Source organism: Gadus chalcogrammus, chromosome 22 (genome assembly GCF_026213295.1).
Source record: "Gadus chalcogrammus isolate NIFS_2021 chromosome 22, NIFS_Gcha_1.0, whole genome shotgun sequence".
Taxonomy (NCBI): Eukaryota; Metazoa; Chordata; class Actinopteri; order Gadiformes; family Gadidae; genus Gadus; species Gadus chalcogrammus.
This window is the reverse complement of record NC_079433.1, coordinates 14,517,081-14,572,080: the sequence shown is the minus strand read 5'-3', so window position 1 is coordinate 14,572,080 and position 55,000 is coordinate 14,517,081. Positions and strand designations below refer to the sequence as shown.

The 55,000-nt window shown below is 46.4% G+C and overlaps 2 protein-coding genes across 4 annotated transcripts; one reads left to right on the top strand and one right to left on the bottom strand.

Moving 5' to 3' along the window:
• Window positions 1-1,595: 1,595 nt before the first annotated feature.
• On the bottom strand, window positions 1,596-16,609 carry tpd52 (tumor protein D52). 3 transcript variants are annotated; one of them, XM_056583181.1, is made up of 6 exons: window positions 11,199-12,087; window positions 7,070-7,203; window positions 6,269-6,417; window positions 5,249-5,350; window positions 3,564-3,612; window positions 1,596-3,290 (listed from the first exon to the last, which is right to left on the bottom strand). In XM_056583181.1, the coding sequence occupies exons 1-6, from the start codon at window positions 11,320-11,322 to the stop codon at window positions 3,165-3,167; spliced, it is 684 nt and encodes a 227-aa protein (XP_056439156.1). In that variant the 5' UTR covers window positions 11,323-12,087; the 3' UTR covers window positions 1,596-3,164. The 3 variants fall into 3 exon arrangements, with proteins under 3 accessions (XP_056439156.1, XP_056439157.1, XP_056439158.1); XM_056583182.1 differs by lacking the exon at window positions 11,199-12,087 and adding an exon at window positions 16,500-16,609 and having other exon boundaries at window positions 1,597-3,290; XM_056583183.1 differs by lacking the exons at window positions 1,596-3,290; window positions 3,564-3,612 and having other exon boundaries at window positions 4,830-5,350; window positions 11,199-12,083.
• Window positions 16,610-17,768: 1,159 nt separating this feature from the next.
• On the top strand, window positions 17,769-37,694 carry zbtb10 (zinc finger and BTB domain containing 10). The gene is made up of 5 exons (XM_056582828.1): window positions 17,769-18,959; window positions 26,084-27,134; window positions 30,092-30,157; window positions 35,381-35,556; window positions 36,420-37,694. The coding sequence occupies exons 1-5, from the start codon at window positions 18,270-18,272 to the stop codon at window positions 36,705-36,707; spliced, it is 2,271 nt and encodes a 756-aa protein (XP_056438803.1). The 5' UTR covers window positions 17,769-18,269; the 3' UTR covers window positions 36,708-37,694.
• Window positions 37,695-55,000: the final 17,306 nt, after the last annotated feature.

Sequence of the window (55,000 nt, the reverse complement as noted above, 5' to 3'; positions counted from 1 at the left end):
TCGGTCAACTGGCTAGGCTGATCACTAGGTAACACAATGGTGACTGTATGTATGTTATTTATGGCACCCATTGCACTCCTGACCACGCCTGGAAGGACGGATTCCCCACTCTGCATCCTCCTCAAGAATTCTACCTAATTCTACCTAATTAAGGGAGTTTTTTTAGGCTAGGGGGTTGTCATAAATATATGACCTGTTAAGCCCTTTGAGACTGTACCTGTGATTACGGGCTATACAAATGCAATTTAATTTAATTTAATTATCGCCAAAGGTGTTGCCAAAAAGAACGAAATGGAGATCTTCGAGATCACCACTTTAAATAGTGCTCTTTGTTGTGCACATACATTTATATAAACGTTTTACACACGTGTGTTATGGTCATCCTGTGTGATCTCATGGGAATTGTTGCGTACTATAGAATAGGCTGACCCGATTCTGCAGGTCCTGCTCACAATACAATGTAAGATCCTGCATTTCTATACATTTCTGACTTGCACCAGACCTCATGGGACACATCGATTATTTTATTTAACAATGTTAAAGTTTCTAGTCAGGATAATGATATTAATGAAACAACAATTGCTGAAACATGTTACAAGCAGTATTGAATGCAAAATTGGAAGATTGTTATACAATTGTGCAATCATAATGTAGACTAGGTCTTTATGTGTTTGCATGCCCCTCAGAATTTGCCAAAGGGTTCTATTAAACGGTGTACCCTATCAAGAGTGTGTCCGGTAACCAAAAAAGGACCGGACTTGGGTCCAATATGAGCTATGTTGTAAGAAAACAACTAAAAAACAACAGCTCATCAATATCCAGCAATTGTCCATTTACAACTTCACTGGTCCTTCAAATAACATACATGTTGAATGTTCGTGTGTAGAGTAGGAATTCCCCTATTGCCTATGGGAGAACTGGTAGAGAATCAAAGTAGCGGCCGATCATGTGACCATTTGTCAGTAGAGTGGCTAAAAATATGAACAATATCCTCCAAATCTTGTGGGTACTAGCCTGCAGAAATTAGCACACACACAAACACATTGACCCCCTACGTGTTAAACGTAGGCCCTCAGACACACAGGCATACATACATCCCTTTCCCTAGAATGCTGACTGTTAAAAATTATTTGGAAGCTTACTATATATTGCTATATCCATCCATACCCAAACAAACAACACATAAGCAATGTTTAATTTTAACGGTTTTATTAGATTTAGTTGGCAAACAGCAAATATAATCATTTGACAGCAACCTCGGCAGGGTCAAAACCTCCATCAGTTTCTAGACACACATCCCCCCCCCCCCCCTCACTGAACCAAGCACATCTCTGCTACAACCTCGCTGTTATACACCCTCCGTTCGGGGTCTGCAGTGTCTCGACGGTGTCGAAACACCCACAGGTCCCCCATAGCCGGCACTGACTTGACAGGGGGGAAATGTCTCTCCACCACAGACGCATGTCCCTGGTTCCCCTCTGGTAACCAGCAGGGGTTCGGCCAAAACTGTACTGATGGAGCGGTAACTGTCGAGCAGGAAGGACCCCGGTGCAACCCCCCCCCCCCCCGTACCGCTCACATTGAGGGAAGGCTTGTGGTGGGCTTGCCGGTACCACGAACATCAAAGGCAGGCTTGTGGTGGGACCCCCCGGTGCCGCGAACGGCCCCGTACACGGGAGGAACTCTGGGCAGGCCCTGAAACGCTGGGAAGTCAATGTCACTGATTTTGGTATGCAGATCTGTGCAGCATGGACTCTCGGTGTGAAACATTTAAGTCACCTCTCTCGATGACCACGAGTCGAAGTGAATGTAACCAAAATGTTCCTTTTTTCAGGGCCCCGTTTTTTTTTGGTTTTGAATGAGAAACGTGACGTCCGTGGTACCTACAGCCTACCTTTTGGTGTCGTGTGTTTTGTTTTCAGCAGCGTTGACGACTCCTCCAGTGATAGGAATGCATGCATAGTCGGTCGTGGGACTCATTTGCGCACATCATTTCGGATAATGTCCTATATTACGATAATAAGAGTCCCAGGCGCCCTCGGGCGGCGTGGCAGGAGGGGGATAGTTTCAGCTCATGTGCCTGCCCAGACATGTGCTTCAGGACTTCAGAAACCACTGGCAAAGGTGACAAATACTCGCCTTGAATACTTGACAAAACAACAGGGGTCCCACTCCCAGAACCTGGATTTATCCCCTCTCACCTTTGGGAATGCCACCTACAGCACCGTTCATTAGGTTTTAAAACGTGTTCACTCAATCAACAGTGAAAATTTTGAGTTGTGATGTATATGATACATCACACATAAACCGAATTTCGGTTTATGTGTTATTTGGGTTAGGGTTATTTGGGTTAAGAAAAACACTTGTGATTTCAAAAAGTCATCACTTTCATTAAACACCTTTGAGGGGGGCGGGTGTTTCATTATTTATTGGGTAGGTCCAAAGCTGCAAAGTTTTGATGGAAGAAAATAATTATTTTAACTCCTAAAATGTAGACAATTGTATCCAAAACATGAAAATGTAACAAATGCAATTCAGCCAATGTTGTGGCCATTGAACAACAATGTAATTTTGGGCTTTATATTTCACTAGCTGGTTACTTGAGCCAATGCAGGAGTTATGTAGAGGAAAAGGGAAGAGAAAGAGAATAAAAAGAGGAAGCCATTCAGGCAACAACTCAGATCTTTATTCTCAACATATTCTGCAAAAGCGGGCGTGTGCTAGCCTTCAAACTGAAGTGTAATACATACGATTGGCTTGAGAGCGCATACCCCCCCCACCCCCCTAACCCACCATCAAGCACGTGCCTTCAATCCCATATCGGTTAAGTAACAAGCGCACGCTTCAGACAGGAAAGAAGAACATTGAATCACCACAGAAACATGGAGGAGAGAAAAGTCACTTGTTTCCAATTACAAGCAGGGGTCTCGACACACAAAAGGACACGGGCATGGGGCCAGAACAGATTATATGAGGCGGGGGTTTGAAGGTCAGAGGTCAAGAGGCATGGAGTGTGTGTGTGTGTGTCAGTGTGTGTGTGTGTGTGTGTGTGTGTGTGTGTGTGTGTGTGTGTGTGTGTGTGTCTGTGTGTGTCTGTGTGTGTGTGTGTGTGTGTGTGTGTGTGTGTGTGTGTGTGTGTGTGTGTGTGTGTGTGTGTGTGTGTGTCAGTGGGTGGGCGGTTCCTGGTTTGGCAGTTCGTTGGGTTGGCTGAACAAAGGCTCAGGGTCCAAACCAGCGCTGCCATCCTGGTTGTCATGGTTACTGAGGGTCCCGGACGGACTCATCTTGGTCTGAGGCCCAGAAAGGAGGGAAAAGGAGGTGAGGAAAACGTTGATAGAATTATATAGATTGGTGCACATTCTACAACGTCACCAACCAGCGGCAGATGAATAACTTTATTGATTTTTATAAAAGACTATCTCCTCTTCGAAGTCAAATGCAGACAGTGTGGACCGCCAGAAATGATACATTTCAACAATTAAACAATTATAAATGAAAATATAAACACATGCTTGCGGTCATTTGTGAAGAGCTTGGATTGTACACTTGATGCATAACGTTACCTTAAGAGTGCCCACTTTCTCTTCAAAAGACCTGAAGGTGGGCTTGTTCCTGTCAGAGGAAGAGAGATTTACTCTGAAGTCATTAAGCAGTACTGTCCAGTTTTATCCAAAGTGATTAACAGGCATTTTGCTCAAGGATACCAAGATATGGTCTTGGGAAGTTGGGGTTTGAACCCAGAACTTTTGGGCTAGTGAGTGAAAAACCTGTTTTGGGAATATCTGAAAGTCACAGTCACATTCTCATTGAGTAATATGATATCCAGAGTGTAATGAGGTCCAGATCTCTGACACTGAGCATAGGTTGATTACAGTGAATCACAATGAAGGGTCTTCTAAAATGACCCCGTTCCATTCTGTTCTACCGGTGGGTGAGATATTAGTGTCCCTTCCGTACCCCTTCAGGCTTCTCTGGAAGAAGAAGCTCTTCAAGCTACCAAGCTATCACTTACACTTCCTCATTGCAAAACAAAAGCGCCTTTAGGGACATTGTACCACCAAAATAGACTGTGTTGTAATGCTCTCTATACTGCATATATCAGAATGATTAAAGGACATCTTTTGGTCCTACTACTGTTGGCTATTTAGTAAAAAATTCAAGAACATAAATAAATAAATGAACACTCAACATTTAAAAACCAAGGAACTGAAAAAACGCAAAAGATGAGAATTCTTTCTATTTAGCTGTGTAGTCTATTGCCAGCCAGCTAGCTTGTGTGTAGCCTTACCTCATCACAGGCATGCTAGCTGAATGCTGTAAAGAGCGAATACTATCCGACAGCATTAAAGACAAGAGAGAGCAGTTAGTCATAAATCATTAGTTTGTGAGCAGTACACACACACACACACACACACACACACACACACACACACACACACACACACACACACACACACACACGCACAAACGACTTTGGGACCCCTACCCCCTCCCACCCCACTATACGTTCCAGCTAATACGTGAGGGTGTGTGGGTGGGGGAGGGGGGAGGGGTCTGATAATCTTATTTAGAGCCCCCCATAATCCCAGTGGACTGGGGGAGGAGAGAGATTAGAATCGGGAGAGGGAGAGGAGAGAGGGAGAGGGAGAGGGAGAGATCCACTGGAGATAGGCTTCAAGCGGAACAGTCAAGATGGTAGGACGCTGTTCAACCCCCTAGTTACTCGATCCAAGGGGTGGTTGAGTGTACTCTGTTGATTACAGCCCAGGCCTCTGGGGGGAGTTAAGATATAGTGTGTGTTATGCATGCGCTTGCACAATAAATGTGTCACGTGGAAGACGGGGTTGTGCAACTCCTAGGGAAGGGTTTGAGCGCCAGCTGCCTTCCTCTAAAGCCCTTCATCAGGACGTTCTTCTGCCATCACTCATCAGAAGGCTTACCCCTCTGATGGGCCATCTCTCTTTCAAGGGGGACTCAACACCTGCTTCAGAATTGCACTCTACCCAGATTGTAGTAATCGTAAAAATGTATCAAAAATAAATATCTGTATAAGGCAGTACCATTTAATCATAATATCAAACAGTATGAAACACACAGAGTACCGTACAAAAAATAGCCTTCCTGTATTTTTATTTTTTCCCTTTTCTAACGTGTCCTTCGGTCGGGCAGCGGTCAGTGGCGGACGCTAATCCCCCCGGGGGTGGTGCGCTCTCTCTGGGCTGGGGGTCTGGCTGCTGGAGACTCTTACTTGACGTCCTCCAGCTTGCGGCTGATGGCGGAGCCCATGGTGGAGAGGGCAGCGGAGGCCTTCAGACCGGCCAGCGAGAAGGACTCGGACGTCCGTCGGTAGCTGCGGGGGAGAAGGCAGAGGGGCAGGAGGTTGCTGTGGGGCTACGTGGCCGTTCATCACACGCTCAAGATACTGTGCATTATGGAGCCGATGGGGGGGGGGGGGGGGGGGATTGGTGCTCAAGGAGGCGGATATTGGGGATCGAAGCCCAGTGCCCTTCGGCTTCTCCAGCCGAACGGTTGAGAAGGACAGGAAATGAATAGAGAATGTGTGTGTGTGTGTGTGCGTGTGTGTGTGTGAGATTATATTGTCCACACATAGGACAAAAGATAAGAGAGATGGCCCTGGGGACCTGAAAGGCCGAACGCTGATCCTTCTTCTTCATATCCGCCAAACAATTTCTCTCTCAGGAGCCAGGTTGAATGCCAAACAAAAACCCTTTCCAGTAGAATGTCAGCCTTTAGAGGAGTAAAACCACAACAAAGCCTTCTCTGCCCTGAAGATTACATGGGCCAGGTAGCTGCTAAGATTAAATCAGAAAAGGATAATGTTCCCTCAATTTTAAGTGCATGAAGAACTGAAGTGTCTTTATATAGAGATAGGTTAGCAGAACGATTGCAGGGGAGGCTATTTCACTTTGAAACAGTATCGTTTCGGGGACAAACTAAGTCAATGTTATTTCTTGTCATAAAATACATTTGTAGTATTATGGTCTCATTGTCTCATGTTCTATCCGTTGGTCTATCCGTGACATCCATTGTTCTTGTGCTCACACTGTAATCAGGGCAGTTAGTAGTAATCTATGTGCCAAGGACATCAACACTAAGGCCCAATCCCATTTCTACCCCTTCCCCCTCCCCCTTGTTTTGAAGGGGTAAGGGTAAAGGGGGAGGGGGAAGGGGAAGGGGGAAGGGGTAGAATTGGGATTGGGCCTAAGGCGTTGGGCCCAGCGCGACCACAGTGAGTGAGGCTACGCACGCGTTGGAGGTGGTGACTTCCTGCCAGCTCCGCGAGAAGTTCTGCTTGAGCTCGTTGAGAGGCGTGATGCCCAGCTTCTTCTTGATCTCCGCCAGCTCCTTCTCTTTAGCCGTCAGGACCTGGGACAGAGTCAGGATCTCGTCCTCCACCTGGAAGCATGGGAGACATATGTTGGACGTGCCTGTGCTGAACCACGCCGGAGGAACGGTTCAAAGGTTTGTAGAGCCAGAACTCGGTGCATGATCACGCCCTTCACGACACCCTAGGCCTGATCAGCAGCTTGAACAAAGCCAACGTTGACTACCTTAGTGTCAGGGGGACAACGTACAAACCAAGGAACAGCAATGACCCTTCACATCCCGAGCATATGCATTACATGGAGGACGACCGTAAAATGTCCGATACTGCAGACCCGCAAGAACTGAGACCTGACCGCCTCAGTCCCCTCGCATCACTGCCACCCCTGACCCCTACCGCTCCTGACCCCTGACCCCTACCACCCCTGACCCCTACCGCTCCTGACCCCTACCGCCCATGACCCCTACCACCCCTGACCCCTACCACTCCTGACCCCTACCGCTCATGACCCCTGACCCCTACCACTCCTGACCCCTACCGCTCATGACCCCTGACCCCTACCGCCCCTGACCCCTACCGCTCCTGACCCCTACCGCTCCTGACCCCTACCACCCCTGACCCCTACCGCTCATGACCCCTGACCCCTACCACCCCTACCGCTCATGACCCCTGACCCCTACCACCCCTGAACCCTACTGTTCCTGACCCCCCCCCCCCACCCACCTTGGCCAGCTCTCCTTGGAGCGCCTCTTGCTCCTCCGGGGACAGGCTGGGGACCAGGGCGGGGGGGGCGGGGCCCATGGAGGAGACGGCGTCCTCGCCCACCTCTGGCTGGGGGTCCGAGAGCATCTGCTGACCTGGAGGTCCACGGACCGGGGAGAGAACACAGGGACTCCATCATGGGAGCTAGACGGTGACAGAGAGGCCTAGCTGGCAGTGGGGGGGATGTCGATCCATGATAAATACATATGCCATGCTTATTTCATACCGTCACATTTCTACTGACTTGTATTTCACTTTAGGACCAGAGGCCCATGTGGGAGCCTCTATGGTGAATGGGAGGATGCAGGAGCAGGGAGAGGAAAGGGAAAAAGGCTGATTTGTAGCACTAAAGAGGACTCAGAGCTGGCAGGGATTGGGTTTGAAGTGTGCCACGAGTCCTAATAATATGCATTGTCCAAACTACACACAGACACACACACACACAGACACACACACACACACACACACACACACACACACACACACACACACACACACACACACACACACACACACACACACACACACACACACACACACACACACACACACACACACACACAAGCACACACACAAACATCTTGAATGTGCAGAGCTGTAGCCCTAGGATGAAGCATGAGCATGACAACTACAGAGAACTCTCTAGATGGAGAAATCCTGTGCTATGGCAGGAGAGAGACACAGAGAGAGAGACGTTTGACTCCTCGGCCTACAGGGCGGGGTCACAGAGTTAACCTAGAGGTTGATCATGTTTGCTCATAATGTTTGAACACAGGCATCCTTCAGCACACATGAAGAACTCAGCTCTGACCAGCTGTTCCAAGAGATACATGTTACATTTAAGAATTGACTTACTGAAAAACAGTAAACGCCTCACCCGAGTTGAAAAGGTGCGTTTGTAGAATTGGAAGATGTTCAAAGTGACAGGCACCTCAGATATTGGGATGCATGGTATTGTCTGGCACAAAGGCGTCAAACCCAGTACCTTTTTGCTGGGAGTCGAACACCCTAGCCACTAAAACACCATCCTGCCCCCATAAGAACAAAAACAAAGCAAAACTAATACAATTAAACTACTAATGTTGATTGAAATCAAAAAGAAAAAACGATAATCCAGTTGTAAATATCTGCAAGAAAAACATCAAAGCAAGAAGCGGGACAGGTTATATGCAACTTTGTACCAAACTGAAGTTGCAAATTTTACTTTAACAATGGCTTGGTTAGAAGAATCAGCTTCTACTAGACACACAAACTTTAAATAATATAAATAACAAATAACACCACTCACACTTTACATATCTACATATTTACTTTGTGGAGTGAGGCACACAAGAAGACTGCCATAAGACATGTCGCTATAATTTACACCATGTGTACTATATCTTTTTTATATTTGTAAAACATACTTGCAAATTGAGGCTTTCGACAGCTGTCCTACCCATCGAACCGGGACCAGCCAAAAATTGATTCAATAATTGCCTCCAAAGCTAGTTCTTTAACATTCTATTTGTAGTTCTCACAATTGAAAAGCTTAAATGGATACTGAATAATAAATTATCTATTCATAAAAATCGTGAGGGCCAAATAACTAATCATATCGTATTAACAAACAACATACAGGTTTGGACAACACATTATTTTGCATAATTTCTAGCAACTACAAGAACTTGTAGTCACACCTGCAAATGTAAATATTTACCCAGCAGGTTGTCTGGCAATCTTATTATCTTTACTGTTAGAGGTTCAATAACATTGAGTAACATGTGCTTTCAGCATATTGTGTATGTTTGTAAGATCGTGAATTCAATTGTTGAGTTCTGAAACAGTTCTAAAAAACGTTCCAACCAGTGGAAGTCAAATGTTTCTCTCAAGATTGTCTTTTACGAGTCGATTGAGGCCGTGAGAGTGCGAAATACTTCTGCAGCATAGGCGTGCGTAATAAGAAAGAGCATCCAAATCTTTATTCTGTTAAAAACGCTTTTCTTCTATAACTTTAAACACGTTATTTATGTAAATGTACAGGATTTCCCAGAGCTGGGAACCAGATGAATCTGTGACCTCGTGTTCATCTGCGTCTGACCCCGACCCCATTCACGCAGAGTTCCAACAAACCTGGCCTGGGTCGGGCCAACCACAACTGCTCATCTAATGTTAGCTGCTGTGTCACACGTCTGGTTGCTCTGATTGGTTGTCAGTCTATCCAATCCACGTCTGGTTGCTCTGATTGGTTGTCGGTCTATCCAATTGCGTCCAGAAGCGTTTTGGTCTTCCACTGTTGATAACCACTTTTGAAATCAGAAATCCCGCAATGTCAGGCTAGACAAAAACCCCTTTGACAAAGAGAATGTAGAAGCGATTTACTGATAACAAATTTAATTCCCTCCTTGTGAATGATGCGTTTCAGTTTATAGAACAAATGCAGTACCATTCAATTCAGAAGTACCGCGAAAATGAACTATGGAGAACCGAGTACAGACTAGAGAATAATTTTCGCCAGCGGGGGTAGCTGTGTGCGTAATCTCTGCCTGGTGTGATACGAGTTTATATAAACCTGCTACACTTATGTCCTCAAAGCCCACAAAGTCTGGAATAAGCGTTCCGCAATGAAGCAGGAAGCGAAAGGCAGACTCAGCGGTCCAGGACACGGCGGGAATAGCAATGTTAACGGCTGGAAACTGACCAGTGATCGCCCTTCAATTAAATTCAGTTACGCCCCTGGTTACGCCCCTGGTTACGCCCCCGTTATGTCCCTCGTTATGTCCCTCGTTACGCCCCTGTTATGTCCCTCGTTACGTCCCTCGTTACGCCCCCTGTTATGTCCCTCGTTACGTCCCTCGTTACGCCCCTCTTTATGCCCCCGTTTCGCCCCTCGTTACTACCCCGTTATGTCCCGGTTATGACCCTCGTTACGCCCCTGTTATGCCCCTTGTTACGCCCCTCGTTACGACCCTCTTTACGCCCCTCCTTACGCCCCTCGTTATGCCCCTTGCTACGCTCCGCTTTACGTCAGGTGTTTCAGTTTTCAGATAACACAACTGGGCTGAGGATTGTACCATTAATTCCCAGCTTTATTGAGTGTATACATAAGTTTAAATATGCACAGCTTTCTCTTGACGGCGTTTGGGCGAGATATGGCGACGTCTGGGTGTGGGACTAATATCACACAGTCCGTCTTCCCTCACAGGGCCACGCCCACCAAAAGGCAAGGACATACTCCAGAGAAAATCAGATCCCTTTAAAAAGTGAGCAATTAGTACAATAAGTAAATGCCTACACACATAATTATACATGGATATGATTTGTTTAAGTTTAGGTTTTTGCTGATTTGTTTATGCTTATTTACTTTACCAATTAATTAATTTTGATTGCAGCCCTTTACATGTGTTGAAATATGACATTGTCATCATATAGTAAGTAGTGCTTGTGGTTGATAGCTCGTAGAATCACCAAATTGGACAAAGGACTTTTATATTGGTTATATTCATCTCAATGTTGCCCTATTCGAGTAGTACAATGATCAGAGTTACGTTAAGATCCGCTAGGCCACTTAATCACGGTGTGTATGCCAAAACCCCACCTAATGCCATCATTACATTCTGACTTTGTTGTGATTCAATAGTCAAATTAAATACAAGCAACGCATCCAATGTTTTGGATATTAGTGACATGGGGTAAATGATTGTATTATTGTAAAGGGAGGTATGAACAAAAGTTATATCATCATTTAAAATGATCTACGGCATACAAAACAAATAAGTTATTCACATAAAATCCCAGAACAAATGCAAAATCATATCACATTGACGCAAACACACTGAGTCTATATCAATCTTAAAACCCTTACTTCCTCCTCCTCCCATCACACACACACACACACACACACACACACACACACACACACACACACACACACACCCACACACACACACACAGACGCGCACACACACACACACACACACACACACACACACACACACACACACACACACACACACACACACACACACACACACACACACACACACACACACACACACACACACACACACACACACAGACGCACACACACACAGCACTCCTTGTTGAATACCTCTGGTGCGGCTGGCCGGGGAGCCGGGCGGCGTTTCTCCATACTCAGGAGACAGGTACATGTAGCTGGCGTTGACGCCCTGCTCAAAGTTGAACGGGGAGTGGTAGTCCTCCAGGGGCTCCATGTGCCCTCCGCTCCCCAGGTACAGAGACGTGCGCTGGAGAGACACGGCTGTAGCTCCTCGGTCCGCTACCTACCCACCCCCGCTGCCGCTACTTGCGCCGCAGAGAAAGCTAACGCGCTAAGTGCCCTCATGTGACAGTGCCTGAGAGCAGTCACTAGTGAGTGGTTGCATGCGTGTGCGCGCTTGTATGTGTGCGCATTTGATTGTGTTATGTGTAGGACTAGAATGTTAAGACGTTGTGTGTTTCTTAGTGAAGCCAAACGTGTCACATGCGTTAAAAGGTGTTTCGATCGGTGTGTGTGAGCATGTCTGTGTGGGTTTCTGCAGTCCTCCGAGCCTCCTTCTGTGCGTCCGCCTACACAGCAGTAGGATACTCCATAAAAGCCCAGGCCACGCATGTGAGAGTTTTCTCTCCTTTTCCGGGTGTGAATGAGTTACCTAATGCCGCCAGCTCCTGCTGTTACGCACACGCTCTCAAACACAAACACACTCAAATGGTTGTAACACATACACACACACACACACACACACACACACACATGAACCGCCTCTCCTCTCCGCTGTAATCCCAAAGGTTGGATCGGAACAATCGAGTTGCCCTTCACGGTACCAATCTGTACCAGTCCATCTCTATCGACCAGTAGCAACAGCAGTAGCAATATTCACTGTTAGCTCTACAACGTGGCAATCACCTGCTCCCAGTCACACTCCTGGGTGCATATCTCTTTTCAGTCACGCTCTCTCACTCTCCCAGCCTCTTGTCATACAATTGAATGGAGGAGGACAACAAATGAAAAGGTTCCATTAGTGAGAGCGGGTCACATGACACGTGGGTGGTGGGGTGGGTCACAGATGAAAAGCGATGTAATCTGCAGTGTCCCAGATTACAGCAGTGGCGCTAATCCAGCGAGGCCTGTCCAGCCCAGAGCAGCAGAAATGCCTCAGTCCGATACATTGAAGAGGGAGTGAGAGTGTGTGATTGTGTGTGTGTGTGTGTGTGTGTGTGTGTGTGTGTGTGTGTGTGTGTGTGTGTGTGTGTGTGTGTGTGTGTGTGTGTGTGTGTGTGTGTGTGTGTGTGTGTGTGTAAGAGAGAGTGAGAGTGATTGAGGATGTGTGAATGAATGAGTGAGTGAGTGAGAGAGTGAGAGAGAGAATGGGTGAGTGAGTGAGTAACAGAGAGAATGAGTGAGTGAGTGTGTTCAGCCAGGGCACACACATAAAAAGCACCCAATGCCTTTTTTCCATTCTGCCTGAAGTGCTCTTTGGATAATGTCAGACTAGGCTGCTGAAAAGCAAGGCTATCTGTCTGTATATGTGTGTGTGTGTGCTACACTGGGAAAACGCACTCATGTCCTGTTTTCTTCCATGAGGCAGCACCTCAAAACCGACATGTCGTGATAAAGCAACTGGTGTCAGTCTGGACTCTAAGATGAACTCGAATGGGAGAATAAGTAGCAGTGTTCCTGATTACCAGGGGGAGAAAAAAGGTCACCATTGAAAATGTTATTAGAAGGAGTAACTTGTGCCATCGTGGTTTTGCATGTTCCCTGTGACTTAATGTGAAAATAATTACCTTTTCACAAACAGATGCATGGCAAAGAGATGAGACACGCAAGCTATGGTGGCAAGTTAGGGTTAGGCCTGCCGGTCCAGCCAGACCTGCTCCGTGGCACAGTAGTGCGTGGTGCTCTCCATTGTAGCGGCAGGACATAGGAAGTGACATGCACTCCCATCGCGGAGAGAACATATCAAAGCAACCAATGAGGGCACTCGAACGTAGACGTGATCTGTTATTAACACAGATCAGTCACACAGACACACACAGGTCTTTCATAGAGCAATAGCAAGGAGGGGTGCAAGCCTGCAGTGTCCTGCAGGCGGTAGACTCAGCCTAAAGGTTTGGATTGCTTTTGCCGTTGGTCATTGCATGAATGCATTTATGGACAATCGATCTATTCCATATGAGTGGTCTATCACCCAACACAGGTGAAAAAGAAAGATGCCATTTGATTATCAAAAAGATATCTGAAAAATTATTAATATCATGGATAGAAAAGGGGAGTTTAGGCCATTATTTCGGTACCATAAAGTCAAAATGATAATGATGAATTCAAAGATTCCCTTTTGAACTAATTTCTTTCTGAAAATCCCAACAGATCAACCTTAGACCCCCTGGCCAATAAAGATTGCAAAATATATATATTTTGCTTGCCAATCGCAAAATCCAAGACAACCAACCCTCTCTGTCTGCACCCTATCCAACCAGACTGTAACAGGAAACAAACAAGACATGTTTTTCCCCTACTAAGTGGTTAACGAGGCACAGTATTGCATCAATTACTTCCTTATTAATGGCGCACCGCATCACATGATGGTTCTTGAAACGAGAATCATGGGACATGGGATGACCGTGTCTACCGCAGACATGCAGAAATATTCTCCCTTCACATTCCCTGAGCATCACGGCTTTTAATGTTGAGCAGAAAGAAGAATGTTCAGGCAAAGGATGAGATGGGATCTGTAGACTCTGGACATGAAATAGCAGGAAATAACATAATGAAATACCAAAGCTGAACCTGCTACTACCTCGATTTTTCTCCGCAACTTTCAAAGATGGCCTTTCTGCATCAACATTCAGCAGATTCTCCCCCAGCCACTGTTAACTAGGCTAGGGTGTGTTTAGTTCTATTGGCTGTATGACCCTGTTATTGTTAAGTGAATCTGAAATAACTCTGAAAAAGTTTAAATAAAGAAATGCAACCAAAGTCGTCCTAAAGCCCAAGTTCTGGTCCAGGTGGTAAACAGAGAGACGGGGGCAGCATCCATTGGTAACAAAGGCCTCTGGGTTAAAACACACAACCCCCCATTCTGTCCACAGACTTGCCCAGAACGTCTGAATCACCTTTGGCCTCAGGCTGTATCCTGGCCTGCATTGGGACTTTAACTTGAACATCTTATGGTGTTGTATTATATTACTATGCAATAGAATATCAACATCCATTCAGAATGTAGTCATTTGGCTGATGCTGTTATCCAACGCTTCATTACATTGTGTGACGGAGGATCAAACCATCACGTATTCATAATACACCCCTACGTGAAATTCGTTTGTGGAATAGAAGCCATATAATGATATATAACGATGGGGGTAAATGAAAGAGCAGGAACTGGCATGACATTTATTTACATTCAGCTTCACACTGCTCCCATGTCCTTACAGACAACAGTACAAGTAACTTGACAACTTTGGCATTTAAAAAACACCCAATGCCCAACATCAACACCACACAAAAGTACAAATCTTCATACACTTTCACTACGCATGCCATACCTGCATGTATCCAGTTTCACATTCAACAGATGTGCTCTGGATGTTCCTTCAAGCTAAAAGCCAGGTATTGACACATGGATCTGTCACCAGGCTCACGAGGGCCTCAGCATGTTGTTTGTGAGAAATGTGCCATCAATGCATCCTCAAAATCGAATAAGACAAACTCAGGCCATCCAGTAGCGTTGATCAGCATAATTGGATAAATCTCTGAAAATAACAGGATGACTTGTAAAGATCTGCCTGCCTCATGAGGAGCGGGCCTCGACCAAAGACTAATGAGGATGAGTGAATGAACGTGACCGCACGATGTATCACAGAAAAGGTATCAGCAAAATCGAAATGAGGTCAAATAAAATTAACAATGCCAATAATACCAATATGTTTGATACGCAGACTAGTACTGCTAATGATAATATAAGGCCAAGTACTATTACTTCTGTTTGTTGACTCTAGTTTAGGACTCAAATAGCATTTGCTCAGCGCAAAGGTAGTCTTTAAGGTAGTCTTTAGGTAACAACTGAACATGTGTTAATCTGAAAGCTGCAAGGATTTAAAACCTCTTCCTAGTAAAACATAACTGACATAGTACAATGTTGAAAGAAGTATCTAGAGTGGAATGTGCCAGAAGTTGTGTTGTCTGTAGGCTCTATATTAGAAGTGGGTAACTGAAATGAATTCTTAATTAAAATAGTGATGAGAAAGGACGGTTGACAGACACACACAGCATGCATTAATTGTTTGTGGTCAAATGTGAACTTGATTGATATTGCTCTACAAACAAGTAATAACACAACATATCAGGTTTAACCTATTTGTCCAAACAAACTGCAAAGGTAAATGCAAAGGAAGGAAATGCTGAAAACAACTGATTATATTTCAGGAATTTAAATTGTTAATGTCACTTGTTCATTTCATGAACAACAAAAAGTTGTTGTTGTTGTTGTTGCAAATTAATAACTTTTGACTACTTCGTCAAATTCTCCCTCGTGTTTAACATAAAGCCTGCCTCACAGGATCGGTGCACAACTAGTTGAATGCAAGAGAAACACGCAAAAAAATGTTTTCTTGTAGACTAGAAGCCTAACTGTGGCAGGCTAGCATTAGCATTTTATAAAGCATTAGTTGATAAGGGGAAGGATTTGGGTGGGGTGGGGTGGGGGATGACAACCAGTAGAGATGGGGAGTGGGAAGCCAAGCAGGTGTAGAGGAGAATAGAGAACATATGGTAGGCTGGCGGGTGGCAAGTATATGCAAGTTCTATGGAAACTAAAATCACGTTTGACTGCCATCTTGAAGTGACTGATTACACACCACATATAATTTTCGCCGAACCCATACCCAATGCTTAGCTCTCTCATGTATTCTCCCCCTTTGACTTGAAAGTTCCTCCTACTATCTATGACTATCTAAGAAAACATGAACTACAATGGAATAGCCCTAGCTAACCACGACACTCGTATTTTACCGTTAGTTAAAAGAACAAACATAGCATTTTCTTGTAACTTCTTGAAAATGACTTACTTTTAGCGGATGTAGGTTGTCGCATGCAGTTATGCTTACTCATCTGTACTGATGAGCTATTGTTTATTAATGACTATGCACTGTAACGTTGTTATTTCCGTGATACTTTAGCAAGCAATCTAATGCAAACGGATCTGTAGATATTAAAGGAATCTTTGAATGATGCCGTCGATCTCGTGAATTGACTTTGATGTAAGTACCATATGTTCGCCTAGTGAACAACAAAGTTAGCAAGCTTGCTACCTTAAAATATAATCCACTTAGCCATATGTTACATTTTTAAAGGCAGACCGCCATAGGCTTTACGCGTCGTTATATGAAATACCTTTATCAGCAATCTCCATTCTATTGGGATTTTGTTCTGCAATTGGTTAAGGTCCAGGGCTGGCAGTGTCCTTGCCCTTTAGCTGAAGCTGAGTCTGTACTCTGGTACATGCTGTCAGCCACACTCGCTTTGGGGTGGGGTTCTGCGTGACGTAGGCACGTCGGAGTGTAAACACAAGGGAGCACGTGGAAGGTTTTGGACCGTCAACAAAACTTGATCTTTTTAATTAAGAAAACAACAATGGCAGCCCTCGGTACTCAATCATGACCGATGTTTCCTTTGTTTTTCATTCATTCGAACATTGAACGAAGTTTACACTGAAGAGTTGAGAGGAATTGGGATGATCCAGAAGGATATATACTTTATGTAGACATGTATACATAGTTGTACATCAAGTAACTTAATACGATCTCCCATGTAACTCTATAATGCGCTAATTGTGGTGTACAGAGCCATTTTTATGCATTAAATTATTAAGTAACGACTATGGCCTTTTTTTTTAAAGACAACGTTGCCTTTTTAGAATTGTCATTTATATCCATTCGTTGATGCAAAGAGAGAGAGAGAGAGAGAGAGAGAGAGAGAGAGAGAGAGAGAGAGAGAGAGAGAGAGAGAGAGAGAGAGAGAGAGAGAGAGAGAGAGAGAGAGCGCTTTTTGGGGCTTAATTTTTTCACCTGCTTTGGCAATCTAAATATATGCTTCCCATGCCTATACAACTTTTTTGGAATGAAATCGAAATTTAATTGAGATAGAGAGAGAGAGAGAGAAGGAGTGAAAGACTGAAAGAAGGGGGAGAGCGAGGTACTATCATGAAAGCCTGCCACCTGCTGGGATCGCTATGTGTTGTTGGAAGTCAAGGTAAGTGAGCTGCATTTGCGGAAACGTTTGACGTTTACAAACAAAAGAAAACACACACACACACATATACATTATTTAAAACATAAATACGCAAACATACATCACCACACATGTAGGCAGCGATACTTAATTAAATACATATTTTTATCTTCTATATATTTATATATATATATAATTATTTATATATTCTATAGAGAGCGAGGGCGAGAGCGAGAGAGAGAGAGAGGTAGAGATAACAACTTATTTGCAAAAAGTTTGAAATATATTCAGATTAAATGCCATTAACCTTACACCATACTAACGACGAGTAATAAACTCTGCACATTGAGTTTAATTACACCTGCTTTTACACCTTATTACGCTCCCGCTGGCCACTTGTTGTACTTTTTTCATTCACTCTGAAAGAAGCTCGTGACCAGCACGAATCGTCGTCTGTAGTTGATCCGCGGGAATAAAGGCAGTAACCCCTGTTTGCCATGAGGCTTTACACGCCGACAGGGGTTTATGGGTCGAGGACAAGCAAAACTAAAGATAAAAAGCACGCGGAAAATGGGTGCAGCCTGTAACACAAAGACCCCTTGGTGTTCGACAGCACCCCCATCTTCCTTTAACAGAGCGCGCCCCCCCTCCCCCTCCACCCCCTTTCTCTGGTCGTGGTGCATTATGGGGAAAGTCGTTGCCATTCGACCTCTGCAGGGCCTGCGCGGACGCAGCTAGAACCCTGAAATTCATTATGCCTTTAAAACCCTTATTTATTTCCGCATAACCTACACACTGTCACCGGGAGCCCGCCGCGGAGAACAACGACGACCGTCCACCTCATTCGAGATTTTAACCAATACAATTTATACATTTGAAATTTGACGGGGAGAATACAGTTGGAAGAAGTGAAGATTGCATTATATTAAGAAAATGTCCGGAGAGAGAAACCGCAGGACGCTTGCTTTCCGAGGAGGTGGATTGGCTGCAGCGGGTTCCAGCGGTAACGGTGGGGGTAAGACAAACAGCTGTGAGGCCTGGGCCTGTCAAGAACAACATTTGAACGGTAACAAGCCCGATCAAGAGGGGGACCGGGACCTGGAAGCGAAAGGACCATCGCAGGGAACAGTGGACGGCACCGGATCTGTCAGCGATAGCACTGAACCCGAGGTGGAGGAAGAAGAGGACCCGGAAGGGGGTAGCTGGGCAGCCGACGAGAGTGACGACCGCGTCGGCTCTGTGGAAGGGGAAAACGACTCGACGGAGCGAAGCAGCGGGTCCGCAGAGAACTGTCCGGGGAACAATTTAGACGGTGTGTCGGCGGGGAGCGGAGGGACGGGATCCGAGGATAACAGAGTCGAGGCAGGCTCCCGGAAATCCTGGCTAAAGATGAGACCTCAAAAGCAACTTCAGAAACATTCTCTATTTCACGCGTCGTGGTTGCAAGAGTTTCCATGGCTCAAATTTTGCCAAGAAAGGGGACTCATGTCTTGCTCTTGGTGTCACAACATTGCCACCAAGAACAGCGACGAGCTTGTGAAAGGCAGTCGGAACTATAAGCGGGCCTTGCTGCTGAGGCATCACCTGTCTTCTGAACACGGGAGGAACGACCCGACCAAGCAGGTAGCTACAGTCTTCAAGCTCGTCCATGTCTTTACCTACTATATGTCAAATCTGTGGTTACCCGATGTTCTTAACAATGCGTGTTTTGTATCCGTAGCCTTTATGTATCTAAAGCAATAACATTGGACGAGTATTGAAACTTTCGTGAATTACTTAAGACAGTCTTATTCCCAGGCTAATTGGCTAACCTTAGCCCAGCTTAACCTAGCTAACGACTGACATTAGCCTCGCGTTAGCTGGACGCTATCTGTATTACCAGAGTTGTTGGGCAGTGGCAATAGTGTCGAAAAGCCAATAGCTAAGCTATTGCCAGCTAACGTTGACCGGGTTTTGGATATCAACATACCGGAACCCTGTCCTTTGCGCTAACATGCTTTTGTCCGCGAATAAACAAATAAAAACTCGCTGTTTGACAGACCTGTCAAAGTACAACCACAGGCGAAATGTTGACACCTGCTACTGACTGACTCATCTCATGATTATTAGGGTTGCTTTACCACTTCAATCGCACGCTATACGACTTTTTATATTCATTTTTATTATAAATGGGTAAAATAAATGTCCTAATGTAAGTTATACCACAATGGCTTTACAATCATGGTTCACTGTTCAACGAACCCCTTTGTTTCTTCAGCAGCTGACTTGATTGCTAGCTTGCTAGAGGTCACACAATGGCAAGGGCTCGACCCTTAGCAGCCTTTGGGGGACCGCACCCCTAACCCACCCCCTCGTTTCTTCTTGTTCCCTAGCATGCAATCTCGCTGGCTCGCAGTCCGGTATGACCTCTGGCGCATTTCTTCCCCCTCCTATTGGGGAACTAAATTAGAGGCATTGTGCTAGAATGACTCCCCAAAATCCATAGATGGTGTCACTTGGCGTGCTGGACAAGGGGGGCAGGAGTAAATTATGTTCCCTGGAGCCTGACAGCTTGCCTGGTCCAAATACAAAAGGCTTGAATGAGTAAATTAGATGTCAGTAAGATATTTTCATGAGATCACCTTATGCTGTCCACATAAGCATACATAAATACAGCCACACCCTATATGCACAGTTCTGAAGCCTTATTAACCAATCTTGAGCTATTAACTTACACTTGTAAGGAAAGAATAGAATGTTCGACTACCGCTTAGCCCTAAAACTAGCAAATAAAACGCATCAACACAGTTGGCATTTACTTAAACTAAACATATTCGTTGAAACGTATCCTGCATTATTTTTTTCAGTGATGTTGTCATAAACCTAATATTTTATTCACTCTGCTATGCCAAATGCTACAGCAAAGATCTGTCCATCTTTAGTTCTGTTGGTATATTATTCATTCTGTCCTGACTCTAGTTAGACACATGACCCCGCCCCACTATACACACCCTGGTTTTTATCAGAGCTGTCAGAGGAATTAAGAGCAGTACACCGTTTGACTCTAATTTGTAAGTGAAGAGGATTGTACTCCCACTTTTAGTTCTTACCCCCTCTACACGCAATCACTAATCAGAATGACTTAGAGTGAGCCACTGACCTGTAAACATCTCTAATTGGTAAGGAGCCCAAGAGAAGAGGGTATTAGGGGCTTGGTCGTGTTTTACTCCCTAGCAACGAGGACCCCTGGCTGTAGATCTGGAGGTCAGGACAGCTCTTCTTATGGTGGAGCATGCTGGAAAGGGAGGAAAAGCCAGTGCCTCTTTATTGGAGATGATTAGATTGTGATAGTGCATGAATTTAATTTAAGGCAGTCGAGTGGGCTAAACTTTGACACCGCCCTTATGTCTTCCTTTATTCGCTTCAACGTTTGCCTTTTGTGTTGTTATACTCTGTGGTCAAAGTTCATCCAAATATGAACTCCAGTCCTGAATGTGGGATCATGCTACTTTTGTATTTTAAAGCCAAACATAAAAGGAAGAATTGGGGACACCAAGCCAATGTCTTGCGCTTTTCACCCATTCCTGACATTAGTCAGGCCCCAGCTGCATTGGTTAACACTAACTCGATTAGGCCCAGCAGTCTGGGCACACTAGGGCAGCTGTGGTAAAGGAGGGTCTCCTTTGAGAAGGAGACTGTTGTCCTTCAGTCAGTTTTTGTTTATTTCTCCCCCTTTTTTGGTGACTACATTCTGGAAGGTTAAGAATATGGCAAAGTACACTACGGAGATGGGTATCTGGGGTCGTAGGAGACCTTTTCTCCCATTAAATTCCCCTCGGAGGAGAAAAAGAGAGGGGATTCTATTATTTCATTATAATTATTGGTGAGTCTTGGTTAACATCACACAGACACACACAGCTATTAAATGTCCGTCTCAAAGAGGTGGTAGAGGCTGAGGAGGCAGGGACCCCACCCGCCCCAGGCTGGTGTCTGTTAGATAGATGGGATGTTTATTGGGGGCCATGGGTCGCCAGGGTGTGTACGTCAGTTAGTGTGGGGGGGCCAGAGGGAGAATTCTTCTGTTTGAATCAGTCTCTGCAAGCTTGCCTCTCACTCTCTGTGGCGCACTGTGTTTCTTTCTCATTCCCTCCTTCCCTCATGTGTCTAAGCATTGTCAGGGGACCCGGGAGCCGATTCGGCGCGGCCCACCCACACCTTGGGCCGAACACACACTGCCGTATTGTTCCGGGATCTGGGGGGGGAGATGGGTCTGTTGAGGGGAGAACCGAGAGAGTGGGCGAGAGAAGAGAGGGGGGGATAGAAGGATGAAGATGGCCTTGGGTGCGGGCTAGGACATGGGCGTGGACTAGGTGAATACGGGTGGGGAGGTGGGTAGGTGTGTTTGTTTCTCTGTGTGTGTGTGTTTGTTTCTCTGTGTGTGTGTGTGTGTGTGTGTGTGTGTGTGTGTGTGTGTGTGTGTGTGTGTGTGTGTGTGTGTGTGTGTGTGTGTGTGTGTGTGTGTGTGTGTGTGTGTGTGTGTGTGTGTGTGTGTGTGTGTGTGTGCGCAATGCTAACCCAGTGCACATGGGTGTGGATGTGTGTAGTTAGTTTGCCCTAGGGCGGTGTACTTCGTTCAGGTCTGTTCCCGTTGTCTGTAGACTCCTCCTGTTCTCCAGGGTGCAGTCTGAAAGGGGGTTGGGGGTCCTGTGTGCTTCTAGTGCTCTTAACTTACAGGGCCACTTCACCTCCGTTTCTTTTTTTATCTGTAAATCAGCCTCCATGGGCTGTTAATTTCAGAATTGGGGAGGGAGCATCCCCGTTTGACCTAGATCAAAAGCATTCCTCGTTTCCAGCCTCGCTTTCATTCTTCTTTGCCCCCCCTCTCTCCTCTCCGTCTGAATTCTTCAACCCCCCCCCCCGTTTTAAACATCTCTGGCTGGGATTAAACATGCAGGGGTTTGTCGCCATATTGTCTCTCCTGGCCCTGGTGTGCGGCGGCGGCCTGGTCTCTCAGCATCTGCCCCGCAGTTGGCCTGCCGGTGCTCTCTCTCTCCCCCTCTGCTCCCTGCCTTACACGTGGCACATCTGGACGAGGAGAACCGATGCTGCTGATGATGGAGGCCAGAACGCAGCAAATTGATCCTGTACCAGGATGTCCTAGGCTGACTTCAGCACACTCATGCACGCACATAAAACAACCTGTCTCTGGCCAACACTCCCCTCTTAGTCTCCTAATGGACTCGGCAATATGTGATGGATTAATGCCGTTGGCTTTCCTGGTAGTTTGATAACCACCTGCAGGGCGTTCTTTTTATATTGGTAATAAATAAATCATGTGTTGTTTTTAATGTCGTCAAATAACACCGAACGTGTGTTAAGTATTAAGGGTGTAACGTTTACAATGATAGGCATCTGCCCTGTTTTTGAATGTTTACGATGCGAGTGAATCGGATGTAACCTGTATCAGTCAGATAATCTATTAAAAAGTTACAAACATTTTATAGCTTTAATAGGCATCCCTTTCTAGTTTCTACCTTCCAAAATGCATCCCATGATTGATCTGTTAAAGACTGGTCAACTGCAACACAGAACATTATCTACAAATCCTCTGCACTTTCAAGCAAAGAGGCCGGCACTTCCACACTGTGTTCCAGAAGACATTTCTAAAAAGACAATTTAAAAAGGTCGCTCGGAGACGTCATGCAGTCGCCCCGGTTAGGCTTAGTTCAAAAGTTGACATGCCTTAACAGTCCCGGTTTTCTCACGCACCCATGAAGCTGGGTCTGAACGGCTGAGTGGACCATGTTTCAGCTCTGTATGGCTAGGTGTCACTATAAGCAATGCCAGCAAAGTTATCCATGTTCATGCATGCTTGTTTATTGGGAAATGCTTTATACTGGGCCAAAGCTGCTGTTTACAAGGACTGGTACATGTTTATAACATATAAAACGTTTGATTTATTTGATACATCTTATTCAAATCGAATTACAATGAATTTATTCAAACGTAAAGATGTATGGATTCTGTTTCCTCTCGGAGCCAATGTATCGAGATGCATATCTAATCATGCCTGAAGGAGAGATTCGCATCCCTTTTAAGTATGTTTATTAACTTGTGGTAAGACATGTTTTGTTAACTTATTGCCACGCGACCATGTAGTGCATACAATCCGTCCAGAAAGAAAAACAAAAGCTACCAGGTCCGTTATCAAAACAGATCTACCAACCTCAAAACCCATGTTCCTGTACACCCATGTCCCATTATACCCATGTCCCATTACACCCATGTCCCATTATACCCAGGTCCCATTACTCGTATGTTGCCCCTTCATCCACCTCCACCTCCATTCTCGTGACTGGTGCTGAGGGCAACTGGGAGCCTGGGTGTAAAAGCAGGGGAGTGCAGAGCTCTTCACAAAAGGGCCCACAGTGAGTGGACAATGAGCCCGGGGCTGAGCGCGCCTTATGAAAGGCTGAAATGGGGTGACCCAACTCTCGCTGCCTCCTTCACGTCTCGCCTTCCATCGCTCTCTCCTCCTCAATGTGTCCTCCCTTCGTATTCTCAAGGCTCTTCTTCCCCTTCCTGTCGTAGTTCATCTTGTCGGTCGGCTCACTCTTTTTTCGTGTGTGCCAGCTATCATTTTACGACCCCATCTCTCCCACTCTCCATTGCTGTGTTTTTCCATCACCCCCAATCACTGCTGCTCTTCAAGGCTTTCCAATTTCTACTTAAAGAGCAATTGAACCCCAAAACGTGTATTTATTTTAAACGTGGTAATGTGTCTTGTGTGATCGTCGACATAGAAATCGATGCCATTTTATCAATGTTTCTGAAATAAGACCCTAAATTAGAGAACTGGAATAAAATCCCATGCCGTTAAATTTGATGAATGGGTCAGAGAGAGGTTTAGGCTTCCAGGACAGCTATATTATAACACTACTCCATCGCGCTATCCTCCTCTGTCTCCATCTATGGCTCTCTTACAGCCGTCCCCATCTCTGCTGCTCCCCTCCCCTCGCTCTCCTCCAGCTGTGCCACATGATAACCACCCGCACGCCCCCACCCACCCCAATACTATCCTGGGCCGTCCCTGACCAGAGATACCCAGTGGAGTGGTGGTGGTGGTGGAGGGGGGGGGGGGGGGGTTAGGGTGGGGACCTCAGAGAAATGGATTTAATCTGAATCACTCGAGTTGAAGCTCCAGCTGTGTGTGTGTGTGTGTGTGTGTGTGTGTGTGTGTGTGTGTGTGTGTGTGTGTGTGTGTGTGTGTGTGTGTGTGTGTGTGTGTGTGTGTGTGTGTGTGTGTGTGTGTGTGTGTGTGTGTGTGTGTGTGGAGATAAAGAGGGATGAAAGGAAGGGGTAAAAATGCAGGGCTCGAGCAATGTGAATTATTCTGGATTAGGACATCTGCTGCGCAATTCTAAAATGAGCCTGGGAGAGTTGTATGTCGGTCATTGAGACAGTGAGTGAGAGGATGTCAGTGTGTTTACGTGTTGGTTTTGGTCAAATCATATTGTCAAGCACTGTACCAAATTCATCTGCACGTCGGTTCTTTCGGACCAAATGTGTAGAGTTCTAATGCATCCATGCGTATTCATGTGGAACCAGTAAGTGATGTGCGTGGGGGTACACACACACACACACACACTCTCTCCCTCTCTGTACCAGGCGGTCCCTTTGCCCTGCTGCAGGGGAATTTGGGAGGAATATGGTTGATGCAGGGAGAAAGCGTTTGTTGCCCAGTTGTCCTCCCTTTCTAGAGTCAGGTAGCTGGAACAGCCTCCTAGTTCTGATTAAGACCACCTGGCGTCTTACGCACTACTTCCAGCTAAAGTGTAAGCAAAGGAAAATCACAGGCTGAAAAATGTACTGACACACAGTCAGTATTAACTTGGACTGAAAACGCTCGGATGTATTGACTACCTTGACATGGAGGTGAGATTAAAGGAGTGGGGATGAACCCTGGTTCCTTAAACCTCTTTTCTCCTGCGTCCATCTGTCTTATGTACCATGTGGTAGATGGGGTGGTAGGGGATGGACTTTGTTGGAGCTTATGCGATACGGTCTCCAAGGTTATGCTACACAACCAGACACTAGGGTTGTTGGCATTGTGGTTGGGAACCCTTATCCCTTCCCCAAACTGAAGCCTGTAAAACTTGTTTTACCCAAAAGGCAGGTGCACTGGTATCAGCATTTGCAAACCATGGGCGTGAACCAGGGAGCAGGGGAAACAAATATCATGGGCTGGAAGACTGCGTTTGCATGTCCAGAAGAGTGTTTACATTCAAATGGTCCTGGGCCATGTTCCAACCTGTGTGATGTACAATGTTGGGCGTCTTTATCCTTTATTTTAGTTTCTGATTAAAGCTTGTCGTTTACTCTGAAAGGTAAACACTGTCATCATCTACTCCGCCCCGTGTCATCCGAAACCTTATTCTAGTTCCTGTATGCTCATAATGCAAGGGTTAGCGGCGTCTCTCAAAGCAAAAGATCTGAACCGGCCAAGGCTCACCTAAAGACATCTTTTGGGCTAAATGTACCCTTCGGTTTGCTTAACAAAATGTGCAGGTTTCCAGACATTTCATGTTTTCCAGCAACACTGAGCAATACAAATTTGTACAGAGGAAAGCAACCAGGACAACAATCCCAAAAAAGTATCCGTTGTATGTTTATCGAAATACGCTGATGTACAATCACCGATCTCTCGAGCCCATCTGCCTGCTTAACTCTCAGCTCCACATTAACCAATCTCTCCTTTTATTCCAAAGGACTCAGAAAGGACCTCCGAAAATTCCAGCCCCTGCAACATCCCCCCGGAGGAGGACTATCGCAACAAGCCCAACGAGAACTCCTACTGCTACCAGCTGCTGCAGGAGCTGGACAAGCAGCGCAGGGGCGGCGTCCTCTGTGACGTCAACATCGTGGTGTGCGGCCAGGTGTTCCGCGCGCACAAGAACATCCTGGTGGCCGGCAGCCGCTACTTCAAGACCCTCTACTGTCTGTCCAAGGGCGACGGCCAGGACCAAGGCACGGTCACGCACCTGGACGTCGCCGCCGTGCAGGGCTTCTCGGTCCTCCTCGACTTCCTCTACTCCGGGAACCTGCTGGTGACCAGCCAGAACGTCATCGAGGTGATGTCGGTGGCCAGCTACCTGCAGATGACGGAGGTGGTGCGGACGTGCCGCGCGTTCATCAAAGACGCCCTGAACATCAGCATCAAGCAGGAGGTCCCCGACGCCGTGGTGGTGGACTACAACAAGCGGCGGACGGTCACCACCGACGGCCACCCGCTGGACCGCAAGCCCAGCAACTTCTGGGCCACCAACATCCTGTCCAAGCTCTCCATCAAGGCCAGCTGCACAAGCGGCGGCGGCGGCGGCGGCGGCGGCGGCAGCAACGGCACCGGCGGCCCGGCCAAAGAGGCGTCCGAGGCGGTGAAGGAGGAGGTCAGCGACGTGGAGCTGTCGGCGGCCGGCGGCGAGGGCTGTGCCCTGGGGGCCTCCGGCGCGTCCGGGGGCTGGGGCCGCCACAACGACAGCTCCCCCTACTCTGCGGACGCCAGCGAGACGCAGGGCCACGACGGCCAGGGGCAGGTGTTCGTCTGGAACGAGCCGGCCACGGGCGGCGCCGCGGCCGCGCCCGCCGCAGCCATAAAGCGCGAGGCGGCGGGGAGCGGCCGCAGGAAAAAGCAGGCGACCACCCGGCGATTCGTGTACAACGTCCAGCCTGAGCCGGAAGAGGGCTTCGACGAGGGCATGTTCATCCAGCCCTCGGCCTCCTACCCCCGGGAGGACTTCTCCTACCTCTCGGAAAACGCAGGTATGACGCCCCTCGTCCGTCAGGTCCCTGAGTGTAGTTCTAGTAGCTCATTGAATGCATGCAAGCCTCATGCGTTCCTTTTTTTCCACGTGCATAAAGAAGACTCATGTTCATTATCATAGGTCATTCTAGTGTTTTATTGATTTATATCCGTCCACAGTGGTTTCCAGATAGCAGCATTACTCTATCCTAATGATAGGCTTCAGATGACCTTAATATCACTGCAGATCCCAACCACATAACAAATGGTTCTCATTAAACCAGAGCAAAATGTTGAAGATATGACCCTGGGCCGGGTTTGCAAACCAATTTCACCAGGCAATCAATAACACATTTATGTAAACAAATGTCCAAAAGGTTGACAACAGAACAGATGAACATGGGCTCTGGGATATTAAGTGTCTTGAATAAATGGTCCATCCCCCAAAAAGTCAATATTTGTTAATGTTAACTAATATCAGTTATTAGTATTACCATGATCAGTATAGTAGTGAGCATTACCTAGTTAGGTCCCAATGTGTTCATAGACTCCTTATACCAGATCAGAATTAATGCACCCTCACAAAGAGGTCCATGCAATTATCAATGCATTAACTCAACTACACTAATACACTTTGTCTATATACCTATTAATACTCCTCCTCTGCATCTATTTCATTGCAGTGCTATAGTATGAAAGTATTACATACAGTGCCTCTCATAATCTCCTCTGTTTCCACCCTCAGCTTCATGCTGCCCCCATTAAGTGTGTGTGTGTGTGTGTGTGTGTGTGTGTGTGTGTGTGTGTGTGTGTGTGTGTGTGTGTGTGTGTGTGTGTGTGTGTGTGTGTGTGTGTGTGTGTGTGTGTGTGTGTGTGTGTGTGTGTGTGAGAGAGAGAGAGCGAGCGAGCCTGTAATGTGACGAGAGAGAGAGACTAGCCCTATCTAATGCAGGATAATGAAGAAAGCGCAGGGGAAAACCCCCAAGCCCCCCCTGCCCCTCTTAATGCGCTTCAATGCTCTTAGTGCCTTGGACTCCTCCTGGGTCTCTGTTAATGTATGAGGGAGGTGTACAGGGGTTCTAAATCTGGCATTGCACTCTTTAGTATGTATACGTGTCTACATGTATGACAGCATGCGCGAGCCCCGGCCCGCTGTGCCTGTTTAGCTGTTGTTTAGCTTTGTGTCCGTATTAATTGATGCGTGTTCGGTTTTTTCCATATATAGATACGGTGGACGTTTCGTGTGGGTCGTAAGTCACAGTAAAAGGTTTCTGTGGGCAGGTGTTTACTGCGTTATTATAATTGTGTTTTTATATTGGAAATTCACAGCCTTGTGTGGCTTTAGCTTCCCCCGCTTTTTGCTTCAGCTTTATTCTATTTGTTGAGTGACGTTTTCTTTATAATGTTCATTGCGGACAAAAATAGTTATTTCAGGCGGATGCGTTAGCGAGTTCAGAACTTGACCTCACATACATGGACAAATATACAGTGTATACATAAATATATATCGAACTAACTAAAATTGATCTCTGAGCTTTTTTGACATGTTCTGAGGTTTTTACTTTGTCTTTTCTACGTTGGGCTTACTGTTGGGCTGGTCAGTCCAGTGTGTGACTGGAAAATTAACAAACAACATACTTTCATTGTCTTTACCCCAACGTACCTAGTCCATTCTGACCCAAATCAATTTACACCAGGCTCCAAAATGGCCGTACTTTCTTTCCTACAGGGATGTTAGCCGGGTGTGTCTTGCTACTGTTAAATTGTGGGCTCTGCTTAAAGACCAAGTGCAAGGCAAATGTTTTGGATTGTGTTTTGCAGTGAATTAGTTACTTTAATTGCATCTGCCTTTCCTCCCAATTCGATTCCCTTGTATCTATCCATTTTTGGACATGTGATCGTTTTCTGGGCTAGAAAAGAGGGAACTGGTTATGGTCCATGACGAGCGGTGGAACAGGACTGCTGTGTTCCCTGTGGGTTCTAGACCGGCGCTTCCCCAAGTTGACCCAAACGCCACATTCATTTTTTGCTCCAAACATGACGGTTGGATTGTTTCAATGGGCTATTTCACCCCCAAACACACTTATTGTATTATGAGGTGGGGAATTTGCATACACACGGTTGAAACAAACACACACACACGCATGCACACAATGAACCGCGAGACCCTAATAGGTGCAAAGCTGCCAGAGGCTGCCGCGTCCCTCCCTAATCCACGCTAATGCAATGAGGCTGTCCGCACCATTCCAAATATTGACCCAGGGAGAACCGACACACACAGTGTGCGTGTTGATTCACACACACACGCACACACAGGGTGCTGACCAGCATACACATGCGTACGCGCACACACAGGGTGCAAACACGCACGCACGAAAGCACACACACGCACACCCAGGATATAGACACACACACACACGGGGTTCAGAAACGCACGAGGTGCTACAAAAGTGGAGTGTAAGCCGAGCCCATGTGAGGGCTTGACTCTGTCGTTCACTCATTAACCCCCACCCCCCCCCCGCCCCGCTGCAGGAGGTCCGCTGGGAGGGCCAGGGGCCTGTTGTCTCAACACAACAGTACACGCCGGCCCTGGGAACAAGCCACTTAGCATAGTGTGTGGGGGTGGTGCAGGTGGTCTAGGACAGGTTTTGTTTGTTCAACTCCCTTTGTTAACCATCAGTCTTCCATTGTGAAAAGTGTGAGAGGATGGGTTGGGGACGGGGGTTAGTTTGCGTGTGTGTGTGTACACAAGGTGTTTTGAGGTGTGTATGTAACCCACACCGGTTTTCCCCGCCACACACACACACACACACACACACACACACACACACACACACACACACACACACACACACACACACACACACACACACACACACACACACACACACACAGACTCCAAGGCCACACCTGCTGCTTCTTTCTCCCTTCCCCTTTCTCCTTGTGCTAATCTCTGGTCCCTCCTTCTTTTCCCCAGAGCTGGCCAATCAGATCCAGTACAGCGATCTCCAAGACTCGCAGCAGGGGGAGTCCTGGGAGAACGGTAGGTTGCTCTCTAGCCAAACATACTCGAGCGATGCACAGCATAGCCCCGCCCCTTTCCAAGAAATACCCTATCAGGAGACTGGGAGCATGGCAGTCAGGTTTGGTTGCCATTGTTACAGTGAATCATCGATGGTATACAGTTATAGTTGATGGAAAATGGCAAATGGAATGAAAAAATTGTCTAATATTCAGAGAGAAAAAATAAGAGAATTTTTTTTATTTCTAGTGCGTATCTTCCCTGCCTGTACCAGCCGGCGGAGAACTCTGCTGCAAATTGTGTTTTATCAACCGATGTTTCCTTTTTAATCTCTACATTTTATTTAATAACTAAAGATCACGTAGAAATGCCTCATTGATGTCTGTGGCTCTGGGATCCACTGACGGGCCCCGAGTCCCATTCGGTAGCTGCAGAGCAGCAAGGTTTCTGAGGACACACCGCTCCCATAGTATGAGAGTAGGCCTACTTGTAGTTATCACTGAACAAACAGGTTTGATTAAATGAAACTAGCGACTAGCGCTGTTCACCCGAAGTACAGTCAAACTGGTGCTGTTGGGGCTGACATAAAAGCACGAACCATCGCTACCTGTTCCACTTGTTTATCCAATGACCAACCTTTTCTTATTAGTAGGTAGATCTCTTTGGCAACGGACTAGTGGGGGAGCCACCCGGGAAAACAAGTTCCTAGGTAGAACCCGAGAACAGTTAATTACAACTAGAAAATGCATTTCCTGTAGAAAATGTGGTGAGTGCTGTAGTACAAAGTGCACTGCTGGTGCGTGCGTGCGTGCGCGCGTGTGTGTGTGTGTGTGTGTGTCTTTTTAAGAGAATAGCGAGCCGGTGTGTGATTAAAAATAGCCCAATAGAGCAGGATAAACAGCCCCATCTGGCAACACTGCCTGAACGTCCTCCAAAAGTAGCCCAATCCAGCGGGAAAAAACGCCCAATCTGGCAACACGGCTGAACGTCCTCACGCTCCAGCGTCAACGTAAATCAATGTGACCAACTGAAAACGAACCTGGTATGAAACAGAAACTGTTATATATATTTATATATATATATATTCTGAAGAAAGTATAAATGATATCGAAATTCCATTTGGATATTATTGAAGATACAAGTGTGTAGATTTGTTAGATGGTTTGAATGAAGGTAAAAGGTTGACAAATTATTGAGTTACGATGTCTTAAGAAGTGTCAGGATGGGCAGACGTCTTCGATGAAAACAGCTGAAAATGAAGCCGGTATGAAACTAAAACGGTGATTCTGAAGAAAGTTTAAATGATATTGAAGTTTAGATATTATTGAAGATACAAGTGTGTAGATTTGTTAAATGGTTCGAACGAAGATAAACGGTTGAAAATTGATTAAGTTAGGTCGTAAACAGTTGAAGTAATGGGAGGACGGCTCTGCCGTTCTCCCATTACTTCTGACCAGCCCAACAGTAAGCCCAACGTAGAAAAGACAAAGTAAAAACCTCAGAACATGTAACATATAGTATTTTAAAAGTAGAAAAGTATCTGAAAAGAAGCGTGCGATTCCAAGCTATTCTGACCATTTTTTAAATTGGAATGGAGTCTCTAGGTGAAAAAATAGGGAAGGAGATAGGTCCCAAAGTTTGTAGAGAATAAGGAAGAAAGAAACCTAAGAAGAACAATAGTTGAGCACGCAGCACTCACCTAAATAAATGTATTGTTACAACCAGTTAGTTAAACGCCTGTCTCTTGTCAGTCTATGCTAATTCTCTTACTGGACGGCAGGTATCCAAGTGCTACAGAAGTATTATAATATATATAATAATATAATGTTCTTTTATCCGAATGCAATATCAATGAGGATGATTCAGTCATACCTTGTTTGCCCTGGCCATCATCCCCTGGTACATATGAGGTTAACCTTACCGTCTACCTGCGGTTGGCAAATATGTATAGGAATTAAATTATCGAATTTGTGGCTTTATTTATAAAAAAAAATTGACAATCAAAGCATTCAATTAGTGAATTTAGATTTCAATACCTACCTCACAAATGAATATACGAATATTCGGGCTCAGCACTAGAAAGTACATATATATCCGCCTGTTTGCGGATACGGATACCATTTATAATTGGCAGTAGTATAATTATTTGTTGATTTATGAAGCTCATGCGTTTATTTTGGTAACCACTGGGTATTGGCCAGGATTGCATTTATAGACGTTTACAGGAAATGGCTCTAACATCTCCTAGGCATGGGCTGAACAGGAACTTGGCACTCGCCGACACCTCATTCTTGATCTGGTCTTTCTGCTTTTCAGAGCGGGGTGAGCTCTGGGCTCCACTGGATCGAAACAGCTGTTTGCAACGTGCACAGCAACGATCCGCTGTAGCCGAGTAGAGGGAAAACGTAGTGTGTTGCGGCTAGTAGGAGTATCCAAAACGCCAAACGAAAGTTACAAACACACACGGCAATTAAGCTGTTACTGATTCTGAAAAAAAAAAGACTTAAAGTACGGTTGCTGGAGTCGATGGTGTGGTTTGTGAGCGTCTGTCGTGGGGAAGCTACGTGGCTGGTGGATGGGTGTGGAGGAGGGGCCTGTGGAGAGGGATTTAAGGGGGTCAGAGTCTGCTAGCCAGGCAGGATTAGGAGGCACAGGCGTGGCCGGTGGGAGGCAGGATCCAGCCGGTATAGAGGCTCCTCTGGGCTCCACTGTTCCTCACTTCTGTACCACCTTTCTCCAACGCACGCCCTAACCAACTCTTATTCAACACTGGAGAAGCTGGGATGCTAGCATGTGATCATGGCGTTGCCTTTGAAGAAAGGCCTCTTGTGTATGTCAGGGATGACCCCACACACACACACACACACACACACACACACACACACACACACACACACACACACACACACACACACACACACACAGGGGAATACATGGGTGCCCTGCTTCTCATCAATTTCCTCACCCACTCTCCAACCCCCTAGCAACCTGCCCTGACGACGCTGCTGTTGTAGGTGCTGGGGCTCAAACAAAGGGCCAGGACAGGTTGTTCCCTCTCTCCAACGCTCCCCCCCATACTCTCTTGCTTCTCTTGCTCTATTTCTATCGTGTGTGTGTGTGTGTGTGTGAGAGAGAGATCTGTTCAGCAGCCTATAGCGGATCAATGGGTAACCAGGTTATTTGCCTGGCCAGCTGTCCATGGCTAAATGTCAGCAGGGGCGCCCCTGGGGCGTCGTTTAGCATGGAGGCGGCGCCGAGGCCCACGTCGTCTCACCTCATTGTCACGCATGGAAATGGCTCCGTCACACCAGGCTGCCTTAGTCCTTTAAAGGGTTATCGATATGTGTGCGCGAGTCCTGATTTATGGCCGGTATTATTAGCTGGAGTGGGGTCCTAAGGCTATTGCTGTTCGGGGACACAGAACGTTGCAGGCATGCAGTCTGGTCACCTTTTGGAAGAATCTGCTTTTTTGAATCCAAAATAGGTCCCCCACATCATGGAGATTTAAAGTTAACATATTTGGGAATGAGGAGGGGTTAGGTGGGGGGGGGTGTGGTGATCTAGGTTGTAAAAGTTGAATGGCGGTAAAGTAATCTGTGGGAAGACTTGTTCACCTTTCTGTTGGTCTACTGCCGTGCAAACTATTCAATCCAATGAACACAAAGGTTTGAGTTGTTAGGCAGAGATACCTGGTGATTATCCGGTGGCTGATAAAAAGAATATATTTTCAATGCCATCGTTTGCTACAATGAATGAACTCAGGTCAAGAACTTTTGTCACTGATTTTGATTACTAATGCTGTAATGATAATGTGAACTCTGTTTAAGGCTGACATTACGAGTGCAACGTCTCAAGTTAATTTCTTAAAATGTCTTGCTGTTTTGCACGCTATCTACCTTTTGCATCTTTACATTTTAGATTGCCTGCTGTATTTTAGACTTCCCCCTGAATCCCGTTCCACTTGTTTTCTGAGTCAGCTGACTGTATTGTTTAGAAATAACAAGTACGGGAGAGTTTACAAATAATCTTTCATTAGTGAAATGTCCCTTAATGATCGAGGCTCCTGGTTAAAGACGAGATTTTTTCATTCAAACCTGTACCTCAGACCTAGCAACAATGATAGGCCTGCAAATTACTGCTTGTTCCAACATTAACAGGCAAGGTATGTGGCGTCATAAAGCTTTGGATTGGCTAGCTCCTATATTTACATTCAAGGTATGTAGCGTCATAAAGCTTTGGATTGGCTAGTTCCTATATTAGCAGTCAAGGTTTGTGGCGTCGTTAAGCCTTGGATTGGATGCCATAAAATTGATATTCCTTGCAATATGTTAAGAGTGGGTCATATTGCTTAAAATCCAAAAATATATTTAAATAAGATATTACTATATTGCGACAGGGGAGAGAGTTAATTTATATTGTTATTAAGCCAACTTAGAAATGAACAACACGATGCATAGTGTGTTTAGTGATCAGGATGGAGACTCAGGATCCCTCTCCCTAATTCAAAAATTCTAGAATGCTAGAATTCTAAAATAAATAGTTTGAAGCAGAACTTATTCAAATCCCTGTGTACATTCTGTTTTCCAATAAATACGATAATATTGCTTGTAAACAAAATATTTTATTAAGGAAAATGCATAATTTAATACATTTTCGGTGCGCCCCTAAAGTTCAATATGCACACATATTTTCCACTTGGGCGCTCCTTGGGGAAACTGGTCCATGTCAAGCCCTGCCCTGTGTGTTTGACATAAAGGCTGTGTTTATGCTGTTGACCACTCGGTTAACAGATGGATCCCTGACCTTGATCTGTACAAAGAGAGTATACACAACTTCCAAAGATATTGGAGGTGTCTTCTGTGACTGTGTCCTTCACAAGCATATGAAGACACTGTACCGGATGAATACCAACCGAAACCGCAGTCGGGTCATACTAATACATTTGAGAAACGGTCTGGAATGTCCTCTTACCAGATCGTTTTACCAGTATTTCCCTCAACACAAACACTTCCTCCAACACCTAGACTTTATCAGTTAATAATTCAACAAGGAAGTCACAGATGTTTTTCTTTCATGCTTTCACCTCACCTCACCACTGGCAATGTTAGGAGCTGTCAAACGCAAACAATGCAACTCATCCCATCACAATGGGGAAGAAAAACAGTTGCCTTTTCAAATTAAAAGTGTTTTTGCAGCATCCGCATGCTAAGGGTTTGTGTGTCCCCCCCCCCTCTCTGTTTGCAGGTGAGTCCTCGGACCTGGCCCTCAACAAGCTCAAGTGTCCTCACTGTAACTACATCGCCAAGCACCGGCGCACGCTCAAGAGGCACCTGATCATCCACTCCGGCGTGCGCTCCTTCAGCTGCGACATCTGCGGCAAGCTGTTCACACGGCGCGAGCACGTCAAGAGACATTCCCTGGTACGCACGCACACACATACACTCACAGACACGGACACGCGCACACACAGACACGCGCACAGACACACACGCAGACAGACAGACACACACACAGACACTCACTCACAGACACATACGCAGACAGACAGATACACACTCAGTCAGTCAGTCAGTCAGTCAGTCAGTCATGCTCCACGGCATTCGGCTGCCAACATGGCCCTACCTTATCAACATGTTTTTTTAATTTTTTTTATCCTTTTTCAATATCTCTCTAAAAGCTACCAGACTGCTTTTTTTTCATTTATTATTTTTTTTCGTTTTGGATGCCGTATGTTTTGCATGAGGAGAGAGAAGGATTTTTTTTTTTGATTTGTTCCTCGTGTTAAGAAAGAGAGGGTACATGGGAGTGTCTTCGCTGCCAACCCACATCCTCCACCATATTGCATAATAAATAACCGCTGAAATCTGTGAATGTAGCCAGACATTTAGTAGAGCCATGGCCTTTGATTAAAAATGTAGTGGTGGCAGTATCCCATTATCTCATGAATGCTTAACAAGGCGTTGGGTTTATAGTTTTAGAACTTGTGAGATTGTCCCCTATATCGTTGCATTAGTGTTGTTCAACACTACCAGAATCAGCTGCAAGTAGGCTGGGTGGATTCTTGAAAGAGTTAATCATCAATATTAACCCTGTTCCACACTGTCTCACTGTGTCTCTTTTCACTCTGTTCCCTCTCTGTCTTCCCCCCCCCAACTCTCTACCTCATCCCCCCCCCACCATCTCTCTACTTCCTCCCCCCAATCTCTCTACCTCCTCCCCCCCTCTGTCTCTGTACCTCCCCCCCACCTCTCTCTACCTCTTCCCCCCCCCCCTCCCGCTACAGGTGCACAAGAAAGACAAGAAGTACAAGTGCATGGTGTGCAAGAAGATCTTCATGCTGGCGGCCAGTGTGGGCATCCGCCACGGCTCGCGGCGCTACGGCGTGTGCGTGGACTGCGCCGACTCCCACCAGGCCTCCCAGGGCGGCCTGGAGGGCCTGGACCCAATGGAGTTCGCCCGCGACGACGACGACTTTGACGGCGAGGAGGGCGAGGAGGGAGAAGAGGCGGACGACGCGGCCGACATCGACCAATCAAACTGGGGCGAGGCCGCCGCCCCCCCGGACGACTGAAGTTTGTGGTTCTTCCGACGTTTTTCTTTGTTTTAGTTTTTTGTTTTCGAAGCAAGCTTAAGAAATTAAATGAGAGTTTTAAGATAATTTTTATTTAATGTTTTAATATATATTAGAGGACGAGTAAATACAACTTAAAACTCTAGCTGGTAAACAATCAACTACTCCAAAGTGCTATCCAACCGCAAGGTTACGTAACGCGTTTATGACAAAGAAAAGGCGACTACAGAAGCTTTGGTTTAACAGAGGGTTCCTCAAAGATGTACACATTTTATAATCCTTTGAATATGTGCTCAGTAGAGTTTTTTTTAACGAGGCCCTAATACGAAAAATCAGGTTCTTTCTTGGTGATACGTGTTTTTTTTGTTTTTAGTCTTTTCCTGTTTTATCCGGGTTAGAGGGTGGGTGATAGGGTGTACATAGTGTTAAGTCACGATCGGCCAATCATTGCGAGCGAGAGAGAGAACGAGGGAAAGAAAAACTAGTTAATTATTTAATTTATGAAGAGGTTGTAATGGTCTTATTTGAAATGCTCGAATTGTGAGTCGTGTCGTCTGCTTCTGCTAGCAGAGAGGCAGTCGTCTGTGTTCTGTTCAGCATGTGTCGCGCATCGCTAGCCGCGAGTGTTTAGCGCACGCCGGCGCCTGAAATAATTAGCAGACAGGAAGATTTATTAACTTTGCTATGTAGATTGACTCGTTTTAGACGCGCTAAGGTTGTCGTCATCGTCGTTGTTGTCGTTATTATTATTAATATTGTTATTTTTCTTTCTTTCTTACCTGCACAATCTTGGAACCAAATATCTGTTTTGTGACGCTAATGTATCACAGCCATATTTATGATTAATTTAAGAGGGCTGTGCTATTGTGCCAAGCAGACCGCACACCAAGATATCGCAGGAAACCTAGAACTACTGAAACACGCTTAAAAAAGAGAAGTGGATGGTGCAAGACTGTTTTTTTAAGCTGGGGGGGGGTGGGGTGGGGGGGGTTGGGGCGTGAGAAGAGATGCAAAAAGAAAATGAAAGTACAAGGGGAAAATGTTATTGCTAGCTTTATACAAATCACAGCGTCACAGTAACACTTTATTATATTTAAAAAAAATAAAGCATTTTGACTTTCACTTAAAGCTTGAATTTTGCCAAATGACGAAAAAAACGTTTGGTGCTGTAACGCTTTGTCGCAAAATACTGGACCTACAGGCTGTATATGATAATAATCATAACGCTTAAACTGACTCAGTTATATATATATATATATAGATCTACGTGTAATCAGCTTAAACTATAGAACACTGTTTTGCTACGGCGACTATCAGGTATGCTTTGCCATCGATTCTTTTTCTACAAAAAAAAGCTTTCATTTAATGCACACGCATACCATTTTGTAAAACCTCGGGCAGTAAGTTGTCATGGACCTAAGCGGACCGCTCTACCTGATACATGGTTGTCTATTGGGTACTGAGCTATGGTTAAAACGTTCCCCAACACTTAACGGATCGGACCAACAAGCCGTTCACAAAACCAAGTTCAAATCCTTTTTTCTTTTTTTTCGTTCGTTATGTTTATTTTTTAACTTTTTATCAATTGTTGAATTGAATTGGGCTAGAAATGTTTTTCTTTTTCTTTTTCGTTTTTGTTTAGCTCTGCCAGGCAGAAAAACACTTTGTTCCGCATAAAGTGAAGCTCTATGGCCCCTCATAGACATGCACTTAACTTTTTTGCGTTCATGAAAATCATTTGTTTATATGTTCTTGAGTCTCTTTTGCTTTCGCTGAAGCAGGTCTGAATGGAACTATATATATTTAAATGGATATATATATACAAACTGTTGTGCTCTTCCTCCAATGCGCAACTTTAGTTTTTTTATTACACTTTTTGTTTTGTTATTTAATATTATATATATATATATAAATGTGTTGACTCCAAAATGCAATCAAGACTGTTAATTTCTATTTGTCCAACCAAAATTGTTTTTTTTTTGTAATTATTGTTGAAATGTATGAGAAAAGCCAGCTGACAACTTTTATAGCGTAGAGGACCCTTGCTTGTGTCTGTAATTGTTGAGATTCGTTTTCCTGTTTTTATGCTACAGAATCATTCACTTTACCCTCGATGCGTATATCGCTTTTTGTCCTTTCTACAGATGTGTTCTGTCTCTTTTTATTCATTAAGCACATATTTTCTAAAGAACACACGGATTGTTTGCGGGTTGAGACCTCGGATGGCCATTTATGTCTGTTTCTGCAGTGGATTATATGTGATGAAGTGCTACTGACGCACGGTGTGTGGCTTCACTCGATTGCTCTATTGAAAGATGTATTTTATTAAAGCATAGAGATCGCTTCCTCTAGTACATTGACCCCTATAGAAATCACAGGGTGGAGTTATATAATGGATATATATAAATGAATATATATATGTATACATATAAAGAGAGATTATAAAAGCAGAAGGTATTTATAAATAAGATATTTAACTAGTGAGTTTCCTCTATGGGACAGGTCCACAGTTAGCTCTCCACACCCCTGAGGTGGTTGTTCCGTGATCTTTGACCTTTCCGCTTTGTTGTCACTTGTGTGCTTGTCATACCATACCATGCCATCCGGTTATCCAGATTTTGTTTTTGTTTTTATATATAAATATATATACACACACACCATCCTACTGATTTTACTGTAACGGATGAAAGCTAAGAAAAAACCCTTGATGTTATTGTTTTTAGACTTTTTATGCTGTATTTGTTAAAAGGACACAAAACACAAAATACAAACAGAAACACTACAGATATAAAGAGGTTTTTTTCCCGGCTGTATTTTTTTACGCTGTCGCAAAAAACAAAGGTTGTATTTTTCAATTTCTCGCGAACTTTCGCGGTGATGCAAGACCCCGGGCCACACCTCAGTCCCTTCCGAACACAAAGCAACAATTCAGGTTACTCTTTTTACGTTTTTATCAAAGGTTTTCGAAGATATGGAACTAGCCTACATTCTCCTTTTTTCTGTCTCAATTGTACTACTGTTCCTCTCTATACTACATTTTAAGAATAAAACTTTGATATTGCTTTAAGTCCCTTTTCTTTATTTATCGTAGTACAAAGTATTTCTCTATTCTCCATATTGTGTCTGTATGGTATTGAGTTACACAATGACTCCATGCATATCCAAATGATAAACAATTCCAGCAAATCAGTATCAGAAAGGTGTATCGCCAGGTTAGCTTCACAAGGAGTGTGAAATGGTGTATTGGTGCTAAACATAATGGTAAATATAAAATAAATGCACGCATACATATGTTAACTTAAGCGGTAGATTTCACTGTCAAGCTAAAGTACAGATCATCTTGTAAAGAATAGTCATTGTTGTCCTTGAATCATTGTTAGACAAACATACCTGTAATCATAAGCCATCTTTTGGATCCAACTCCTGATAATTCTAATCATCATAAAATATGGAGGGGGGGGGGGCTTCACACAGGTCGACTCTGAGGCTGTCATGCATGCTTTTAAGAGCTGTTGACGCGTGCTGCTTTTTCCAGCATTTAATGCTGTTACGTTGCCCTCTGCTGGTAGGGAAATAACTCCATTTTAAATTTGGGCAGAGTTGCGTTACTGTCCAGTGCCTCCAGAGAGCAGCATGGGGTTGTAATTTGTAAGGAAGAAAAAAAACGTTAAGATCCGCGGTATTTACTAGGAGCTCGTTGCCATCACACCACAATAATAACTAACACTAAACGTGGACTGCAGCCATTCATTTGAGATGAAAGGCGTCGACGAGATGTGATCACCATGGCAGCATTGTGTGGTTCGTTGTGCACGTCCAGAGGCTGAGAGAGTTTATATAATTTGACGGCAACACTGATGAGTCAATGAGGAAATGTCTAACATATCCAAGGTGTTTCTAGTATGTCGTGCTCGTTTTGTTTAGTCATCTGAACATCCGAAAATGCTGTCTTTATGTAATCAATAGTTTTTGTGCATTTTTATGTAATTGATAATCTTTCGACTCTCATAGCCGGGAAATAATACATTCAGGACTGTAACTTTAGGCCGATCAAGAGAAACCGATCGGCCCCATCTGACGGTAAATGGACTGCCGTTAGAGAGGGGGATCAATTGAATGTAGGCCCACTATGCTCACTACCACAGTAATCTGTCGCCCCACTTCCATTACGATAAATATTTATCCCTTCACGGTTTGGCGTTTCCAGGGAACTTCGCAAACTGCAAATTATTTTTAGCCGTGATGGTAAACCTTGTTTTGGTTACTTCACTTTGGATGTATTTTCAGAGTGCTGGGACAGGGTTTTCTTTCTTCAAATTTACACGGCAGCTTGTTTTTCACGCCGAGAATAGTCTGTTTGCATCTCCTCGGCCCTGTGTGCTTTCCCCCCTCTTTTGTACATAAGTGTTTGTGTACGCTGCTGTACCCGCTAACCAAAACACAGGCGGAAAACATCGTCCTTGTGGGCAACCGTACACACACTGGCCTATTCTTCACTGTGAGTGTGTGTGTGCGCTTGTTTGTGCGCATGCATGCGTGTGTGTGTGTGTGTGTGTGTGTTCCCTATTCACGGGTTCTTTGTGTGGGTGTCAGTCAGCGGGGTTGTCTGTGGGCAGGCCCCCATTGTGTTGAACCACTGCTCCTTATTGACACAGGGCCCCTGGCTCCACACGTTCCCATGGCCCCCCGGCCGCGGCGGATGGAAGGCTGAAACCAGAGCCCCGGACCTGGGGAGAGTTTGTTTGCTCTCCCCTGGCGCTCCCCTGGCGCTCCTGGAGCGGCTGTCAGTGGGGACATGGGCACAACGGAAGACGGCAGCCTGTGTGTGTGTGTGTGTGTGTGTGTGTGTGTGTGTGTGTGTGTGTGTGTGTGTGTGTGTGTGTGTGTGTGTGTGTGTGTGTGTGTGTGTGTGTGTGTGTGTGTGTGTGTGTGTGTGTGTGTGTGAGAGAGAGAGGGAGAGTGTGTGTGCTGGGATCTGTATGTGTGTTTGAAGGGGAAAGTGTGTTTGTGTGTGTGTACACGGTGGGCTGGCTATTAAAGCACCAATAGGGAACCAGGTAATCCCGTGGTCACAGCTGCGGTTGTTGACAGCCCGGTCATGGTTAACTACCGCCGGGATCTCACATGCACACACACGTGCATGACTATAAACGTGTGCACGTGCACATCTGCTTGGCATCCAGCTGCTGTTCAGCCTGCATGTTGTTAGCGTACAACACTCGCACACAAACACTTCAAATCCTCGCACTGCTTCTCAATCACTTTGCAAATCGACGCTACCAAACATCCCAGAGTCAGTGGGCGGGGGGGGGGGGCTCACTCAGCACACCACCCAGTCCTATCTGTTATCTCCACCCTGGCCTGCACTCAGATCTGGTTCCCAGACTCAAAGTGTTCCCCAGGGCCCCAAACACGCACACACACACACACCAACACACACCTGGGATTTTATTGTTGTTTAGAAATAAAAGGAGGAGTTCCCTCTAATAGGCTGGCTGGGAAAATGTCTTACCTGCATCTGAGTTTTCAAGATGTCATCCGTTGGGGAAGCGGGTTCCCTTGGGTGAGGGTCGGTGGACCTATGTTTAAAGGAAGCTTGGGTATTTTTGGGTCATTTTGGTGTATGACAAAATCTTTTGAGATTGGTCCAGTATTGAGCGAGACAACTCAGCTGTAAGCTGCAAAACCGGGCTTGAATGTCTACCTTTGGGGTCACAGCTGTCCTTCAATGTGCGGCCTCACAAGGTGCTCGGTTTTGAATCCAAACAGAAAAATATAACTTGTTTTCTTTACCTTTTGTTCATGTCTGTTTGTTATTTTTTCCAACCAAGTCTTGCCTAAGGAGAAGTCTGGTTCTGAAATCTCATGGTTGCAGGATATTTCCCAATTGTCATTACAAACCCAACCCTCAATTGCCCAAATCTTTTAAATAACACCAAACTACGCTTTTCGTAGTCCATCACAACAAAAGCCCCGCTCTCTTGTTCCCACTGTTCACTTCCTGCAACAACGCAACTCAACCCCCGTTGAGGGAGACTTGGTCAGATACAGTAACAAACACACCGCGATCAAGAGAAATGGAAAGGATGGACGTCCAATGGACGCCCATTGACTGCTGCTATTGCTCAAAATGATAACTTTGCAGACCGTTTTTTCGTGGATTACAGCTGCAGCATTCTCGCTAAATACCGGACCAATCCCATGAATATTTCTCCCAAAAATTATCGAAAAATAGGCTCCAGGTTGAAAAAATCATGAAATTGACCTTTATCTCATTGTGGGAACTTCTGAGATTAGAGGTTCTGTGTTCCAACCCAACTGCTTGTTAAGAGTCACACCATAACCTGCTTATTATTAATTCCATGAATCTCATGTGTTCACTGTAAAATGCTTTGGACGATGTGTCTAATTGATAGGAGAGGAACTATTACGCAAGCTTTAGCCCCGAAACCCTGTCAGCCAGCTTGTGGTGAGCCACTTGTCTGAGGCTCTGTCACAAGTCGTGACAACCACCAAAACATCTTCCCCTTCGCACCCTGGGCCGATAGGAAGTTTTGCTTCCTTCAACACGAATGCTTTCAACACTTCATCCTTTTAACTGCAGACCGCTAGTTCCAGTTGAGCATCAAACACTGGAAAAATTGATTGGATGTCACTTGGTGGTGGAGTGTTTGTGTGTATTTTTGTAGTTAATATGGCTTGTTGTCGATTAACATTATTAGATTGATGTATGTTTTGGTTTCTCTCAGCCCCCACTTCTTAGACGCAGCGGATTAAAAATGTCTGCTAGATATCATAAATATTTGGCCTGTCAAGCCCTTTGAGACTGTAATGGTGATGGCTACACAAATAAAGTTGAATTGAATTGAATTGCTAAATGTAAATAAAATGTTTGGTCCTGTTACACAGATTCACAGAAGCAAACACAAGGCTTCCGTGTGTGGTTCATTATACCTGTTGATCCTATCTGTGTTTTGGCTTTCACTACATTTCATTGTTTTTTTAAGGATTGAGTTTTTGTGTTTGTGTATGTGTAAAAATAAGGATTCCCCTTGCATGTGTGTGTTTATGAGCATCTGTCTGCGAGTGTGTGGGAGGGTGTGTGAGTGTGAGAATGTGTACCCGTATCCTCTAAGCGTGTGTCCCTAGTGTGTCTATGCATCAGGAAGTGACGAGAGGTTGTGTGTGTGCACACTATGTATTTATGTGTGCTGTGGGTGAGTGGTGTGTGTGTACGTGCAGCTGGCCTGTGCGCGCGTGTGTGTGTGCACGTGCAGCTTGCCTGCGTGTTTGTGTTTGGGTGTGTAAGTGCGGCGTGTGTGTGGGTGTACGTGGGTGTACGTGCAACAGGCCTGCTTGTGTGTTTGTGTGCATGTGTGTAAGTGCAGCATGCCTGCCTGCATGTGTGTGTGTGTGTGTATGCGTGCACGTGTGTGTCTCTAAGAAGGTGCTGGTTCCCACAGCTCAGATCTAATTCAGCGGTAACTCTATCTCCGTGTGAGCTCCTCCACCACTCTCCTCTCCCTCCGGAGTGTGTGTGTGTCTGAGTGTGTATACGTGTGTGTGTGTGTGTGTGTGTGTGTGTGTGTGTGTGAGAGAGACATTTCACCCTGACGACCGCCGCCCCCCTCCCCCCCACACTGGCTCAGTTTACTGTGTCAACGCCGGGAGCCTGACGGCAGCGGCTGGCATACGCACACACACACACACGGACATGTGTGATACGTGTGTGTGTGTTTGGGGGGCGGGGGGGGGGGGGGGGGGGGGGGAGCAGGGCTTACCTGTCTGTCTGTGAGGAAATGGAAGCCGGAGAAAGGGACTTGTATAGCTATGGATTATATATGTCTGCTCCCGTATTTTATTGTTTGAATCATGGTTTGTTTTATAATAGTCTGTATTATTGTTGTGTATTTTTGCTTGTCATTTTGAATTCTTTGTTTTTCATTCCTTCATACATCCACGTATGTTCCCTTATGTTTTGTCATTACTTGTAGCCTGTAAGTATTCGAATTTTAAACGCTTAACAGAATGAAATGCAATCTGAAAATACAGTTACCATGGTAAGCCATTGGATGCTGTTTAAAGTCTTCATTGGACCGACCGTGTTGCCATCCAGGTCCGAGAGCACTGTGCAATGCGTTGGCTGCTGAGACCTCGGTTCCTTACAGGCGCTCCTCTCCAGCCGGAACGGTTCCTCCTCCACCTTAAAGGTCTCCCTCACCTCAGCCATGTCCGCAGACTGTGTCTGGTGTCAGGCCTGATAGCTTCTGGGCGGCGTCTGTCAGGGACCGGACCTCTTTCTGCAAGAAGGTCCCCCCCTGTTGGCCAGCTTCTCCTGGCTCCTCCAGCCTCTCCTTACTCAGGTGGAGGTGGTGGGGCTCACGGCAGATGATTATCTCCTGTGTGTATATATATATAAATAAATACATATTTTATTCCATCATTCATGGTATGTTTATAGACTGGAGCATACAATGCATCCTGACTACTTTACACACACACACCCCAGTGCTGAGTGAAGTGTGTGTGTCAGCTCTAATTTCATCGTCTTGCCTGCTTTCGACAGTGGGAAGATGATTGTGTGTGTGTGTGTGTTTGCAAGTGTGTGTGTGTGTAAGGGAAGAGGAGGGGGGGGGGGGGGGGGTAATATTTGCAGCCGGGAAAACAAATCCAAACAGATGTGTAGGAGTGTGGGAGAGCTATGTGTGAGAGTGTGTCGGTGCTTGTGTGAGTAAGCGAAACAGAAAAAAACGACAAGAGGGATTGTGTGTGTGTGTGTGTGTGTGTGTGTGTGAAAGCAGCTGAAGTACAGGGAAGTATCTTTAAGAATGTGTATGTGTGTGTGTCTATGGCACTCCAATACTGGCGGCCATACATTTTTTTACTTTTGATGGAGACGTGTGTGTGTGTGTTTGTGTGTGTGCGTGTGTGTGTGCTGCCCCCCCTCTGGTGTGAATAGAATGTGGTAGACCAGGCAGCAGGAATGCTTGTTAGAGTCGGGCAGTAGGCTGAGTGTGTGTGTACATGTACGGGGGCTGTTTTTGTTTTTTGTTGTTGGTCTTGTAATCAGCCACCCAACACAACACACAAACAAACCCCCTTAATCCCCCCCTCACACAAACACACACACACACACACACACACACACACACACACACACACACACACGCACACACACGCACACACGCACACACACACACACACACACACACACACACACACACACACACACACACAATGCCCCCGACTATCAAACCAACAACCTTTCCTCACCCCCTGACCGCTGTCACCCCACAAACACTTGCAGACTCTTAAAACAAATGTTGTTCAAAATGTGTGTATCTTCAGTCAGTTATTCAAACACAATTACCTCCTCAGGGATCAATGTAGTAACTTATATCGATATATTTATTCTATTTGAACGCTACAAATTGCATTTATTTTGTAAAATAAAACTTTTTAATCCAAAATGAACTATAATATCTGAATACCCTGCACTGCCGCTTCATTAGTTGTTTGGTTTGGTTCTCAACATCATGACTAACTGGTCGCATAAATCACACGACCCCTACACCGCATCGAAATGATGTCATAGGAAAGACTCAGAGCTTGTGTGCGTGTGTGTCTGTGTTTGTGGGCCTGTTTGTGTGTGTGTGTGTGTGTGTGTGTGTGTGTGTGTGTGTGTGTGTGTGTGTGTGTGTGTGTGTGTGTGTGTGTGTGTCTGCATCCTTTCTGTTTGTTCCAGTGTAACTGCGAGAGCTCTAGGGCACCCAACAACAATGACCAGAGCCAAGATGTCTGCGTGATTGGATTCAAGCTGACCCACCCAGCAGCACTGTCGTCCTCCCTTCGGGGGGGGGGTCTGTGTGTGTGTGTGTGTGTCTGTGTGTGTGCGCCTGTACGTCGCCAGGCTTTGTATCCCCTGAGTCCCCAGGACCCGGTGCTGGCCAATAATGTTATCCTGCCCTGCAGAACTTCCTCATGTACTGCTGCTGTGCTAGACCAGACCAGTACAGACCAGTGGAGACCAGACTGGTAGAGAACAGACCAGTGGAGACCAGACCAGTACAGACCAGTGGAGACCAGACTGGTAGAGAACAGTCCAGTGGAGACCAGACCAGTACAGACCAGTGGAGACCAGACTGGTAGGGAACAGACCAGTGGAGACCAGACCAGTACAGACCAGTGGAGACCAGACTGGTAGAAAACAGACCAGTGGAGACCAGACTAGTACAGACCAGTGGAGACCTGACCGGTAGAGAACAGACCAGTGGAGACCAGACCGGTAGAGACCAGACCAGTGGAGACCAGACTAGTACAGACCAATGGAGACCAGACTGGTAGAGAACAGACCAGTGGAGACCAGTGGAGACCAGACTAGTACAGACCAGTGGAGACCTGACTGGTAGAGAACAGACCAGTGGAGACCAGACCGGTAGAGACCAGACCAGTGGAGACCATACTAGTACAGACCAATGGAGACCAGACCGGTAGAGACCAGAGTGGTAGAGAACAGACCAGTAGAGAACAGACCAGTAGAGAACAGACCAGTGGCGACCAGACTTGTAGAGACCAGACCAGTAGAGAGCAGACAAGAAGAGACCTTCCCTTTCGAGACCAGACCATTAGAGACCTAAGCAGTAGAGCTGGATCTACAGCCAGACTGCCAGAAGTAGGAAAGACCATGCACTTGGCTACTTGCAAAAACACACACACATGGACGCACCCAAATACACGCACCCTCCACCAGCTTAAAGACACACAAACACACACACACACACACACACACACACACACACACACACACACACACAAAAGCACATACACACACACACACACTCATGCACACAAATATGCGTACCCCCCACAAGCTTACACACACATACACTTACACACACACAAATAAACTCACCCGCCACCATCTTACACAAACACACATACACACACACACACACACACAAACACACACACACACATATCCACCCCCCAGACAAGCATGCACACTTACACACACACACACACACACACACACACACACACACACACACACACACACACACACACACACACACACACACACCCATGCTCCCCCAGCCACACCCACACATGCCCCTCACTCAGACCCCAACAGGTTTGGCGGGGCCTTCGAGGAGTGAGACATATTTCTGCTCCTGTCTTCTCGGTTCTCACAGTCCCAGTCATTGTTGGAATGCCAAGTCAACCCCCCCGCCCCACCCTTGGGTGCACGGAGCCCCCTCCGCCCCCCCTGGCTGATTTAAAGCCACCCTGGCGGTCTCCCACGTCACGCTGGGGGCGACGGAGGGCCGTCAATTCAATGATGGTGATTTTCAAATCCCATCACCATCCTCACTGCTTTGCATTCAAACGAAAGCAAAAGAAAAAGCTTTCAGCGACTGATGATCGACCGGTCGACGAACATGTGCGACACTAGCGGGCGAAGATTGAAAGTTAACTCTTCAGCAGCTAATTCCTCCTGTGTTGACGTCGTGCTCCGACTAATTAAACGGGTGATCCAGACAGACAGTCCTCTTTGTTCTGCAGGATGGGGGGGGGGGCGGGTTCACGGGACACCACCCAGCAGATTCACCCCCACCCGCCGCTATAATCCTGTCTTCCAGACGGTCGACCCTCCCTGTCGCCCCCCCCCCTGACCCTCTACTGCCGGCCTCCCCACCCAGCCACCCGGGCCAGACGTGGGGCCGTCGGGGCACCAGATGCACAGGCGAGGACGAGGACAGTACGGGGCCCGGGGCGGTGGAGGTGGTGGTGGTGGTGAGGTGGGGGTGTGGTTGATGGTGGTGTGGTCGATGGTGGTGGTGGTGGCTGTGGTGAGGTGGGGGTGTGGTTGATGGTGGTGTGGTTGATGGTGGTGGTGGTGGCTGTGGTGAGGTGGGGGTGTGGTTGATGGTGGTGTGGTTGATGGTGGTGGTGGTGGTTGTGGGGTCATGGAGGTGTGATGGTGGATGTGGTGGTGGTGGTGGTGGCGGCGCTGGTGATAGTGGAAATGGTGGTGGTGGGGGTGGGGCGAAGGTGGTTGTGGGGTGATCATGGTGGTGGTGGTGGTGGTGGTGGTGGTGGTGGTGGCGGTGGTGGCGGTGGAGGCGGTGGTGGTGGTGGTGGTGGAGGTGGTGGTGGAGGTGGTGGTGGTGGTGGCGGTGGAGGCGGTGGTGGTGGTGGTGGTGGTGGTGGAGGTGGTGGTGGAGGTGGTGGTGGTGGTGGTGGTGGTGGTGGTGGAGGTGGTGGTGGTGGATGTGCTGGTGGTGGTGGAGGTGGTGGTGGTGGATGTGCTGGTGGAGGTGGTGGTGGTGGTGGTGGTGGTGGTGGTGGTGGTGGCGGTGGGGGGAGGGTGAATGTGGTGGTGGCTGGGTCACAGGTTCGCGCAAGAATTAGCGCATTATGATTATTATTGTTGTTATGCAGTCGGCCGTGGTTTCAGTCTGTGCCCACAGGTGCCGACTCGCGCTTTTGCATGCGAGGCTACGTGTGTGTGTGTGTGTGTGTGTCTCTGTGTGTGTGTGTGTGTGTGTGTGTGTGTGTGTGTGTGTGTGTGTGTGTGTGTGTGTGTGTGTGTGTGTGTGTGTGTGTGTGTGTGTGTGTGTGTGTGTGTGTGTCTCTGTGTGTGTGTGTGTGTGTGTGTGCGTGTGTGTAGGCAAGTGGGAGGATATGCATTGGTGTGTATGTCTTTTGTTAATGTTCTCCACCCATGGATTCTCATCTAGGCAGCTGACTCCGGTTAATATTTCATGACTAAACTCAGTTCACCCATAGTCCCTGAAGGTGTGTGTGTGTTTGTATGTATGTATGTATGTATGTATGTGTGTATTTAAGCTGCGTGTATGTGTGTGTGTGTGTGTGTGTGTGTGTGTGTGTGTGTGTGTGTGTGTGTGTGTGTGTCTGTGTCTGTGTCTGTGTCTGTGTGATTGTGTGTTTGCATGCATGTTTGTGTGAGTGTGTGTGTTTTGAGTGAGCATGTGTCTGTGTGTGGGCCAGTATGCGGCATGAAGCAATTAAGGCAATTATGCCGGGGCTGTTTCTGTCATGGCAAGGTTACACACACACACACACACACACACACACACACACACACACACACACACACACACACACAATCACACACTCACACACGCATGCAAGCAAGCAGACACACCCACTTACACACAAATCACCTTTGACTGAGCGTGTTTGCTTGTCTGAACTCATATATGTCAGAGTTTGATTGTGAAGACTGACACCGTTATCACCTCCAGATCTTACATGGAGCGTGGACCTCACACGGTCATTGGCCCCCAGCACCCACACACACACACACACACACACCCAAACACACACACACACACACACACACAACACACACACACACACACACACACACACACACACACACACACACACACACACACACACACACACACACACACACACACACACACACACACACACCCAGACACACACACACAGGCTCCAGACACGGGGCCCGTCACTCAACCCAGAGAGCAGAAATAACACGCAAACACGCGGTGGGAGAATTCACAAGTAGAACTTCAGGAGGTGAACAAGCAAACACCAGAGAATGGACGCCTTGATTTGTTTTTAAAAAATCCAGGGGAATGGCTTCGCAAACGTTTTTGCGTTTTGTTACGATTATTTAAGATTGTATTTGTATACTGACGATTCAACGTTGTTGCCATTGATTGCACAGCTCAAAATGAAGCATCCGGTCCTTTAAATATGTTAACAGTGCAATTATGACAATAAACAAATGTGACCAACAATAGGTCAGGATGGTAGTGTTATAGTAATGAGTATCATAAATATGTGCAATTACGGGGGGCCAATAAATGTTAATCAATCTTTCACTAAATCATGAGTCATTCTGCTTTTGGTGGCTTTGTGTGTTGCAGGACAAGATGTTGTCCCTGGGTGACGGAGGGCTCTGATTGGGCCTTTGAAGTGGAGGGTTGCGCCGTGGTAATGACATCAGTGATAAGGGCTGAAGATGGAGAGGCTGATAGAGAGAGAGAGACATGGAGAGCCATAGGGAGAGAGACGGAGAGGGAGCCTCCATGTTAGAAAGCCTGCCGGCTGTTATTAAACTGGGAGAGGCTGAAGAAATGATAAGAATGATCAGAAGATGTGTGTGTGTGTGTGTGTATATGTATGTTTTTGTGTGTGTGTGCGTGGTTGTGTGTGTCAAAATGTTTGCGCTTGATGATGTGTTTCTGTGTTTGTGTCTTTGTGCATGTGGATGTTCTTTTGGTATGTATGCACATTATGGTTTAGTGTCTGTGCAGACAGATGATATTTAGGAGGATGGGATGTGTCAGCTGGGTGGAGAGGAGTGTGTGTTTGTGTGTGTGTGTGTGTGTGTGTGTGTGTGTGTGTGTGTGTGTGTGTGTGTGTGTGTGTGTGTGTGTGTGTGTGTGTGTGTGTAACAAGTGTGTTAGTGTTTGTGTGTGAGTGTTGGAGTGTGTGAGGGGAATAGTTAGATGAACTGAAAACTAAACTTCAGGGTAATGAAGACGAAGGGTACAGTTAAACACAAGCATGTTTACAGTACAATAAAAGCAGCAAAAGGAGCAATAGAATGTGTAGTAGAGGAATCAAGACGGGGAAAGTGTGTGTAGGGAGTGGAGAGAGGCAGACAACAGAGATAAGAGAGTGTGTGAGAGAGAGTGCGAGGGAACATGGGGGATCAAAAGAAAAAAAAAAATAGTGTGATGCATAGTTGAGGGCCAGAGCGAAGACTTCTGGGCAGTGTTTATCTGGCTGTGTGTGTGTGTGTGTGTGTGTGTGTGTGTGTGTGTGTGTGTGTGTGTGTGTGTGTGTGTGTGTGTGTGTGTGGTGTGTGTGTGTGTGTGTGTGTGTGTGTGTGTGTGTGTGTGTGTGTGTGTGTGTGTGTGTGTGTGTGTGTGTGTACGTGTGTGTGACAGCACTGCACACTAATGGAGCTGGCAGGGCGGAATCAATTACTGACGAGCAAGGATTTTCCCACAAGCCTGAGCTTGGGAAAGCAGGCACACTCCTCAGTGTGGGTGTGTGCCTGTGTGTGCGTGCGCAATGTTTTCGTATGCGACAGGTGTGTGTCAGGTATGTGCATGTGTCTATTACACGCGCTGGTGTGTGTTTGCTTGAGTTTCTTGTGAAACATGCGTGTCTTACACACACAGAGTGTGTGTGTGTGTGTGTGTTTGTGTGTACGCCTGCATGCACATGTGCATGTGTGAATGTGTGTGCGTGCCACCATGCATGTCTGTGCGTGCGCGCCTGCGTGTAAGTGTGTGTGTGCGTGTGTGTGTGTGTGTGAGGACAGCTGGCACGGACCAGACACTGGGAACGGCGGTCAGGCCCCAGAGTGTAAGTGGCTGATAATCAGGTGACTCAGAGTGTTCCAGTCTGCGCCTGATTGGCCGATTTCCTCCCACGCCCACCTTGGCTCCCCGGGCGATACGCTGCTGTTCCATTTGATCTCCGACGCCCCAAAGGCCGCCGCACATGAGCCTCTGCTGTAGTGAAGACGTTCTGCTGTGTGTTCATGATTATCTGTAATGCAATCACTAGCAAGATCAAATGTGTGAGCATGCACAATGTAAAGTTCAGTAAAGACATTGTGAAGGGGGGGGGGGGGGGGAGTGTGTGTGTGTGTGTGTGTGTGTGTGTGTGTGTGTGTGTGTGTGTGTGTGTGTGTGTGTGTGTGTGTGTGTGTGTGTGTGTGTGTGTGTGTGTGTGTGTGTCTGTGTGTGTGTGTGTGTGTGTGTGTGTGTATGGAAGGGTGTGTGTGTGTGTATGTAAGGGTGTGTGTCTGCAGGGGGTTGGATTGTGCGGGTAGCCATGCGGATGCGTATCTGCGTTGGTGGGTCTGCATTTGTGTACGGATGTGTCTTGTGTGTGAGAATATGTAAACATTTGTCTGCATACGCGCGGCCTTGTATCCGTGCGTATTAGTGTGGGAATGTGTATACGTGTGTTACTTTGTTTTCATGGGTCCATACTGTGTTGATTTGTGTGTGTTCATGTGTATGTGTGAGCTTCTTTGTGATTGTGTATGTGCTTGAGTTTGTTACAGAGGAATTTAGGTGCGTGTGTGTGCCTGTTTTTGATTGCTTGTGACTGTGCTTCTATGTTAATTGTATGTGTTGTGGGAATTTGTGTGTGTGCTTGTTCAGTTGTGTGTGTGTGTGTGTGTGTGTGTGTGGTTGTTTGTGTGTGTCTTTGCTTGTGTGTCTGTGTGTGTCTACACACTGGTGGTGGTGAGTGAGTTCCCCCCTTCACTCTAAGCGTCTTTGAGTGTCTAGAAAAGCACTATATAAATTCAATGAATTATTATTATTACACATGAATGTGTGTGTGTGTGTGTGTGTGTGTGTGTGTGTGTGTGTGTGTGTGTGTGTGTGTGTGTGTGTGTGTGTGTGTGTGTGTGTGTGTGTGTGTGTGTGTGTGTGTGTGTGTGTGATTATGTGTGTGTGTGTGTGTGTTTGTGTGTGTTTGTGTGTGTGTCTCTACATGAATGTGTGTGTGCGTGCCGTCCAGCACAACATAAACATGGGCCTAATGAGTAGCAGCTCTGCTATTGTTCCCCTCAGCGGCCCCCGGAGGACTTCAGAGTCAAGCTGACCCCTGAACACATCATAGAGCCGGACCAGCCTCCAGCCCTGTCCACCTCCATGCTCTCTCCGTCCAGATCTACCCAGGCCCCCAAGTCCTGTCCTTACGTGGATCTCATCACTTATTTATGAATCTCAATTTAGTGATTAATTTATTCCTGCAAGTCTTTTGTATGCTGCAGCCTCCTGATTGTAAGATGGACACAGTCAACTGTGTTCATATTGAGTTCAGTGTGATTTGATTGAATCAGGCTCCGTCCTCGCTGAACAGGGAGGTGGGGGGTGGGGAGGGAGAGGAGGTGTGTGTGCATGTGTGCTTTTTTGCATGTGTGTGTGTCTTTTTGTATGTGCGCGTGTGCATGTGTTGTGTGTGTCATGACCTGTGCTAGACATCCAGCGAGAGAAGAAAGTGGAGGGTGGTGTGTGTGTGTGCGTGTGTGTGTGTGTGTGTGTGTGTCTGTGTGTGTGTGTGCGTGTGCGTGTGTGTGTGTGTGTGTGTGTGTGTGTGTGTGTGTGTGTGTGTGTGTGTGTGTGTGTGTGTGTGTGTGTGTGAGTGTGTTGGGGGGGGGGGCGGTGCTGACAGCTGAGTGGTCCTACTTTCCCATGCCGTCAGGGGGTCAGAGGTCAATGTGCAGCTCCTGCCACAGTTGTTATGTGGACAAGGCCTCTCCTGTGAGGCTGCAGCTCATTGCAGGGGGGGGGGGGGGGGGGGTAACAGGAGAGCCAACCAGAGGCCTGCTACTGTCCCACATGGCCCCCAGAGTGTGTTAGCAGTTTGTTCAGATCGATGATTGCCATGTGTGTGTGTGTGTGTGTGTGTGTGTGTGTGTGTGTGTGTTAGTGAACATCATGTAGCTATCTCTTTAAATGTATCTGTCGATACATTTAAACATACATCTATCTCTCTCTATCTATCTATATAACTATCAATATATGTATATATTTATATATATATAGATATATATATATATATATATATATATATATATATATATACATATATATATATATGTCAATCTATCTATCTATATATATTTATATCTGTCTATCAATCCATGTATCTATATATCTATATTTCCCTCCCTCCCTTCATTCCTCCCTCCCTCCCTCCTTCCCTCCTTCCCTCCATCCCTCCATCCCTCCCTCCCTCCCTCCCTCCCTCCCTTCCTCCTCCCTCCCTCCCTCCCTCCTCCCTCCCTCCCTCCCTCCCTCCCTCCCTTCCTCCTCCCTCCCTCCCTCCCTCCCTCCCTCCCTCCCTCCCTCCTCCCTCCCTCCCTCCCTCCCTCCCTCCATCCCTCCCTCCCTCCCCACCTGTCCCTTCCCTGATCAACGTTGACGTATGGAACAATGCAAGGCTTCCTGCTTCTCCTCCTCATCCAAACACAAACAGTCCCCGTTTGTTGTTCTTACCAGCCTTGTTCAGAGGGTGCACCCCAGCCCAGCCCATGCCCCACCAACCCCCACCAGTGACACCCCCCCCCCCCCAACCAAGACACACAAACACACACAGGCACCTGGGCTAGAGACAATTTAAAAACACAGGCTAAGAAAAACACTCACACACACACACACACACACGCACACGTGTGAATGCTCACCCACACGCACACACACTTGTGCGAACGTACACACACACACACACACACACACACACAGACATGCGTACACACA

Excerpts from the sequence above, each read along its gene's own strand:
- tpd52 (XM_056583181.1), bottom strand. The coding sequence starts at position 11,322 with ATGGAGCCCCTGGAGGACTACCACTCCCCGTTCAACTTTGAGCAGGGC. Across the intron at positions 7,204-11,198 it reads CCCGGCCAGCCGCACCAGAG|GTCAGCAGATGCTCTCGGAC; the intron begins GTATTCAACAAG and ends GTGGACCTCCAG. Across the intron at positions 6,418-7,069 it reads TCCAAGGAGAGCTGGCCAAG|GTGGAGGACGAGATCCTGAC; the intron begins GTGGGTGGGGGG and ends CCATGCTTCCAG.
- zbtb10 (XM_056582828.1), top strand. The coding sequence starts at position 18,270 with ATGTCCGGAGAGAGAAACCGCAGGACGCTTGCTTTCCGAGGAGGTGGA. Across the intron at positions 18,960-26,083 it reads GGAACGACCCGACCAAGCAG|GACTCAGAAAGGACCTCCGA; the intron begins GTAGCTACAGTC and ends TTTATTCCAAAG. Across the intron at positions 27,135-30,091 it reads CTACCTCTCGGAAAACGCAG|AGCTGGCCAATCAGATCCAG; the intron begins GTATGACGCCCC and ends TCTTTTCCCCAG.